General features: G+C 43.1%; 1 protein-coding gene, 2 long non-coding RNA genes and 1 pseudogene across 8 annotated transcripts; 2 read left to right on the top strand and 2 right to left on the bottom strand.

Annotated features, from left to right (window-relative positions):
• Positions 1 to 3422: 3422 nt before the first annotated feature.
• On the bottom strand, positions 3423 to 14776 carry LOC116764354. Of its 3 annotated transcripts, XR_004352851.1 has the most exons (5): positions 14742 to 14776; positions 11378 to 11456; positions 8330 to 8463; positions 7918 to 8212; positions 3423 to 6179 (listed from the first exon to the last, which is right to left on the bottom strand). It is a non-coding gene; the product is annotated as an uncharacterized LOC116764354 (long non-coding RNA). The 3 variants fall into 3 exon arrangements; XR_004352852.1 differs by lacking the exon at positions 7918 to 8212; XR_004352850.1 differs by having other exon boundaries at positions 7918 to 8463.
• A 94-nt stretch (positions 14777 to 14870) lies between these two features.
• On the bottom strand, positions 14871 to 50531 carry LOC116764353. 4 transcript variants are annotated; one of them, XR_004352848.1, is made up of 8 exons: positions 49979 to 50531; positions 49050 to 49139; positions 43645 to 43776; positions 30014 to 30074; positions 26628 to 26809; positions 24800 to 24885; positions 15511 to 15617; positions 14871 to 14931 (listed from the first exon to the last, which is right to left on the bottom strand). It is a non-coding gene; the product is annotated as an uncharacterized LOC116764353 (long non-coding RNA). The 4 variants fall into 4 exon arrangements; XR_004352849.1 differs by having other exon boundaries at positions 24806 to 24885; positions 49050 to 50531; XR_004352846.1 differs by having other exon boundaries at positions 49050 to 50531.
• Positions 32633 to 33042, top strand: LOC116764350 (annotated as a pseudogene).
• Positions 50532 to 51008: 477 nt separating the features above from the next.
• PCBP1 (poly(rC) binding protein 1) lies at positions 51009 to 52713 on the top strand. Its single transcript, XM_032652910.1, has one exon. It carries the CDS (start codon positions 51270 to 51272, stop codon positions 52338 to 52340), a length of 1071 nt encoding a protein of 356 aa, XP_032508801.1. The 5' UTR covers positions 51009 to 51269; the 3' UTR covers positions 52341 to 52713.
• Positions 52714 to 72089: the final 19376 nt, after the last annotated feature.

Below are 72089 nucleotides of genomic sequence, written 5' to 3' on the forward strand. Positions count from 1 at the left end.
GGTCTAAGTCAATAATACGCTTTTATTGTATTGCTCCCAAAAGAATGAAGCCAGAATTCAATAAACCACTAAGTTACAACCCTAACTCTGCTGTAACCAAACTAGACAACCTTACTTAAAACACCTCAAGCTATTTATGAATAGATTAGGACTTTTTTTTCCTTTTGAATTCTATGGAACATCCAACATTCTCTGGTTAGAGGAATGTCAGGGCCTACAAGGGACAGGGGACAGGGCGGTGACTGTGAGTGACTTGTCTTCCCTGGCTCTCTTCTTCCTCCCACCTCTTAACTGTGGGTACTGCTAGCTCCAGGCTACAGCTTTTGCTCTAGTCTTTCCCTCCTTGGAAAATTCATCTCTAAGAGATGGAGAGTAGAGAAATGAGAAATGGAATTTGAGTCCTGAATACCTTAGTTTGAGTCCTAATTCTCTAACTGAACTTCAGTTCTAGTAAGGAGTAAAGTAATAAGGCATCATATACAGGATTGTGTTAAATAAGCTGCTGTATATAATGGCCTTTGTAAATGGCAGATTGATTTTAAAATAATGCTGTGGCTGTTGTTTTATTATGATTACTGCCCAATTCTACCTCTCCTCAAGCTCTACTCTCAGGTTCCAACTGAGACCAATGTCACACTCCTCTCCAGAGTCTGCCAAGACTGCCAACAGGAAAGGGAGAACCAAGATATGACCCACCCCTCCTTCAAGAATCTCAAGGGTGTCAAATCTAGAGAGTTCCCACTCCCACCTATTACCTCTATTTTTACAGGTAACTTTTTCTCTAAATGGGAATCCCCACCCTAAAGAACATTTCTTTTCAGATATACCTCTAGCCCTTCAAATTCAACTCCAAGAAACAAATTTGTCTCCCCTTCTAGAAGAGTGGCTCTCCTTTCCAGTTACCCCATACCTGTCATGACGAGCAATTTTCCAACTTCACAGGGCAAACACTTTGGCATTATCAGTGACTTGTTATTCTTTCTTCTTTATCCTCTTCCTGCCTGACAGACTACCAGACTGGTGGTTTCTTCTATGAAATGTCCTTCAGATTGGTTCTTTTCCTTATAATCCCATTGCCTACCCCAGCTGACACCTTATTTTCATATTTCAGGCCTGAACTGCCACTATAGATTCCTAACTGGTTTCCCTAACCTCGTTTTTCATTTCATTCATTTCATGCATTCACACCATAAAACCTTCCTACTTTTATCACCACTATTCATCACCTAGCCCATCAAGGTTTAAAAGAAAATTGTCTGGTTTCAGCCCACTTACCACCCTCAAGTCAGAATCTATTTCCTATTTTTTTTAAATAAATAAATTTATTTATTTATTTAGTCTGCGTTAGGTCTTATTTGCTGCACATGGGCGTTCTCTAGTTGTGGTGAGCGGGGACTATTCTTCATTGTGGTGCACAGGCTTCTCATTGAGGTGGCTTCTCTTGTTGGCGGAGCACGGGCTCTAGGTGCACGGGCTTCAGTAGTTGTGGCACGTAGGCTCAGTAGTTGTGGCTCGCAGGCTCTAGAGCACAGGCTCAGTAGTTGAGGCGCACGGGCTTAGTCGTTCTGAGGCATGTGGAATCTTCCCGAACCAGGGCTCGAACCCTCGTGCCCTACCTTGGAAGGCGGATTCTTAACCACTGCACCACCAGGGAAGTCCCCTATTTTTTTAAAGTGGCTTTTCTTTTTCTGAATTAGAAAAGATAATTTCTGTTAACAATGTGTTGCATGATTTTTAAAATATATACACATAGCTATGGCTATATTTATCTCAACTGAAATAGGTTCATATGCTATATATTTTTTCATGTATATACTGTAGCCATCTTTCTGTGATAATAATTATACATTTACTTCATGTACTGCTGTATGGACATACCACTATTTATTTGACCAATCCCCTATCAATGGCTATTTTGATTGCTTTATAAACTCTGTAATAAATATCGTCACACATACATCTCTGTACACTTGCCCTTAGGATAAATACCTAGAAGTTGAATTGCTGGTTTAAGAGCATGTGTACTTTAAATCTGTTACATACTGCCAAACTGAACTTCAGAGAGAATGTATTAATATTTACCCCCAGCAACAGAGTATGAGATCCTGTTTCCTCCAGCCCTCGACAGTAATAAATATTTTCTTCTTTTTAATATTTGTCAATCTAACAGTTGAAAAATGATATCTCATTTCTGTTTGTTTTCTGGATTATAAATAACAGCTTTTTTCTATATGCTTTATTGGCCATATTTATTTTTCCATGACTTTTCCCTTTTTCTTTTTGTGTTTTTTTCCTATTGATTTGTAAGAGCTTTGTACACATTAGAGATACGCTGAAAACTTTTTTTAACCAGTTGACACCTACTTTTTATTTTGTTTATGGTACTTGTTGTGATTTTTTTTAAGCTAATCCACCACACTTTTTCCTTTATGGTTTCTGCCTTTGGTACCACACTAAAAAAACTATTTTCTAGTACACTTATCACTTTAGTTTTTATGTAAAAATCTTTAACACAACATTGTAAATCAACTATACTCTAATAAAAAATAATTTAAAAAAGTAAAATAAAATGTAAATAATTTTTTTTTTTTTTTTGCGGTATGCGGGCCTCTCACTGTTGTGGTCTCTCCCGTTGCGGAGCACAGGCTCCGGACGCGCAGGCTCAGCGGCCATGTATCACGGGCCCAGCCGCTCCGCGCCATGTGGGATCTTCCTGGACCGGGGCACGAACCTGTGTCTCCTGCACCGGCAGGCGGACTCTCAACCACTGCGCCACCAGGGAAGCCCAATAATAATTTTAAAAATAAAAATATTTATCTAGAATTTATTTTACTAGAAGGTGACAGAGATTTTCTTTTAAATGGTTAGACATTTGTCCTAAACACTATCATTTGCCACTGAAACCTAAGTCTGTTTCGGGTCTTTCAAATCTATTCTGAGCTCTACTCCCCAACAAAAATTCTTCTTCCCAGTTAGATGAGTTTTTTCATTGCCCACAATAGGTTTTATGTAGGTTGCTGCTTATATTTACATTGCCTCTTACCTTCCCTCCACAGATCCTTCAAAGCAAAACCATTTCTGGGGTAAGAAGTAAATGCTATTTAAAACAAGAAATACTTCCAGGGCTTCTCTGGTGGCACAGTGGTTGAGAGTCCACCTGCCGTTGCAGGGGATGTGGGTTCGTGCCCCAGTCCAGGAAGATCCCACATGCCACAGAGCGGCTGGGCCCATGAGCCATGGCCGCTGAGCCTGCGCGTCCGGAGCCTGTGCTCTGCAACGGGAGAGGCCACAACAGTGAGAGGCCCGTGTACTGCAAAAAATAAAAAAATAAAATAAAATAAAACAAGAAATACTTCCAAAAGAGAGAAGATAATATAGAAGAACACATAAGAGGTTCTACAAATCCTTTGTGTGGCTAAGAAGCAGATGAGCTTTTTATTCAGCAGAGCCCTTCAGTGGACCTTGGATATACAGAGCTGAACCTGGGAGGCGAATGTTAGAGTTCAATTGCTTTGCATAATAAAGTAAGAAGTATTTGGAGGCTTAGTGGCAATAGAGTAAGGACGGTTTGCAAAGTAAAGAAAGATAAGATTGTAAGAGACACCAAGGCCACATATATGGGTGATATTAATGAATCCCTAATGGAAAGGTGGGCAAATTACTTTAAGGGAAAGGGATAGCCAGTATGAGAATTCAAGTTGCTTACTTTGCTGCAATGTAAAATACTCTACATTACCCCAAACTTTAATAAAGTCCGCTACACACAAAAAGGCTTTGAGCTGTGAGATATTTGAGTTCTACCATCTGGTTCAATGTGGATGGAAACAGGAACAGCATGCTTGAGACAATAAGACTGTCTATAATCTGAACTAATTTAATGGGAGCAAGAGATCAAAATCAGAGTGACTATAAATACATGAGCTCCCAAGAAACTGGTGAATTCCGGGTGAAGGAATCAGAGTTTCCACAAGTTGCAGAATGACACCTTGAGCCAAAAGTTTAAGGGAAAAGATGGTTCCAGCTAACTAATGTGTTATACTATGATATTCAATTCTCAGAACCTTTTAAACAGAATCAAACTGCATGAGGTACAACAGTGATGAACAGAAGTAGCTGGTAGGGGAGGTGCTGATCACTCTGCTTGCACAAGAAACAAGCTGAGGATTGTCCCTTCACCATTGCACATGCTCCCAAAGGGGTCTTGCGGTCCCTACCCCACCTAAGGTGTCCTCAGTCGACTCTCACCTCTTCCACGAAGCTTTCTCCCAAGGTTTTAGCCCTCAGATGTTTCTTTTCCAGAATTTTCAGTTTACTTAAAATCTAAACCTCAGATTAATCTTTATTTTTTCTATCTGTTAATTTCTCTGTGGAATTCAACTGTACATGCCATGCAGATGAGAATTACATGAAAGAAAAGGAAAAGAAAAAGAAAAGAAAAGAAACAAACCACCTACACACATCCTAAACATCTTATACTACACTCGGAGCCTATTAAATTCTTGGTGGTGGAACAGTGCAAGATACTGATGCAGAAGCAAGTTTACTAATCAACCTAGATGGCGATGCTCCTGAATCAAGGAACAAAGTGAGAGGAATAAAAATAGGAAGGAATGCAGGAAGAGGGAGAAGGGATGGGTTGGTGAAGAAGGTAATCTGGCTTAAGACATCCAGGTTATAATATCAACAGTGTATGGTCATCATGAGTCAGGAACTAGAAGAGAGACTTAGGTTGGAGATAGAGATCTGAGAGTTTTTGATAAGCACAGATGACATCACCCAGGGACAGTTTATAGAGGGAGGAGAGAACAGGTCCAAGGAAAGAATCTTAGGAAATGTCTTCATGTAGGGAGCCTGTTAGGAAAGACTAGTTGGGGAAAGTAAGCCTTCTGCAGTTATAGACAAACTAATAATTATAAACACCTATAGAATGAACAAGTAACTGGCTGGCTCTATTTAAGATCTCTAAATGCCCATTTCAAGCCCTCTTTCCACCTTCCTGCAAGTGAACTCACTCACTGATCTTCACAGTTAAAACCATGGTCTTTCAGAGGAAGTGGCAGAAATGGACAATTGTCACAGGCCAAGGCCCCTAAGGTGGGAGGATGCTATTTGCTGATGTTCAGAGAACACCATACCTAAGGGAAAGTTCAACGCTGAGCCCTTCCACCTAGTTTGTTCTATGATTAGCTCAAGCCAACTGAGTTAAGATCAGCCAAACAAAGATCTCACTCATGACAGTAAAGATCCATATACCAGGGTCTCAAAAGGTCTTAGTCAAGAGTCTTAGTGACTTCTATCTGCTTCAAGGGATCTTTTCCTGTCCTGGTTGAGAATGACATTCAGAGGAAGTGACTGGCTTTCACTTTGGTTACCCGCTATGCCCTTGGCACTTAGTCACCCACCCTGACAGATTTAAATGGCTGCAAGACTGCCCTTCCCAGACATGGGTTTATCTTCACTGAAGGACTGAAAAAAATTATTATAGTCTGGACTGCCCATGAGCTATAAAAGAAGAGGGATTTCATAGGCAAAGTAGAAAATTTATAATGTCACACCCATTCCATAAAAATGACCTCCATACCACTTGGCACTGATGCCCATATGTAAAATCAAAATCTTGAACCAGCAGTGAGACTGGGACTAATGTGGAGATGAACAGTCCCAGAGTGGGAGAGATGGGGTGCCCAAAAGTGCTAGAGAAATCCTGGAAGAGGTCAAACCTAGGGAAAGAAGCCTCAGAGAAGCCCTCCTTCCTTGGATCCAAAACCTGATATATCTGTGGCCATGATGGCATCACCCCATTCACCATTTCCTGTTTCCACTGGAGGAAAGGGGAAGAGGACCTAAACATGGGAGAAAGAATGTAGCATCCCTACCTCCTTCTCCACCTTGGACTCCACTCCAGATCAGAGCCGGCCTTATGCAGACACACAGTTAAGTAGTCAAACACATGGTGTGATTCCAGGAGAGAGACATAAATAGCAGGTGCTCAGTGGGCACTTGTTGAATGAGGAGCCCCAGGAGACATTTCCTATCCCCAAAGAATTTTTTTCACTGACTGTCACATTACCTTTACCTGGAATTCCTCCATTTGATGTCCATTCCTTTAGGATAAAGTCTTGTACTTCCCAAAACTGTGCTCCACCAAGCACCATACTCTGTCAGATTTTAACAATTTTCTTCAGCCAGAAAAAAAAAAAAGGTTTTCTAGTTAAATAAGTCTAGGAAATGTTATATTCTCTATCTCCCTTTTGGAGCTTTATAAATGCATACTAAAAGCTCTTTTTGAGGCAGAGGCAGTTGGAGAGCTAACATGAAATTCAGGACAGGGGCTCAACTAAGCCTAAGAGCCTTGTTCCAGAAGCATAGCTGTACAGAACAGCAAGACAGCCAATCAGCCCAAAGAGCAGTAGACAGAGTTCAAGGTGGTCAACACTGGGATATCAGTGCATGGGCAGAACTCTACTTACCAAAGCGTAGCTGTAGGAAAAGTCTCTAGTATCGGAGAAGGGACCTGGCCCAGAAGAGATTGGAAAGCAAAGGTCACGGCCCCTGATAAGGGGTTGACAGCAGGGTTACAGTCCTGGACAGGGCTAGGGGTTCCTCTCAGGGAAAAGCCAAAAGAAAGGTGAGATGGAGGAGAGGCAGAGACTGGTGGACAGAACTGTCACTCAGGGCACATGCTCAGGAGTTCCTCCCTGCTGGGGGCACTGGCTCCAAAATCCTGGTGATCAGCAGATCCAGCTACATCACTAGACCTTGTGTATGAGGCTAAGGTGGTTGGGAAGAGAGGTAGGGGTGTGGTATATCCAGAAATTTCCAAAGAACTGTGCTGATTCCGGTAAGGAAGGAGGTCCACATTATGTCAAACTTTAGGAGGTGAGGGGTAGAGACCATTCTTCAGGTAGTTCTCTAGGAAAGTGTGCTGAAGGAAGTGAGAACCTTAGAGGCCGGAATGAAGCCGAAAGTCTGATCCAAAGAAAATGCTCCAGACTTAGGGTAGAAATGTGGACAAAGGAGAAGCTGAAGCCTGAGGGTAAAGGGCATCCATGAACCCAACTGTGAGGAGCTGGGAAAGGCACTGAGATTTGAGCTGTCTCTGTCAGACTCCCTGAGGCAGGAAAGATGTGAGAATTCAGATCACAAAGGCAGTCTGGGAGCACTGGTAAATGAAAGATGAACAGTCAACCAGTAGCGAATTCAATCCACAAAAGTTGAAGATTGAATCCCAGGTGCTATGCTGGCACCTCTGGCTTAGTTATTTTGGCTCCACAAAGTTAGAGAACAAGAGGGAACTGCACTTTGCATGGATACCCCAAGTGCTTTGTCACTGCTTTGGACAAGGCTTATTTACTTTCTGGTAAAGCCCTATTGCAGCACAGCTCATTGGGAAATCAAGACCAAAAGCTGTCTGTGACCAGCGGCCACTGAGGAAGTACCCTGCCCATGTTGTCATCGGTGGCCTCTTTTGCGCCACCATTTTACATCATTTATGGGAAGCTGCCTCCTGCTTCCTAAGATCTGTGATGGTCTTGTCTGAGGATATCAGAGCAAACCACAGACTCAAAGGTTCTACACTCCTTATTACATTCTGCCTGTCAGCTGTTCTCCAGACAACACCATGACTGCATATCCAGCACACTGGTGGGGAAATCTCTCTACCCAGCACCCCCTCTGGAGTTCAAGAGCCTCCATTCCCCCCACTCTCAGCTCCTTATCTTTCCTCAGGCAAAACTGTGAAGAAAACAAGGTGTTTCTTTAGGAACCCAACTTCTCTTCTCAGGGCCATTATCTCAATCTCAGTGGTGTCTCCTTCCCATCACTATGACTGGGGGCACAATGCTTTCTCCTCTCTGTCCCTGCCTTAGTCTAGTTCTCAGAAATCAATCTCATAAACTCATTCATACTTCTACTTACATGACCAAGACGCTTCATAATCAAACCCTTTCCTGGAGTTTCTTCATTTTTAATAGGGTCTCAAAAGACTTAAGGGAAAGAAATTTCACTTGTGGAATTCCAAGCAACAGCAAATAGCTGAGGCAAGTCTTTGAGGGTCAAGACGTATTCTTGGTGCCCCCTGAAATTATACCACTTAACAGACCAGCCCTGTCTCTTCTTATTCCATCACCTGACACCCTTAAGCTGTCTCCTCTGCCAGCCAGAGGCCAGGCTCCCCTGGATCTGGGCCAACACCCACCGCCATCTGGTCTCCCTTGAAAAAGCAAAAGGGAGACATCTCTTGTTTACTCAGTAATAATTCACTGTAATAGTCACATAACAGGTGCCACCACCTCCCAGTTCACGCAGTAAGGCCACACCACACCCTCACCTCTGCCACCATCATGGCTTATTCCTTGGAACACATCAACAGGTTTTATTTGGATGATATGACAGGGCCTCTTAAACAGTACACCAGAGTTACCAGTGGTGTTTTGATAGTGTGAGTTACACTACAATGAAGACCTAGAGGTAAAGAACAAAGACTTTTTTTAATCCTCCCCTGCAGTCAATTGGTTATCTTTCCCACATATGTTGTTGCACCATATCTATATATAGAACCTAGTACTAGTCTATAAACAGGATGCTCTGGCTAAACACGTCTAAACAAGCAAAACTGTGAGATAAAGAAAGATGGTATCTCCCCATCTTCTCTTCTTTCCCCACCCTCCTTTCTTACATCTTGTCAGAGACAGAAGAGCTCTATAAAAACAGCATGGGCTTTGGAATTGGACAGACCTGAGGAGAAATAAATCATAGCTCAGCCTTGTATTAGCTGTCTGACCTTGGGCAAGTTACATAATTTCTTTTTCAGCTTGCCCATGTGCAAAAATGGAGATGATAACTTATTGATTTGTATTATGATATTAAATAAGAAAATATGCAAAGACATCTAATATATGCCTGGCTCTCCAGGGATGTAAGTTTGTTCTTCCCAATCTAGTTTATCATGTACCTGGTCCCCTCATGTTATGCTCTGGTTGTCCAAGGTGTGTGCCACACACAAACTTTCCCTTCCTTTTCCTAAACCTTATCAAAGTTCCCATCCCTTACAAAAGCTAATCTAATCACACTGCTAAAAGGAAAGCAGATTCAATGCAATCCCTATCAAACTACCACTGGCATTTTTCACAGAACTAGAACAAAAAATTTCGCAATTTGTATGGAAACACAAAAGACCCCGAATAGCCAAAGCAATCTTGAGAACGAAAAAAGGAGCTGGAGGAATCAGGCTCCCTGACTTCAGATTATACTACAAAGCAACAGTAATCAAGACAGTATGGTACTGGCACAAAAACAGAAAGATAGATCAGTGGAACAGGATAGAAAGCCCAGAGATAAACCCACGCACATATGGACACCTTATCTTTGATAAAGGAGGCAGGAATGTACAGTGGAGAAAGGACAGCCTCTTCAATAAATGGTGCTGGGAAAACTGGACAGGTACATGTAAAAGTATGAGATTAGATCACTCCCTAACACCATACACAAAAATAAGCTCAAAATGGATTAAAGACCTAAATGTAAGGCCAGACACTATCAAACTCTTAGAGGAAAACATAGGAAGAACACTCTATGACATAAATCACAGCAAGATCCTTTCTGACCCACCTCCTAGAGTAATGGAAATAAAAACAAAAATAAACAAATGGGACCTAATGAAACTTCAAAGCTTTTGCACAGCAAAGGAAACCATAATCAAGACCAAAAGACAACCCTCAGAATGGGAGAAAACATTTGCAAATGAAGCAACTGACAAAGGATTAATCTCCAAAATTTACAAGCAGCTCATGCAGCTCAATAACAAAAAAACAAACAACCCCATCCAAAAATGGGCAGAAGACCTAAACAGACATTTCTCCAAAGAAGATATACAGAATGCCAACAAACACATGAAAGAATGCTCAACATCATTAATCATTAGAGAAATGCAAATCAAAACTACAATGAGATATCATCTCACACCAGTCAGAATGGCCATCATCAAAAAATCTAGAAACAATAAATGCTGGAGAGGGTGTGGAGAAAAGGGGACACTCTTGCACTGCTGGTGGGAATGTGAATTGGTTCAGCCACTATGGAGAACAGTATGGAGGTTCCTTAAAAAACTACAAATAGAATTACCATATGACCCAGCAATCCCACTACTGGGCATATACCCTAAGAAAACCAAAATTCAAAAAGAGTCATGTACCAAAATGTTCATTGCAGCTCTATTTACAATAGCCCGGAGATGGAAAGAACCTAAGCGCCCATCATCGGACGAATGGATAAAGAAGATGTGGCACATATACACAATGGAATATTACTCAGCCTTAAAAAGAAATGAAATTGAGTTATTTGTAATGAGATGGATAGACCTAGAGTCTGTCATACAGAGTGAAGTAAGTCAGAAAGACAAAGACAAATACCGTATGCTAACACATATATATGGAATTTAAGGGGAAAAAATGTCATGAAGAACCTAGGGATAAGACAGGAATAGAGGCGCAGACCTACTGGAGAACGGACTTGAGGATATGGGGAGGGGGAAGGGTGAGTTTTGACAGGGCGAGAGAGAGTCATGGACATATACACACTAACAAACGTAGTAAGGTAGATAGCTAGTGGGAAGCAGCCGCATGGCACAGGGATATTAGCTCGGGGCTTTGGGACAGCCTGGAGGGGTGGGAGGGGGAGAGTGGGAGGGAGGGAGACGCAAGAGGGAAGACACATGGGAGCACATGTATATGTATAGCTGATTCACTTTGTTATAAATCAGAAACTAACACACCATTGTAAAGCAATTATACCCCAATAAAGATGTTAAAAAATAAATAAATAAATAAATCTAAAAAAAAAAAAAAATAATAAAAAAATAAATAAAAGGAAAGCAATTCTGATAAAATGAAGTCAAGTAAAATGTGGACGATATTGCTGGGTTCCTATATTAACTCTGTGGGAGATATTTCTTCATTTAAAAAAAGGGGCGGGGGGAAAGGGGTGTGTGTGGAAATTCAAATGAAAGAAAAGACTTCTAATGATGAGACTCTCCTACTGGACAGGGGATGCGTGTGTTGGCCTCTCTCCCTGCAAGCACAGTCTCTGTGGTAAAGATGAGAAACCATCAGAGATACAGGACACCATCTCAGATTGCTGAATGTCACACCTCAAATCAACAGGTCCAGAATAGAACCTGGGAGCCTTGGCTACCTCTTCTGCTCTGGCCAGCACACACTACTTCCTTAGCCAAGAAGTTACGGTGGTGCTTTTTTCCCTAGGAGGTTTCCAACACTATTTTAAACTCTATGGAAACAAGCAGTAATAGGATTTAATTATGGGTCACAGCCTTGGAACAGCCTATTTAAGGCCTGGGCTCACTTCCAGAATCATACCTTACCTCACTGAATGGTCTCAACAAGGCCCATGTTAATACAGGAAGCAAAGTGGGCCTGCATCTTGACTTCTCTCTCAGTGATCTAGGAAGGAGGAACACAGGAAAATGTCTGGACTTTCCACATCCAGGATCACTGAAGCAGATTACTACAACTAAAACGGCTTAAGTGTAATCACGTGGCACAAAATGCTATGCTGACTATAAATCACAATTCAGCATGGGAGTTCTCATTGTGAGGGACTCTTTAGCAGTCTGCATGTTCTACCTGACCTTCTCGGCAAGGCCCCAGGGAGCCCGGAGCACAGCCCAGGCTGGGCTCTCAGTGGTCTGGACACCACTGTGGGGTGAAAGGGGCTGGCTGGCAGCTTCAGCAGATGGAGTTAAGAGGAAATGAAGGTGAAGTCCAAGGTAAGGAAGGGGCTGGTCCAGGCAGGATTATCTGACAGCACATGCTCAGGGAACTGGCAAAGCAGAAACAATAATAACAAATGTTTTAAATTATTTTATATTTACCCAGGTAGTCACCATGGTAAATATCAAAATTTTGCGGGGTTTTCCTTATACTTTGCTAGATTTCCTTACACTTATTTTGTGCTTAATATTGGTTTTGAAATATATACTGAGGGCTAAAATTACGAGGAACATCATAATCTTCCTATTGCTTAGGCCTCTAAAGTTCTTTTCTGTTTTTTTTTATAAATTTATTTATTTATTATTTATTTTTGGCTGCGTTGGGTCTTCGTTGCTGTGCGCAGGCTTTCTCTAGTTGTGGCGAGCAGGGGATACTCTTGGTTGTGGTGCGTGGGCTTCTCGTTCCGGTGGCTTCTCTTGTTGTGGAGCATAGGCTCTAGGCGCGTGGGCTTCAGTAGTTGTGGCACGTGGGCTCAGTAGCCGTGGCTCGCAGGCTCTAGAGCGCAGGCTCAGTAGTTGTGGCGCATGGGCTTAGTTGCTCCGCGGCATGTGGGATCTTCCCGGATCAGGGCGCGAACCTGTGTCCCCCGCATTGGCGGGTGGACTCTTAACCACTGTGCCACCAGGGAAGTCCCGAGGCCTCTAAAGTTCTTAATCTGGTCCTTGACTTCAGCATGAAGCAAGAAAAACCAGGATTCCAAAGCTTCATGGCCAATATTCATTTTTTTCATTTAATAAACATTTCTTCAGGGGCCAATAAGTGCCAAGTCTTTACTCAGTCCTGGGATACAGCAGCAAACAAAACAGATATGGTTCCTGAGTTCCCGGAGCTACAGTTTAGTGAGAGGAGTTGAAAATAAGATCAGGATCCAAAGCAAAAGGTCTATATTAGAAAACAGGCAAGATTCTGTAGCCAGCAATGGGATGCAGAGGGAGGAAACCTCTTCTGGGATGCCAGCAGAAGAGACCACGGCTGACAAGGTGCTGTTCAGGGAGATGAGCTGGGTCAAAAAATACCCTTATCCTCCCATTCTTTTTGGCAAGGGAGAGAGCCACTGCTGTGGGTTGAGTTAATCGAGAACAAGTGACCAGGGCACTCGCAGCCAATGCTGCCATGAAGCTGTTCCTTCTCTGCTCACAGCCATGAACTGTGACATGTGCCATGTGAGCTATGTGTGAGATCCTGAAATCTCCAAAGGAAAACAAGACTTGAGCTGTCTACTGACAGGAATTCTAGGAAATATAGTGGGCCAGAAATGGGAAGCATAAAAACAGTCACCAGAAGAAACTTGGTGACCCTCCCCTGAATTGTCACTGACACTTCTGACATTACAAGGGAATGAAAACAAACGCCTGATTTCACCTGGAGGGGTGGGGTCAGGAAGAGACCTGCTGAAATGATCGGGCTACAACCAGAAGCCTCCTGAGAGGCATTTCTGCTTTAGGGTGTAAAGTGGGCAAGGATGGGGAAATGCTGCAGCCTGCTGTGTTAGAGAAAGGAGCTATGTGAGCAGCTCAGCCTCAGCACTACCGGAAGTGGGAAGGCTGTGGGAAAGGTGAAGAGCTGATAAGAATAATAGCAAGAGCTTCAGAGTGAGTGCCCAGCCAGCAGAGCAGTGGCCTAAAGAGCTTTCCAAGTATTTGACCTCTCTGGGCCTCAGTTTCCTTATCTGAAAACAGAGATGATAATAATAGCATAAACTGGTTTCCGAGGGTTGCTGTAGCAAATACTACAAACTAGGTGACTTTAAACAACAGAAATTTACTCTCTCACAGTTCTGGAAGCTAGAATTCCAAAATAAAGGTGTCAGCAGGGCTATGCTCCCTCTGAAAGTTCTAGGAAAGAACCCTTCCTTGCCTCTTCCAGCTTCTGGTGGTCGCCAGTAATCCCTGCCATTCTTTGTATATGGCAGCATATCTCCTATCTCTGCCTCCATCTCTACATGGTCATCTTTCCTCTGTGAGTGTCTCCCCCTTCTTATAAGAACACCAGGCATTGGATTAGGGCCCAATCAAGTTATGACTTCATCATAACTTGATTGTATCTTACAAAGACCTTATTTCCAAATACGATCACATTCATAGATTCTAGGTGGATATGAATTTTTAGGGGGATACTATGCAACCCAGTACAGAGCACCTACCACATAAAGGTTTATATATATAAGATGCTTAGAACAGTTCCTGGTAGATAATATATGCCATGTATGAGTTAGCTACCTTTCTTCATTATCTCTGGCAGATAGTAGCTGCCATGAAATATGTGGATGCTCTGTTGTATAAGAATCATCCTCCCTCCATCTTGAGTCAGAGGCAAAAAACTGGGTGGAAAAAAAAAAAAAAAAAAAACTGGGTGGGACTAGAGTTCCAAAAAGAGAAGATGAGGACAGAGCTAGAACACAATGGGTTTATTACCATTCAACACTCCCTCTACCAATACCCTATCAATACACCTAGGCTGGAGTGAGGAAATATCTGCTACACTCACATCATTTGTTTTTTGAACAACAGAGAACTTATCATTCCAAATTAACAATGGCCCCATCAAAGAAGTCCTCAAATTAGGACCCACTTAGGAGGAGCTTCCAGAGCCAGGAGAGAAGCTGCACCAGTGAGCCCAGCAGCCTCATCATTTAGAATCAACTGTGAGTTCTGATCCCAAACTGCTTTACACAGCATATTCATCCCATAGTTTAACAAATGAATGACTACTGACTGAGTCCAAATATTAAGTTCATTCTCTAAAATGGAGATTTGCTACTTGCTATAGCTAGGATAGCTTACTTTCAAATGGGGGGCGGGGAGAATAGATTCAAGGCTCCTGCTCTTGCTCCTTCAGTAAAGGGGTTTGGGACATACTAAAAAGAAATAGAACCAGATCTCAACTGCTATCTTCATATCGAAATAAATTCCAGATGAATCAAAGATTTAAATTTAAAGATTTAAAAATACACACCCGGGCTTCCCTGGTGGCGCAGTGGTTGAGAGTCCGCCTGCCGATGCAGGGGACACGGGTTCGTACCCTGGTCCGGGAAGATCCCACATGCCGCGGAGCAGCTGGGCCCATGAGCCATGGCCGCTGAGCCTGCCCGTCCGGAGCCTGTGCTCCACAACGGGAGAGGCCACAACAGTGAGAGGCCCGTGTACTGCAAAAAAAAAAAAAAAAAAAAAATTAAAAATACACACCCACGCAAAGTACTCAACAAGAATGGGTAACTATTTTTATAATTTTGCGGTAGGGAAGCATGCCTTTTCTAAACATTGAACTAGTAGCAAAAACTATAATGGAAAAGATTATCTTGACTACTTAAAAATGTCAAACTTGCAGATAGATAAAAAATTGTATAAACAAAGGTGAAAAACAAATGACAAACTGGGAACAATTCTGCACTATATACAACCGTCAACACTTTAGCTCTTACAAATTATTAAGAAAATATTACTGGGAAAATGTGCAAAGGACATGAATAAGTGATTCAAAAAATATATACATCTGTCCAAAATACATCTGAAAATATGTTTAATCTTTAACATTCAAAGAAATGTAAATTAAATCATATTTAATGATTAAATATGATGTAAATTAAATCATAATTGCCATGTCTCAGTTACTATTCAAAGCAATTTACTTGGATTAACTGATTTATTTCTCATGAAATAGGTGCTATCATTATCCCTACTTTACCAAAGATGAAACTGAGGTACAGAGAAGTTAAATGACGTACCCAAGGTCACATAGGAAGTGGCTGAGTCAGAATTCAGGTCCCATCAGGCTAGCTCCAGAGTCACATTCTCAACTACCATGTTATACAGTGACAAGACAATGTTTCACCTGTCAGATGAGGAACACAAAAAACACACAAGCCAGTGTTACTGATGATATGGAGAAACAGGCAATCTCATGCACTGTTAGTATAAGTTAACATTCTTAAGGGTAGTTTGGCTCCATGAATCAACATTCTAACTGTGCATATATCCTTTATCTCAGCCATTCCATTTCTTGAAACTTATCCTAAGGAGATACATAGACAAGTGTATAAAGATTATTTACCAAGGTATTTACTATAGAATATATATAATAACAAATATGTTACAAATAAAAACCCCAACAGGCACACCAAAAATCCAGCAAATTCATTCATTCAACAAATATTTATTGAGCACCACCTAGGTACCAGGAACTGGTACTAAGCTCTAGTTACAGAGAAGCAGAGTAAAAAAAAATCCCTATTTTCATGGAGCCTACATTCTAATGAAGCGTGTTAGGCAATAAACAAATAAGAAAAATATGTAGTATGGCATGTGGGGCTAAATGCTATAAAGAAAAGTAAAGGAGAGAAGGAAGATAGGAAAGGAAGGTTGTCACAACTTTAAGTAAGAGGGTCGGGGAAGGCATCATTGATTAGAGATGAGATAAACAGATTATACACTAAGAGAATAAAATGCATTATGGTATATCCACACATGGAAGTATAATTCAGCCATTAATTCTGTATTTACTGAAAAGATGTCTATAACACATAATCCAATGAAAAAGGATTCTCACTACACACAAAAAATAGGTAACTATGTGAGGTAATGGATGTGTTAACCACATTGTGGTAATCAGTTAACAATACATATATGTATGAAATCATCACACTGTACACCTTAAACTTACACGATGTTCACATCAATTATATCTCAATGAAGCTGGGAAAAAAGGTGAAAAAAGATTACAAAACAGTATTAAAGAAAAAAAACAGGGCTTCCCTGGTGGCGCATTAGTTAAGAATCTGCCTGCCAACGCAGGGGACACAGGTTCGAGCCTTGGTCCAGGAAGATCCCACATGCTGCGGAGCAACTAAGCCCGTGCACTACAACTACTGAGCCTGCACACCATAACTACTGAAGCCTGCACTCCTAGAGCCCGTGCTCTGCAACAAGAGGAGCCACCGCAATGAGAAGCCCACGCACCACAACAAACAGCAGCCCCTGCTCGCTGCAACTAGAGAAAGCCTGCGCACAGCAACAAAGACCCAACGCAGCCAAAAATAAATAAAAATAAAATAAATAAATTTATTTTTAAAAAAACAGTATTAAGTTATGGGTCCATTGATTTGAAATTACATGTGTATACATGCTTATGCTTTACATGGAAAAGAGAAACAACACAGAAAGAGACTGATAATACCAAGCAAGGGTCCAGGCTGAGTGCCAGATAAGTGGTACAGGCAGCATGTGTTTGTTCTCCTACCTGCTCACTCATCCCCCTCTCCACATCTACACTTTGTTCCAGAAAGGATTTAACGACAGCAAATCTACATACACCGCAAGTTCTTTAACTCTTCCCATCCTCCCTCACCCTTTTCCCTGCTCTTCCCAGAAGGCAGGACAGTGACAGGGTGAAAGGGATAAAAGCTTAAGATCATGATAAGCTGAGTGGACATAAGACGGATGGAGGGACACCCCCACAGATCTGGATAGGATTCCTCTTATTGCAGCACATGGGAAACATCCTGGGAGGCATATTTCCTCCATGCAGACCTGCAAGATCTGAAGCAAGGCTATCTGATTTAGATTCCCTATTATATCTCCTACTAAACCCCAAATGCCTTACAGGGCAGCCAGGAGCAAGACTGACTCATTCACAGGGAGGTGACAAGCTACAGCAGGCCAGAACACTACCCCTGGTACATGAGTGCCTACATCTCCCTTTGAGCAGAAAATGACACAGAGATGAGCCCTTTTTGCCCCTTACCTTATCCCTTCCTCCATGCCTGCACCCAACAAGCTGTCCTTGGCTATACCATGACTACCCTAGAGATTCAGATTTCCCCACTAAGATTCTCAGGCTAGGTCCCTACCAAGAAAGTTGCCCAAAGTGACCAGCCATGCTAGTGTACACTGAAACATTTTCAGCTGCGATGCAGTTTTGAGTATATCCCTAGATCCAGATATATTCGCTCTCAAATATGTGGGAGCAGAATACACTTCTTGCTTGAGCATAAAGCCACACACAAGAAATTGGCAACTTCATAAAGGTGGAATCCATGTTGCTATTCCCTATTTCTTTAGCCTGAGGGTAGCAGTGGAGGCACACAAATAGAGGTAGGGGACCTAAGGAAAGATTTGACTATTTCAAAATATTTCTCAAACACTCTCTCACCTCTTGGATACCTACTACATGCCAGGCCTCGTGTTAAGTGCTTTCATAGAACTTACACCAAAACTGACAAATTACTTTTATCAAACATTCCTATTATGTGCTACTGAATTTAAGTCACCTAAGGCACATACAGGTCCAGCTGCCCTGCTGACAGCTGAATACCCAAGCTTGAAATTAGGTAGAGGGTAGAAATCTAAGACTTCCTTGAGGCTACAACACAGAAGTCTCACTGCATACTATCAGGCCACAGCCTCAAGGCCCCATTCCAGCTTCTGCTTTCTCTCCTGGGCTTTCAGCAGGGAACATCACACACAAACACACACAAACAGACACACACACACACACACACACACACAAATCCTCCAATGCCCTTAGTCTGCAAGTGGAAGAAATTCTTCACTAGGGAAGAGTACAAGGTGAATCAGAGAAAAACCAAAGCAATCATCTCTTCGGCAGAGAAGTCTCTTTCTCTCTTTATCCATTTCTCTCTTGTCTTTCTTGAATATGTAGTTATTGAGCAACTTCTATTATGCTTATCACTATAGGATATAATCATAAGACATGCCTCCTGCCCTCAAGAATTTACTCTGTTGGGCTTCCCTGGTGGCGCGGTGGTTGGGAGTCTGCCTGCCGATGCAGGGGACGCGGGTTCGTGCCCCGGTCCGGGAGGATCCCGCGTGCCGCGGAGCGGCTGGGCCCATGGGACATGGCCATTGAACCTGCGCGTCCGGAGCCTGTGCTCCGCGGCGAGAGGGGCCACGGCAGTGAGGGACCCACGTACCGCAAAAAAAAAAAAAAAAAAAAAAAAAAAAAGAATTTACTCTGTTTAGGAAGACAAAATCAACGCACAGGAAACATGTTATTGAAAAGGGGGACTCCAATGTATATGTAAAACTGAAACAGACTCACAGATACAGAAGACAAACTAGTGATTACCAAAGAGGAGAGGGACAAATTAGGGATTACAGATACAAACTACCATGTATAAAATAGATAAGCAACAAGGATATATTGTATAGCACAGGGAATTATCTTACAATGGCTATCTTACAATGGAGTATAATCTGCAAAAATCACTGAATCACTTTGCTATACACCTGAAACTAATATAATATTGTAAATCAGCTATACTTCAATAAAGGTGGAGGGGCTCTAAGATTTCTGGTGCAAGAGTGGTGCTAGTAACACAAATGGAGGGATAAATGATGTTAGACACATGGTACACATAGGTATCTTCAATTTCAACACAATCTCCTCTTTTTTTGTTCTATTCTTAGTAGAAATATGTTTCACTTCAAGAAAAATCTCAAATACAAAAATTCAATACATAAAGTTGGCAATCATTCACTAGAAAAAAACGATCTCTTTGCTGTCAAGTTTAGGGAGATACCATTTAACCTGCCCCCAACCCATGTTCCTGTTGCCCCATATATACACAACGTTTACATTCAACTTTTCAGGTTCACAGGGTAAAGCAAAGTACTTTTTAAAATAGATTATAAAAGGCAATATATTGACAGATGAACAGATATAAACAAAATGTGGTACAAACAAAAAATGAAATATTATTTAGCCTAAAAGAAGAGGAAGTCCTATCACATGGTACAACATACAAGAACCTCAAGGACTTTCTGCTAAGTGAAATAAGCTAGACACAAGAAGACAAACAGTATATGATTCTACTTATATGAGGTATCTAAAACAGTCAAATTCCTAGAAACAGAAAGTAGAAGAGTGGTTCAGGGGCAAAGGGGAAGGAAAAATGAGGAATTGCTGTTTAATGAGTATAAGAGTTTCAGCTGTCCAAGATGAAAAAGTTCTGGTGATCTGTTGGACAACAATATGAATATACTTAACACTACTGGACTGTGAACTTAAAAATGGTTAAGACAGTAAATTTTATGTGTTTTTTATCACAATTTTTTAAAAAGGCAATGCACACATGGGTTAAAAAAAATTTCAGCAACACAAAAAGATATCAAAAAAAACAAAAACAAACCTCCAGGGGTAGTCTGGGTATAACAAGTGCATAGAGTCCTCCCCTTTTTTCATTCAAATACTAATACTAGCATGCCACAAACTCTATTTTGCTTGCTTTAGTTTTCTCTTAACAATAGATCTTAGAGATTGTTCCATATCATTGTGTGAGTGTGTGTGTGTGAGGGTGGGTGTACCTGTCTCATTCTTTTTAACTGCTGTATTAATACGGTGCTATCCACCATAATTTACTCAACTAGTCCCTTATCAATATAGTAAGATGTATTTTTAAGCAAAATGTGTTAAAGGCTTTGCACACTGATTTTGCACATTTTTCCCCCTCAACAAAAATGTTTAGATTTCACTCTTCATAATACCTCCAAGCAACTATAAATGATGACTGACATTTGCTTTAGTTTGAATTTAATAGTGTTTCGCCTTGGCTCATTTCTACTAGGTTGTATGTTGATTTGTCATTGTCACAAGGAGTCACCAACAGTGTGATCAAGGGAGCACATGAAATACACACCATCCTCTGAATATTATGGTCACCCTTTACTCCATCATCCTTATAAATGGTTTGTCAATAGTACAGCCATCCTCCTTTATCCATGTGGGATACGTTCCAAATCCTGGAACCATGGATAGTACTGAAACCTATATATACTGTTTTTTCCTATAGCATACACAGCATGGGTATGCTGAACAAAGGATGATTCACGTCCTGGATGGGAAGGAGCAGGATGGCACAAGATTTCATCACACTGCTCAGAACAGTGTACAATTTAAAACTTATGAATTGTTTATTCCTGGAATTTTCCATTTAATATTTTCAGACCTCAAGTAATTGAAACTGTGGAAAGCAAAACCTCAGATAAGGAGGAACTACTGTCTACCCTTTACTGTGTTTAACTCTGAGAAAATTAAAAATACACACACACACACACACACACACACACACACACACATACTTTCATTATTTAAGAAATTTTTTTAAAAAAACACCTCTTTCGGGCTTCCCTGGTGGCGCAGTGGTTGAGAGCCCGCCTGCCGATGCAGGGCACACGGGTTCGTGCCCCGGTCCAGGAAGATCCCACATGCCGTGGAGCGGCTGGGCCCGTGAGCCATGGCCGCTGAGCCTGCGCGTCCGGAGCCTGTGCTCCACAACAGGAGAGGCCACAGCAGTGAGAGGCCCACGTACCGCAAAAAAATAATAAAAAAAAAAAATAAAAAACACGTCTTTCACCCAATGTCTCTGGGTCTGCTATTTGGTTTCTTTTAGAGAAAGCACAGTGAAATAGAATGAGTGAGGGCTGTACAGACCACCTGAATCAGGGTTTGAATCCCGTTTCTGCCATTTCCAAGTTAATCCATCTCCCAGAGCCTCTGGCTTGTCATCTGTAAACCAAGGGCAATACCATCTATCTCTTGCATAGGGAAGATCGCCACACAGGGTGAAAAGTCCATTCAAGAGGACCAAAGTGCTATCTCTATTGAACTAGCACTGCCTGGGGAAGTCAAAGAATTGCTTAGAGAAGTGGTAAAGGACAAGAAGGAATCTGACCAGTCAATGAGAGAAAGGGTGCTCTGGCAGAGGTAACACATGCACAAAGGGTGAGAGTTCCGCAGAGCCACAAAGCACCAACACACTTACTGACAAGAAGGTGAAAGGCAATTTAGTCAACAAATCCTTATCGAGTACCTCTATGTACTCACTAGGCACTGAAGACAAAACTGTGAGCAAGAAGGCCCCTGCCCTCATGGAGCTTATAATCTAGTAAGAGGGAAAGATAAACCAGTAAAAAGCATTAAGTGGTCTAACAGAAACAAACAGATGCTAAGATAATAACATGGTGCTGCTTTGTATGGAGAGGCCAGAAAATACCTCCAAAACAAGATAATGCTCAACTGAAACTTAAAGGCAAGTGATAATTAATGAAGTGAAGAGCAGGGTAGAGAGTATTCTAGGCCAATTCATGAAGCTAGAGAATTGAAAGAACTGCAAGCAGGTGAGGGTGCATGCAGGAGATAAGGAGGAAAGGGGCTTGAAATGAGACTTAAAATACAGGCAGGGGCCAGATCTTGCTAGGCCTTGTAGGCCACAATTTGGGTCAAATTGTGCAAGACTGTTTATTCCAACCTGAGACATTTGGACTTGATTGTACAGGTAACAGGAATACAAGAGAGGATGTGAAAAGGAGAGAGACAAGGCTGGGTTGTTTTATAGAAGGATAGTGGAAGTTGTTTAGAGGACAGCTGCAATAGGCAGTGACGACAGCTTGGAGACCAAAAAACAGCCTACTTTAGGGCAGGGTCACTGTGTACAGAAAAAGAGGCATCCCAGAGGCAAATCTGAAGTGCAATTGGCAGCCTTCAAAGACTGTGTTCTAGCCTGCTTTCTGAGTCCAAAGTCAAAGTCCGCAGTATACTCCAGAAGTACTGACCTGCCAGGGGGAATCATTAAGGCCCTCTACCTCATCTGGGATCTTTGCCTTCTATGGCAATGAGAAGATGAGGTGTCAGTACACAGGGACAGTTATCCACTGTCCTCACTGGAAGACAGGTGACAGATTAAGGTTCCTGCGACCTTAGGATCCAAGTAAAGGGTTCAAAACCCTTTCCTTGGGGCTTCCCTGGTGGTGCAGTAGTTAAGACTCTGCCTGCTGGGCTTCCCTGGTGGCGCAGTGGTTGAGAGTCCACCTGCCGATGCAGGGGACATGGGTTCGTGCCCCGGTCCGGGAAGATCCTACATGCCGTGGAGCGGCTGGGCCCGTGAGCCATAGCCGCTGAGCCTGCACGTCCAGATCCTGTGCTCTGCAACGGGAGAGGCCATAACAGTGAGAGGCCCGTGTACCGCAAAAAACAAAAACAAACAAACAAAAAAAAGAATCTACCTGCCAATGCAGGAGACACGGGTTCGAGCCCTGGTCCAGGAAGATCCCACATGCCGCAAAGCAACTAAGCCCCTGTGCCACGACCACTGAGCCCGCGTGCCACAACTACTGAAGCCCGTGAGCCTAGAGCCCGTGCTCCGCAACAAGAGAAGCCACCACAATAAGCATGTGCACTGCAACGAAGAGTAGCCCCCACTCGCCACAACTAGAGAAAGCCCATGCACATCAACGAAGACCCAACGCAGCCAAAAAATAAATAAATTATTTTTTTAAAAAAAAACCCTTTCCTTCCCCTCTAGGGGAGCAGGGGGTCAACACAGTCCTCTAAGTCAGAGTTTCTGCAAATATGGTCTGCAGATGATGACTGGTGTGAGAGTCACCTGGAGGCCAATCAAAATGCAGATTCCTGGTTACCACCCATACCTACTCAGTCAGGAGAGCAGGAGTAAAGACCAGGAATCTGAATTTTAAATAAGTAGCCAGCCCCTCAATACTTGCCCCCACAGGTAATTCTGATGTATTAAAGCTTTAAAATCATAGCTCCAGGAATAGGGCTAATGGAGGAAGGCCCTCACTTAAGGGTGAATGGCAACGTCGAAATTAGGGGACTACATAGAACCAAGAGTCAAGCTGGGCATGAAATAAACTAGAAAAAGGAGTCCGAAGGGATTATGAAATTTGAAGGCCCCCAAAGCAGAAAATAGAAGGCAGGACATCAGAGCATGGGGATTAGAGAGCAGAGGAATCAAAGACAGGGAGCACTCCTGGGGAAGTCACTAACAATGGCCATGATCTCCAGCTGCCTTAGGTTGGTTTCCCCAGTGGAGCACTAGGAAGGCAGTGCAGATGCTTCACCTCACACAGGCCAGGTTACCGGGCCTTAGACTGCCCAGTATGCGCACACAATCACTCCACCCAACCATCAAAAAGAGAATGACACTCCTCCTCAGTAAGTACTGTTTCTATCCCAATGTTCCCCTTCAGCATCCACCATGATGCCAGCTACTGGTCAGTCTGTAGAAGAGCACCAGGCTAAGTAGAAAAACATACAGAACACCTCTAAGGGGTAATGACCGGCCCTACTCACCAAGATTCTCTGCTTGGCACATCAGAGACCCCTAATGCTGCCATAAACTCTAGGACAATTCCAGGTCAGAAACTTCAGATCCTACCATCCATGCATACCCAGCCAGTCTTCTACTACTCCTTACTATGCCTCACCAAGAGAGTCCCAACCTATATTCTGCACTCCCATGTCCCTCCCCAAAATGCAGAGAGAAATTCCACAAATTCAGGTTAGGCAGGGAGTCCTGAACTTCTGAGGCTAGCTCCCATGCCTAGTTTGGTGGGAGGAGGTAACCTGAAGGAGTGCCTACCCTACCTGAAGGGAATATCCTCAGCCTACCTGAAGGGAGCACCAAGACTGCTACAGGCCTCTGTACAGGAGACTTTTTAAAAATATGAGCAAGTTGAACCTAGTATATTTAAAAGGAGGGAAGGGAGGCTCTTCAGAGCAGGAATTAAATTGGGTTATTGGGGGAGGTAAGGTAGGATTTCTGGGGATTTGACTTTAAATAGCACATAAAATACAAAGCAATATAATATTTAGCTCAAACCCTTATATGTCAACTACCTGATTGTTCCTATAATCCAAAAGCTGGTTCCACACTAAAGAAATAAGACTGCTGACAGATGATTTTAGTAATCCCAAAGATTATTTATGGCCTTAAAATCCTGAACTGCTTGTCTGTCCCTTCTTACACTCCACCCACTATCCTGGTTCTCTAGGTTTTTGACCTAATGATTTAGCTTCCTGTTTCATCTTTCCCTCACCTTATCCCTAAGGTCTTTTGCTTCCTTCCTTGCTTAGGACTGCACTCCACTCAGTTATTCTGCCATCAGCCACTCGGAACAAATAATCTGCCTATCCAGATCCTCAACCTTGATCCTAGGCACTCATGCCCCCTTCATGGCCAAGTCCCCTGCCAGGCTTACCCTTACTTTATGAAGATGTCCCGGAGAGAGACAAGCATGTTAGATGGTTCATCCCAAGTATGTTAGTTGGTTCATCCAGGCAAACACTGGAATCATCAAAGGTGGAATAAGGAGAATGACAATGAGCCAGGTCAAATGTCTAGACCTCCCCCTGACATTCTAAGGCACACCTTCTTAGCCCTCAGGTGATATCCCTAGTATTCCATCCCTCCTGCCCACCACCTCCACCTCAAGGGATCCTTCTATCCCACAGCAGCTAGGACTAAGAGTACACGGTGAGCAACACATGGGCCTTTGTCTGATAGAACTTACAGTTTAATGAAGAGAAAGACAATTAAATAATCCCAACATGTATGATAGTTAAAGGCAATGCACGCGGAGCTGTAAGATTAAGAAGGCTAATCAGGTGAAGTTACACCTAAGATGAAACTTGAAGGATCAACAGGAGATACCCAAGCAGTGGCAGAGCATTTAAGGAAGCATGTTCTAGGCAGAAGAAACAGCGTATGTAAAGGCCCTGCAGCAAGAAAGCATATCTGAAGAGATGAGATGAGCTGGGGAGGTCAAGGTAGAGAGAATACCAGCACAGATGATGCTGGAGAGACCAAGAAGGGTCTCATAAGATATGAAGCTGTTTTATCATTCACTTAACAAGTATTCACTGAGTGCTTACAATATGCCAGGCATTGTCCTATGTTTTATTTATAACAGTAAATGAAACAGACAATATCCCTGTTCTCAGAGAATTCCCGTTCTAATTGGAGGAGACTATAAACAAGTATGTGACTAAACTAGAAAAATATCACTTATTGATAAGTGCTATGCAAAGAACTAAAATAGGTGATATGCTAGAAAGTATGTATATGGGTGGTTACTTTATAATCATTAGGTGGTCAGGGGAAAGCCTCTCTGAGGAGATGACATTTAAAAGTAGGTATCTAAATAAAAAGGAACCAGCCATTCAAAGACCAAGGGAAAAAGCATTTTAAGCGGGGTTAACAATACACACATACAAAAGCCCAATGGTAAGATCACTGAAGCTTTTTTAAGCAGAGGAGTTAGATCATGATCATTCTTGCATTTTATAAAGATCACTCTGGCTACAATGTAGAGAACAGAATGGAGGTAGGGGAGAATAAGATTAAGACTGGAGACAGAGATGAGAGTGGATTATGTAGACTAACGTGAAGAAGAGGAAGAAGGGGACAGTAACAAGGATGATGATAATAGCTAATACTCACATAGCACATACTAGCCGCCGAGCCATTGTTCTAAGCATTTTTTATATATTAATTCATTTAAACCTCACAAATACTGTATCTTATAAATTAGGAAACTAAGGTAGAGGATAGTGGCAATGAAGAAGAAAGCAACTGGGGACTTCCCTGGTGGCACGGAATCCGCCTGCCAATGCAGGGGACATGGTTCGAGCCCTAGTCCGGGAAGATCCCACATGCTGCGGGGCAACTAAGCCCATGCACCACAACTACTGAGCCTGTGCTCTAGAATCCGAGAGCCATAACTACTGAGCCCACGTGCCACAACTACTGAAGCCTGCGCTCCACAACAAGAGAAGCCCGCACACTGCAAGAAAGAGTAGCCCCCAGTTGCCACAACTAGAGGAAGACCAACACAGCCAAAAATAAATAAATAAATTTATAAAAAGAAGAAGAAGAAGAAGAAGAAAAAAGCAACTGGATCCAAGAAATATTGGGGAGGACAAATCCTATGATAGGCTGGTTGTCGGCTGTGGGAAGGGAAGGGGTAGGACTTAGAATGACTACTAGGCCTTGGGCCCAGCAACTGCATGGGTGGTGGTGCCATTTACCACGTGACAGGACACTGGAGGAAGAGCAAGAGGGGAAGAGCAGAAGGCTGCATTTTGCTGAGTCTTCAAAACATCCCAGTGGAGCTGTCCATGTGAACAGTTGGATATTCTGGTCTGGAGAGAGATTTGGTCATCATCCACGTATAGATGGTAACTGAAGCTGTCACAGAAGTTGAGATCACCTACGGGGAGCAGGAAGAAAGAAAGAAAAAAAAGCCTAGGAACAGACTGCTGATATTTAAAACACAAGAAGTTGAATAAACAAATTTTTTAAATACATAAGGAAAATTTTAAAAAAAATTTTAACACAAAAAGAATCATTAACAACAACAAAAAACTGGAAATACCTTAATGTCCCTCAATAGGAAAACAGATAAATAAAATACAGTATATCTAGTCTATGAAATATTATACAGTAGCCAAAAAGAATGAGAAGTATCTTTATGTACCAACATGGAATACTGTCAAGGCACATTACTGAATCAAAGAAAGAAATATAAAAATGATACATAAAATGTGACCCCATTTGTGTAAATAAATAAAACACGGCAATAGCATTTTAAATATTTTCTGGGACTTCCCTGGTGGTCCAGTGGTAAGACTCCACGCTTTCACTGCAGGGGACACAGGTTCAACCCCTGGTCGGGGAAGTTCCACATGCCGTATGGTGTGGCCAAAATAAAAAAAAAAAATTTCTGGGTTCATACGTATGTATGCAAACACACACAGAGTGTGGGAGGTACACTCTAAACCACTAACAGGTTGCCTCTGGAAATACAGAAATAATTGAAAAAGGGGAGCGGGGAGCAGGAGTATTCAAAGTATCTACAATGTTCTGAAATTAACAGTTTTCAGTATGTTCGTATTTTAATTCACAACAGAAAAATGTGTTCCAAAACTGGAAATTCATAATACTTGTGTAAACCGTGGAAGATTAAATGTGATGTTATTTTGACAATGTTTTAAATTTTAGAGTCACATTTTATTCTGATCTGAATTTTTATCAAGATGCTAAATCTGGTTTGTTTGAAACTAGTTTGTCATACACACTGTGCATAATCATAGTATTTATTTTCTGGGACTATTGTGAAGGTGTAGACTTATGTTTATTGCTACGGGAACAATTATTTATAAAATAATATTAAATCCAGTATTAGCTGCCTATCTCAGACACTTAATACTTGCAGAGACCCATGTTACACTTACTACACTGAAGTTTTTGGTTGTTTGCTTTTTTTTAAAATTTATTTGGCCGCATTGGGTCTTGGTTGCTGCGCACGGGCTTGGCGCACGGGCTTAGTTATTCCACGGCATGTGGGATCTTCCTGGACCAGGGTTCAAACCTGTGTCCCCTGTATTGGCAGGCGAATTCTTAACCACTGCGCCACCAGGGAAGTCCCAAGGGTGAGTCTTTAAAAAAAAAAACTTCAGGACTTCCCTGGTGGCGCAGTGGTTAAGACTCCACCTGCTGGGCTTCCCTGGTGGCGCAGTGGTTGAGAGTCCGCCTGCAGATGCAGGGGACATGGGTTTGTGCCCCAGTCCGGGAAGATCCCACATGCCACGGAGCGGCTGGGCCCGTGAGCCATGGCTGCTGGGCCTGCGCGTCCAGAGCCTGTGCTCCGCAACGGGAGAGGCCACAACAGTGAGAGGCCCGCGTACTGCAAAAAAAAAAAAAAACAAGGCTCCACCTGCCAATGCAGGGGGCACGGGTCGAGCCCTGGTCTGGGAAGATCCCACATGCCGTGGAGCAGCTAAGCCCGTGAGCCACAGCTACTGACTCTAGAGCCTATGAGCCACAAATACTGAGCCCCTGCGCCACAATTACTGAAGCCCGTGTGCCTAGAGCCTGTGCTGTACAACAAGAGAAGCCACCGCAATGAGAAGCCCGCACCCGCAACAAAGAGTAGCCCCCGCTTGCCACAACTAGAGAAAGCCCGCACGCAGCAACGAAGACCCAATGCAGCCAAAAATAAATAAATAAATAAATAAGTTTATTTTAAAAAAAAAGAATCACCCTCACTGCTGAAAAGTATATGGACTCTTAGGGTGCAGATATTAGTGTTCCAAAAAACATGTGATTATATTAAGGTAGTGGTAGCAGGAAGATAATCTTGATTCCGTTGGAAATCTTAGGTTTTCTCATACATTGGGAAAATAGTTTTTCCTGTACTGCTGAAGTTTCAAACAGTACTTTCTAAAAGAGAAGCATGAAGGAGAAATTGAGGTGTGTACATTTCCTCAAATGACCAGCATTGTACAAGATACTGTGTATCTTGCAATGAACAGTGTGGAAGCTGTTCATTTTTCAATCTGAAGTAAAATACATTCAAGAACTTTAAAAAAAAATCTACAGTGTTTTGATTTTTTTAGATTACTATATTCTCTGTAAAATTAAAGATCAATTTTTCAAAAAATAATGGGAATTTCTGTACCTTCTACTCAGTTTTGCTGTGAACCTAAAACTGTTCTAAAAAATAACTCAATTTTGAAAAGTGGGAAAAGAGGGAGGCTACAAAGGACATCCTTTACTTCAGATAGTAAATTTTCTCTGTTCCTTCCATCCCCGACTGGCTTGATGTTTAGATCTTCTGGCTTGCCATCTGCCCGTGTCTGAGAAGTTAACACCAAGCCCCCTAATTCCATGCTCCATCCTGAATCCTTGGCCCCAGGCCAAGTTTGGCCACAGATCCCCTAGACTGGGCCAGAACCCCAGGAAGGGGGGTCAAATACCAAAGTCCTAAACAAATATGGGAGAATAAGTACAGATGCCAGCTTCAAGGACAGGGATCAGGTGGCCTTACAGGCCAGCAGCAGTCTCAAAGGGGAAAAAGTATTTAAAGATCTGGAAGCAGCTCTGCAGTGCTGGGGGATGAGGCTGGGGGGCAGTCAGGCAAAACTGGGCGAAGTGGTACGGGCAAGTTGAAGAAACAGCCAGTTCCACTTACAAAGATTCCAAGTGAAGTGCCATAATATGGTGGAAACCACATTTACAACAAAAGGAAGAGGGGAAGCTGCATTCTGTGAAGGGGTTGGAGGCATGGTGGGAGTTGTCTAGGGATATCTAGAGGAATCACTCCACATCAAAGCAGCAATTCCAGGAGGCACAGTATAAAAGTTTAGAAACTTTCTGGAGCAGCAGAAAGAGGCCAGGGACTTGGCTTCTTCCTGAAAAGAAGGTTCTATAAAAGAGGAGAAAAGACACTGAAATAAAGCCCTTCCTTCTTCAATAAACCAAAGGCAGAGAGATCATGGTAGATCTCTGGTGACCGTGCTCTTAACTTTCAACTTTCTGAGCCTGAAAGACAACATATTTGGTCTACATGTTTTCCTGGTTACCCAAAGAGATGACACTGCCTAGCTGAGGTCTTATCCAACAGCTGACTCACCATCAGTCTGTATCACAGCCTGCTGCGCCTCATGCCTCACACAGTCACATACCGGGCGGCTCTGGAAAGAAAACAATCTGGTGTGAGCTGTCAAAGTCCTCTCGGTACCTGACCTCACCCTCTGGGGTAGGTTTCATTTCAAAACTGAAAGGGACTGAAGGGCTAGGGAAATCCAAAGATCAACAGAGCCAGGAACAGGTGGTTCCCAGCAGAAAAGGGTCCCAAGCTGGAACTCAGAACAGAAACCAGACCACTGATAAGACAGTTTATGGTATCTGTCTCCAAGCTTTCAGATGCCATTCACATATTTTCCAATATTTACAACAGGGCATGACCACACTTATCCAACTTCTGACAACTAAATATCTAATTCTCCAAATGTTCAATCAACTTCCTGGCTTTATTAAGCTTTAGAGCTTTGGGGTATCTCCAATAACTGGGATACTGGGGGTGGGGGTGAACTTCTGAATTTTGCAGTCCTTCATATGGGCCGTATTTTAATCCTAACGAATTATATCATCTCCTCTTCCTTATTCATTTCTTCATGACCCCTTGGAAAAACTCCTGTCTCCCCCAAAAATTTCTAATTAGTTCATAATGGCTCTCTCACTAGAGCAATATTCAATACAATGAAAGTGTACCTCATTAAAGGAGTCAGGTTATTTGCTTGAGGTTCATTTTAACTACCTGAGTGACCCTTAGGTAAGTCACTTAATCTTTCTGGGCTCAGTTTCCTCATCTATAAAGTAAGGAGGTTGGAAACAGACAGAAGGAAAGCAATAAAACTTCCCTGAACTGAGAAAAGACTTAAGTTTTTAAGTCTAAAAGGTTTATCAAGTGACAAGCAGAGTTTTGTTTTTTTTTAAATCAAATCTAAGCCTATCATGATGAAACACTAAGCATGAAGAAAAAATTTACAAACTTTCAAAGAGAAATGGTTATTACTTACAGAGGAAAGAGAAACCTATTGGCAGTGGACTTTTCATCTGTATTACTAGAAACTGGACAGTACAAGGCTGCATACTTTGTAGAGACTAGGACTACTATTCAAGAATCCTTGGGAATTCCCTGGCGGTGCAGTGGTTAGGACTCTGTGCTTTCACTGCCGAGGGCCCAGCTTCCAGCCCTGGTTGGGGAACTAAGATTCCACAAGCCGTGTGGTGCAGTCAAAAAGGAAAAAAAAGAAAAAATCCTAAACCCAGCCAAGATATCATTCATACATGAAGATACACACACACACACACACACACACACACACACACACAAATAAATAAGTAAATAAATAAATGGACCATCCATGCTCCTTTGTCTAAGAAAATCACTCAAAGTATCCTAGTCAAATTAATATTTAAAACTGGAACAAAGCTGAGAAAGACAAAGTATACGCAAGACATGTTTCCCCTCCCCCTAAGAAAACCTTTTCATGAAATTGTACCAAGTGACTTCTGATGGCATTTCCACGTACAAACAGAAACTGTCCTATACACAACCCTCCCTGGCAGTCTGGGTTTGCGAGTTGTACATCACCTAGTGGCCTGATGAAGTAAATGCAGTTTCATCAAGTGCCCGGATAAACTTCCAGCCATTTTGTGATCTCTGACAGTGTGTACGGGGCAGCAGCCTGATGTCTTAGAGATTCTGAGTAGGGAACTACAAACCCACCAGGCTCATATAGAACTGTATAGATTCAGCTCACTAACCATCCATTCTCCAAGGATGTGGGAAGGGTCCACACTTTGTGCTAACTAATCACAAGAAGTGAAGCATAATTTGTTGCAAGGCTGCACTTACAAATTGTGAGAGACAGAGAATGCTTTTGTGCAGACCAATCCGAACTGAAAGCCAAGTTTAGATGCTATGAGAAAACTGCAAATACTCCTTATAAACAGGAAGAACGTCTCCAAACATTCACAAGATTGGATGTGGAAGATGGATTACATTTACCCTGTATGGTTCCAGGAGACAGGCCTATAACTGATGAGAAGATACCTCAATTAGATTTCAAGTCAAAACAAGAAATAATTTTCTATTAGTGAGAGCTACTCAACAGTATAATGGGAGAAACCATAAACAAAATGAAAAGACAATCTACAGAATGGGAGAAAATATTTGCAAACAATACAATCAACAAGGGCTTAATTGCCAAAATACACAAACAGCTCATACAATTCGATAACAGAAAAACAAACAACCCAATCAAAAAATGGGCAGAAGACCTAAACAGACATTTCTCCAAAGATGACATACAGATGGCCAACAGGCACATGAAAAGATGCTCAACGTCGCTAATTATTTAGAGAAACACAAATCAAAGCTGCGATGAAGTATCACCTCACACCAGCCAGAATGGCCATCACTAATAAGGTCTACAAATAACAAATGCTGGAGAGGGTATGAAGAAAAAGGGAACCCTCCTACATTGTTGGTGGGGATGTAAATTGGTGCAGCCACTATGGAAGTCAGTATGGAGGTTCCTTAAAAAACTAAAAATAGAGTTGCCATATGATTCAGCAATCTCACTCCTGGGTATATATCCGGAGAAAACTCTAATTTGAAAAGATACAGGCAGCCAAGCTCCAGCTGAAGGAGAAGTGGGGTAAGTAAGGAGGTCTCTACAACATGGCTTGTACAAAGCGGGCTGCCTACAAATCGACCCGTGGTAAAGCACCAAGGAAGAAACTGGCTACAAAAGCCGCTTGCAAGAGTGTGCCCTCTACTGGAAGGCTGAAGAAACCTCAGCGTTACAGGCCTGGTACCGTGGCACTCAGTGAAATCAGACGTTGTCAGAAGTCTACTGAACTTCTGATTCACAAACTTCCCTTCCAGCATCTGGCACGGAAATTGCTCAAGACTTCAAAACAGATCTGCGCTTCCAGAGTGCAGCTACTGGTGCTTTGCAGGAGGACAGTGAGATCTATCTGGCTGGGCTTTTTGAAGACACCAACCTGTGTGCTATCCATGCCAAACGTGTAACAATTATGCCAAGCGACATCCAGCTAGCACGCTGCATACGTGGAAAACACCCTTAAGAATTCACTCTGATGGGAAATACTTCATTCTTTAAAAAAAGAATTTCTCTTCTTCCTGTTATTGGTAGTTCTGAACATTAGATTTTTTTTCCCCATGGGGTCAAAAGGTACCTAAGTATATGATTGCAAGTGGAAAAATAGGGGGCAGAAATCAGGTATTGGCAATTTTTCCATTTTCATTTGTGTGTGAATTTTTAATATAAATGCGGGGACATAAAGCATTAATGCAAGTCAAAATGTTTCAGTAAACAAGTTTCAGCAGTTCAATTTTATAACAATTATATATAAACCTGTTAAATTTTTCTGGACAATGAAAAAAAAATACAGGCACCCCAAAGTTCATAGCAGCATTATTTACAGTAGCGAAGACATGGGAGCAACCTAAATGTCCATCCACAGATGAATAGATAAAGAAGATGTGGTACATATACACACAATGGAATATTACTCAGCTGTAAAAAAAAAAAAGAAAAGAAATAATGCCATTTTTGGCAACATGGACGGACCCAGAGATTATCATACTAAGTGAAGTCAAAAAGAGAAAGACAAATACCACATGATATCACTTACACATGGAAACTAAAATATGATACCAATGAACTTATTTACAAAACAGAAAAAGACTCACAGATATAGAAAACAAATTCATGGTTACCAAAAGGGAAAGGTGGTGGAGGGGGATAAATAAGGAGTTTGGGATTAGCAGATACAAACTACTATATATAAAACAGATACACAGGGTACTTCCCTGGTGGTCCAGTGGTTGAGAATCTGCCTTCCAATGCAGGGGACACGGGTTCGATCCCTGGTTGGGGAACTAATAATATTCCAGAGGCCGCGGGTTAACTAAGCCCGTGTGGTGCAACTACTGAGCCCGCGCACTCTGGAGCCCATGCGCCACAACTAGAGAGAAGCTCGCATGCCACAATGAAAAGCCCACTCACCGCAACGAAAGCTCCTGCCACAACTTAAACCTGACGCAGCCAAATTTAAAAACAAACAAACAAACAGATAAACAACACGGTCCTACTGTATAGCACACGGAACTATACTCAGTATCCTGTAATAAACCATAATGGAAAAGAAAAAGAAAAACAACTATAATGGGATTCCTCAAGAAGTGATGAGCTTCCCAGCAATGGAAGTATTCAAAAATAATTTAAATCAGCTGTCCCCAACCTTTTTGGCACCAGGGACCAGTTTCACGGAAGACAATTTTTCCACGAAAGGAAGGTGGCAGGGGGATAGTTCAGGCGGTAATGCGAGTGATGGTGAGCAGCAGATGAAGGTTCACTCGCTTGCTTGCCCGCTGCTCACCTCCTGCTGTGCAGCCCGGTTCCTAACAGGTCGCGGACTGGTACCAGTCCGCAGCCTGGGGGTTGGGGACCCCTGATTTAAATGATCATCTGTCAGGGGACTATATAAAGCAATTCTGTAACTGAACGGAAGTCTGGAGACAAGGAGATTGATTGTATTACCTCAAAGGCCCTTTCCAATTCCAAGTGTCTGTCATTCTATTAAATAAAATGCAAACAAATAAACAAAACAAAAACCACTAATAAATAACTAAAGAGTTTTCCCTCTGCATTTTTTTTCAAGCTACGACCAAGAAGCCAGTACAGCTTAGTGGGTTTGATACCACTTTCCACTTAAGTAAATGTGGACAAATTACTTAACTCTATTTGCCTCACTCTTATTGTCTGTAAATTTAGAACAATAATAGTACCCATCTCATAAGATTACTATGAAGATTAAATAATATGATACTTTATAAAGTACTTAAAACAGTGCCTAACAAAGAAAGTGTATACAACTAGCAGGTAGCTGTGGTGAATGGGAGTGGGGGTGGAAAGTGAAACCTAAATGTGCTGCTTGTTTTAGTTATCTGTTCCCAACCTTCAACCAAAGCATTCCTGGCTGCTGCTGGCCAGAGGCTAGGTTCCCTTGGCAACCAGCCTCAAAAAAGAGCCCAGATCTACCTTCTTCAGGAAGGCAGCTCATTCTCTGCCCTGAAATCTATCATCTTCCTTTGCACAAAGCAGGCTCCCTAAAACCTCACAAATACCAATGCTCCAGATCAAGGAGCTGAGCAGGTATTATCCTCGTCACTTCATATGATCAATTACAGAATATCAGAGTTAGAAGGACCATCTCAGAGACCATGTAGAGCGACCCCTTTGTTTAATAAACAAGGACAACAGGCTGAGAAAAGTGAAGTCCTAGATGTGGCAAGTTGGTGGCAGGGTCAAGACAAGATCGCAGGCCTCCTCATTCCTAGCCCAGTAAAGTTTTCCAATTTTTCAGTAGGACTGGCCCTCCTAAGTCCCATGCTACTGACCCCCACTACGTACTTTACACAGGTGAAAGAGAAATAGAAGCAGTAGAGTGCAGAGGTTAAGAGCATGGACTCTGGAGCCAGACTGCTTATTCAAATCCCAGCTCTACCACTTACAGTGACTTTAAGCAAGTTTCCTAACCTCTCTGTTTCTATAAAATAGGGATAAGAGTTACTACCTTATAGTTATTTTAAGGATATGATGAGATAATCCATGTAAAATGCATGGCACACAGAAAGTGCTCAATGTGTATACTGCTTCCTGTTTCTCATCATTACTAGTTGCATTAAGAAGAAACAATCATAATAACAAATGAGACCAGACAAGCCCCTACTTCTGGTCCAAAGAGCACTGGGAAGAACAAGCATATTTGTTTAGCTCCATTTCCTGGTCCTGGCCAGGAACACCCAATCCCTAGCAGGGGAAGACTACAACTAACCCATCACTCATTCATTTCTTTGGATCCAGGAAAGAGTCAACTCAGAGAATAACCAAGTACATGCTATAGTGATAAGATATTTAAGATCACAAATAAAGATTAGGGAGGTCCAAACCCAAAATGCAATTCTTGTGGGTCCAGTCTCCTCCTCTTAACCCACGACGGGTGGTATAGTGTAAAGGTTAAGAACAAGAGCTCTGGAGTTTGACGGCCTGAAATGCAAATTCCTGTTCCATCATTTATTTGCTGTATCACTTAAGCAAATTACCTTACCTCTCTCTAAGCCTTTATTTCTCCATCTGTTAAATGAGAATAACAGGTATTTTGATTATGATAACAGCTGACATCTGGTGAGCACTTTCTATGTGCCAAGCGCAACATTAAGCACTTTACATGGCTTACATTACTTAATCATCACAAACACCTTATGAGGCTGGTACCTTAGTACCCCCATTTTAACAGATGAGGAAAATGAGGCACAGTCTTCTTATTCAAGGCCACATGGCTAGTTACTGGCAAAGTTGAGATGTCAATACAGGAGGTCTGACCTCAGAGTCTATGCTCCCTCCTCCTACGCTGCTCTACTTCATAGTACCAGCTTCATATGGTTATGTTGTTAAAATAAGCCAATCCATATAAGGTGCTTAGCGCAGGGCCTTCCTTGTTCATCAAGGTTCCCCATTACCATTATTACTATTGTTGTCATTATCATCATCATCAATCCCTTTGAGACTCTCAAATACTACTACCTCCTGAGTTCTAATTTCACCTAAAGGGAAATGGTTGCTTTCCTACCTAGATACCAACCAGGTCACTGGGCAGCCTGCAGTGAGGTTCTAGTATTTCATTTCCCTCGTGAAATACAGCAGTAAGTATCTGGGTGCAGAGGCAAGGAAATATTTTCTATAAACCTGCTACTCTATAAAAAAATATATATTAAAGTCTGTTTTTAAAAAATAAAATCTTCACTACTCTCATTAGAAAAGAAACACACGCTTATTATATTTTTCAAAATAAAGCACAGATCGGACTTCCCTGGTGGTCCCGTGATTAAGAATCTGCCTTCCAAAAAAAAAAAAAAAAGAATCTGCCTTCCAATGCAGGAGACACGGGTTAGATCCCTGGTTGGGGAACTAAGATCCCACATGCCACAGGGCAACTAAGCCCACATGCTGCAACTACTGAGCCCACGTGCTCTGGAGCCCATGTGCCACAACTAGGGAAAAGCCTGTGCGCCACAATGAGGAGTCCACTCGCCACAAAGAAAGATCCCACATGCTGCCACTAAGACCCAACACAGCCAAAAAATAAATAAATTTTTAAAAAAAGAATAAATTTATTCATTCAACTCCTATGTGCTAGGTATTGTTCTAGGAGGTGGGGATATAGCAATGAGCAAAACAAAGTGGATGAAATTTACATTCTAGTCATGGGTGACAAATAATAAACTATAGTAGAGAGTTCCTAGAACAGTGCCTGGCACACAGTAGGCAGCACTCAAAATATCTAAATAATGAATGAATGAATGAATGAATGAATAGTATGTCAAATAGTAATAAGTTCTGTGGAGAAAAATAAAGCAGGGAAGGGAAACAAGGAAGGCAGAGAGCAGGAGATGGCTTTTACTTTAAATAGTATGGTCAAGGAATGCTTAGATTAGGTGACAGTTGGGCAGAAACCTGAAGGAGGTAACAGAGGAGGCCACATTGACATCTGGAATAAGTGTTCCAGAAAAAACAACTACAAAGGTCCCAAGGCTTGGCATGTTGGAGCAATTGCAAGGAGACCAGTGTGGCCAGAGCACAAAGGGAAAGTGATAGATGATGAGGTCAGAGCAGCTGGGAGAGGGTGATGTTGAAGATCCCATGCAGCCTTGTAGATCACTTGAAGGACTTTAGTTTTTAATCTGGGTGGGACCCCGTGGATAGTTTTCAGCAGAGTGGTATGATGTGATATACACGTAACAAGATTATACTGGTCACTGTTAAGATTAGACGGGGGCCCCTGAGAAAACCATAATTCAAAAAGAGTCATGTACCACAATGTTCACTGCAGCTCTATTTACAATAGCCAGGACATGGAAGCAACTTAAGTGTCCAACGACAGATGAATGGATAAAGAAGATGTGGCACATATATACAATGGAATATTACTCAGCCAAAAAGGAAACGAAATTGAGTTATTTGAGGTGAGGTGGATGGACCTAGAGTCTGTCATGCAGAGTGAAGTAAGTCAGAAAGAGAAAAACAAATACCATATGCTAAAATATATATATGGAATCTTAAAAAAAAAAAAAAAAAAGGGCTTCCCTGGTGGCGCAGTGGTTGAGTGTCTGCTTGCCGATGCAGGGGACGTGGGTTCGTGCCCCAGTCTGGGAAGATACCACATGCCGCGGAGTGGCTGGGCCTGTGGGCCATGTCCGCCGAGCCTGCGTGTCCGGAGCCTGTGCTCCGCAAAGGGAGAGGCCACAACAGTGAGAGGCCCGCATACTGCAAAATTAAATAAATAAATAAATAAAAAGGTCATGAAGAACCTAGAGACAGGATGGGAATAAAGACACAGACCTACTAGAGAAGGGACTTGAGGACACGGGGAGGGGGAAGGGTAAGCTGGGACAAAGTGAGAGAGAGTGACACGGACATATATACACTACCAAATGTAATACCAATAGCTAGTGGGAAGAAGCCGCAGAGCACAGGGAGATCAGCTCGGTGCTTTGTGACCACCTAGAGGGGTGGGGTAGGGAGGGTGGGAGGGAGGGAGATGCAAGAGGGAAGAGATATGGGGATATATGTATATGTATAGCTGATTCACTTTGTTATAAAGCAGAAATTAACACACCATTGTAAAGCAATTATAGTCCAATAAAGATGTTAAAAAAAAAAAGATTAGACTGGGGGAGACCAAGAGCAAAAGGAGGAAGAACATTTAGAAGGCTATTGCAATAGTAGCAGGGAAGGGGGTAAGAAGTGTTCAAACCCTGGGTGCATTTTAAGGTAGAGCTCACAGGACTGGCTGGTGGATTGGATGATGAGAGAAAGAGAAAAAACAGAGTCAAGAGAGAGTCCTCAATATAACTGAAACTGAGACGGGGAGAAACTGCCAGAGGTACAGGTTTGAGAGAAGTTCCAGGATTAATGTTTTGAATATTTTAAGTTCAAGAAGCTATTACAAGACTTCCCTGATGGCGCAGTGGTTAAGAATCCGCCTGCCAATGCAGGGGACACGAGTTTGAGCCCTGGTCCGGGAAGATCCCCCAGGCCGCAGAGCAACTAAGCCCATGTGCCACAACTACCAAGCCTGCGCTCTAGAGCTCACGAGCCACAACTACTGAAGCCCGTGTGCCTAGAGCCCATGCTCTTCAACAAGAGAAGCCACCGCAATGAGAAGCCCACGCACTGCAACGAAGAGGAGCCCCCGTTCACCACAACTAGAGAAAGCCCGCATGTAGCAATGAAGACCCAACACGGCCGAAAATAAATTAATTAATTTTAAAAAAAGAAGCTATTACATACACAAGTGGAGATATCCTGTAGGCAGCTGAATAGAAGAGTCCTGAGTTCACAGGAAGACATTCAAGCTGGTAATATATACCTGAGAATTCTCAGGGTATAAATGATATTTAAATTCTTAAAAGAGAGCACTTAGTAAATGAGTGTAGACAGAGAAGTGATCCAAGGACTGATTTGAGTACTCCATCATTGGAGGCTGAGGAGATAAGAAAACAGCCAAAAGGGTGGGGTGGTACATGGGAGTTTGAGAAGAAGGGGCACCTGAGGTAGAAGAAGAACCAAGGGAGTGGCATCCTGGAAGCCAAGTGAAACTAGTGTGTGAGGAGGAAGTGTCAAATACTACTGAGAGATCAAGAAGATGACTAAGAAATGACCACTGAATCTATGTACTATTTTCTAAGCATTCCTCCCTAATCCACACATAACACTTTTTCTTTTAATCTAGGTAAAATCCCAGTATTGTCCAATGAATACACATAAGGTTTCTGTTTAATGCAGCTATATCTGCATCTCAAAAAACAAAATCAATGCTCTTAATATGGACACGGCAGACTTTACACAGTGAATAATGTTGAGTAAATGCTTTATCTGGTTGAAGTCAACTGTCTCTCTGAAATAATGTCCGCGACCAAGTCTTACTTGTGTTCAGTAGGTGGGATCAGAGAAATGAGCTATTTAAATGTATTTCTTTTGTTCTGCCATAAAGTAGCAATTATTCTTCAACTCATTTTCCTCCTTCCTAACTCAAACATCCTAAGCAGCTAAACAAAGACCCTAAATTTCCACACACATCCCCTTATAAACAAAGCAGAACACAATAAAATCCAAAAGTTGGATGAGAAAGGGATATGCTGCCTATCGTAGCCGCTTTTACTGTACAAAGGGTTAGTAATTATTTGCTAATTCATAGGCTGTACTTTGTTTACATTTTGTCCTTAAAATCTCTAGATAGGAAGTGCGATTTCTAGTGTCTTCACCTTAAAAGAGAATTATTGCTACAAAATAAGTACTTTAACTTTCCATGCTCTAGCGCAGGGGTCCCCAACCCCAGGGGCCACAGACCAGTACTGGTTAGGAACCAGGCAGCACAGCAGGAGGTGAGTGGCAGGCAAGAGAGCGAAGCTTCACCTGTCTCTACAGCCGTTCCCTATCGCTCACATTACCGCCTGAGCTCTGCCTCCTGTCAGCATTATTGTGAGTTGTATAATTATTTCATTATATATTTCAATACAATAATAATAGAAATAAAGTGCATGATAAATGTAATGCTTTTGAATCATCCCGAAACCATTCCCCCCCACCCCATCCGTAGAAAAACTGTCTTCCACGAGACCGGTCCCTGGTGCCAAAAAGGTTGGGGACCAGTGCTCTAGCGAACAGAGTCATGTCTCAATAATCTACACTTCTGAAGCAGAACAATAATCACCAAAAACTGGATCATGCAAACATCCTTCATGAAACGGCTACAACTTCTGAAAGGACGGAGCTCTCTGCCTTTGGGAGGAATACCCTTCCCTGCCCTCCACCATGCAATTTGCCAACTTGGGACTCAGCCTGAATGACAACTTCTCTAGGCGGCCTTCCCAGATCCCCTCCAAGGCTGAATCAAGGGCCCTCATCTGAACCCGTAACACCACAGGTTGGTAAGCACCACAGCTTACTCATATCCCAATACTTCAACACATTATACTGTGAATCTGTTTACTTCTCTGTCTACCTCTCCAGACCATAAACATCTTGAGGGCAAGGACAATATCTCATTAATTTTTATAGCCTCAGTGTCTGAAACATATCAAACAATCAAGTGTCTGCTGAATGAAAGAATAACATGAAACTTGACCCAGAATACCTTACGTGATTTTTGTAGCATATTTTCCTTGATAAACCAGGTGAACTGAAGCTAATATTAAAATTACTGGTGTCTATATGATCCAGCAATCACACTCCTGAGCATATATCCACACACAAAACTGTAATTCGAAAAGATACATGCACCCCTATGTTCACAACAGCACTACTCACAATAGCCAAGACGTGGAAACAACGTCACTGTCCATCAACAGCTGAATGGATAAAGAGGACGTGGTACATATACACAATGGAATACTACACAGCAATAAAAAAGAATGAAATAATGCCATTTGCAGCAACATGGATGGACTCAGAGATTATCATACTAAGTGAAGTAAGCCAGAAAGAGAAAGAAAAATATCATATGATATCACTTATATGTGGAATCTAAAATATGACACAAATGAACCTATCTACAAAACAGGAACAGACTCACAGACACAGAAAACAGGCTTGTGGTTGCCAAGGGGGGGTGGGGGTGGGGGTGGGGGAGGGATGGATTGGGAGTTTGGGGTTAGCAGATGCCAACTATTACATATAGAATGGGTAAACTACAAGGTCCTACTGTATAGCACAGGGAACTATATTCAATAACCTGTGATAAACCATAACGAAAAAGAATATAAAAAAGAATGTATACATATTTATAACAGTTTCTTACTAACACAACATTGTAAATCAACTATACGTCAATAAAAATAAAACAGGGAGTGCCCTGGCAGCCTAGGGGTTAGGATTCAGTGCTTTCACTGCAGAGGCCTGGGTTTGATCCCTGGTCAGGGAACCATCCCGCAATGCCATTCAGCATGGCCAAAATACAAAAAAAAAAAAAAAGAAAGAAAGAAAGAAAGAAAAGAAAAGAAAATTACTGGCATCTATTCACATCCCCAATTGATAGCAGAAAGAGAAATTTCCCCTACCTGACACTGGAAATAGAGGATAAGAAAAGATATGTGCTGGTCAAAATCAGATCAGGAGGAGTTATCATACTAGCTGCTCTTCCTTGATTTGTCCCACACCATACGAGAGGCTAATGGACCTCTGGATTGCTCTCTTCACCTCCCTTCCACTGATTCTGTATTCTCCTCTTTGCCCTATTCTTCTTTTGTTTGTTTTGTTTTAATATCTATTTATTTATTTTTGGCTGCTTCGGGACTTAGTTGTGGCACATGGGACACTTCGTTGTGGCCCACAGGCTTCTAATTATGGCACGCAGGTTCCAGAACGTGTGGGCTCTGTAGTTGCAGCACACAGGCTCTCCAGTTATGGTACATGGGCTTAGTTGGCCTGCGGTATATAGGCTCTTAGTTCCCTGACCAGGGATCGAGCCCTCGTCCCCTGCATTGGAAGGTGGATTCTTAACCACTGGACCACCAGTGAAGTTCCCTCTGCCCTATCCTTTTCTCTCTTTGCTTTACTTACCTTTTCCCACTTCTTCTCATTCTATACTTTGCATTTGCATTCTGTTCTCATTTTCCTTTTAACTTTTCTTTGCACTCTGTTCTCCAGGCCTTATTTTAGTTAAAATGACCCTGAGGAATACATGAGCAATGCTTTGCCCAACTGGGAGAACTTAGGCCAAGGATGTTGCTGTATATCCTGGTCACTTCTGTAAAGCACACCAACATATTTCTGCTGTTTCTGAGGAAACCAAGTAGCGACCCCCTAACAGCAGCACAGGGTTATCAGCATGTGAGGTCAAATTGTTACTATCCACAGTGGGTAAGACATGTTTCTAAACTTCACTCTCTAGTATCCTGGAAATAGGGTAAAGGTCCTCTTAATTTACAATAATTTTAAATAAAAGAGAAATGGGAAGCTAAATATGAAGGGCAAAGAGGAAAAGAAACCATGTTTTGGGGAAAAATGCTGCATGTTGATGGGACAAATTTCAAAAGCTACAGAATAATTGCTGGGCCAGGTAGGGTTGGGGGAAAAAAAAAAGGTGGTTCCTGCCCCCAGGGAACCTAGTCTCATTCCTACCACTTCCCAAACCCATAAATGTAAACATTAAAGAACCAGAGAGAGGAGATTCTCTTGAACCAAAAGAGTCAGTAACCTAACATAAGTGAATTGGATGTTCAGGGACAGAAAAATAAATACTGGATAGAAAGCTCTTTGAATTTAAGATAAAGTTATTCCATGTGTTAAAGTCAGTGCCACAAACATCAGAAGCCAAGGAAAGGAACAATCCACAACTAGGAGTCAAGAGGCCTAAGCTCAGGTCCTAACAAGCTGTGTAACCTTGGGCAAGTCATTCTACTACTCTGATCCAAAGACGGTTCTTTCATAAAATGGGCATAATAATATCTCCCTGGCAAAGTTGACTGTGATAATTAAATAACACTTTGAAAAGTTTTATATAACACGCCAATGTGGTAAGAGGAAGCAAAAACCCTGTGGTTCAACTTCTAAAGTGTAAGCCTGACTCACCTTCCCAACCTTGTTAAACCCTTTAACCAACCTGGGAGAAGTGTCATGTGAGGATCCAGGAGTGGGGTGGTGACTATTTAGTCAGTTGCTCTGTATCTCAGTGGCTTCATCTGTAAAATGGGTGGTGTGGAATTCACTCACATATCTGCAAGATAAGGCAGGCCTGAGGAAGGGAGTGGAGAATTTACGATAAGTGAGTAAAACATTTACCCAATCCTCCCTCCCAGGGATAAATAACCAAGATCATCAAATATCATCACTCCCTGGACAGAATTAGAAACGGCCTTAGAGAGCATTTAATCTTGTTTTACAGATGGGAAAACTGAGGCCCAGATAAATGAACTGAATTGTAGAACTTTCAAAGCTAGTTAGTGGCAGAACTGGAGCTAGGGGCCAGAGCCACCAATTCTCAAGTCCAGTACCCTCTTTGCCAGATCTCAGGGTCACCCAAAGCACCTGAGGCCCTTACAACACATTATCAACACCAAGACACATTACAATTTCATCAACAGCCTAAATGTGGGCTACCCAAGGGAGGGGCTGTAAGACTGATGCAGGCGGTGCTGAGAGCTGGGAAAGGGAAGACTTCATTGGGAAAGTGAGAAGAGTCCTGGAGATACTCAGACACCAAGAGATTAAAGAAATATGTCTGCTGCAGAATTACAAAGGATCATGAGAGATTGCTACAAGCAACTATATGCCAATAAAATGGACAACCTGGAAGAAATGGACAAATTCTTAGAAAAGCACAACCTTCCGAGACTGAACCAGGAAGAAATAGAAAATATAAACAGACCAATCACAAGCGCTGAAATTGAAACTGTGATTAAAAATCTTCCAACAAACAAAAGCCAAGGACCAGATGGCTTCACAGGCGAATTCTATCAAACATTTAGAGAAGAGCTAACGCCTATCCTTCTCAAACTCTTCCAAAATATAGCAGAGGGTGGAACACTCCCAAACTCATTCTACAAGGCCACCATCACCCTGATACCAAAACCAGATAAAGATGCCACAAAGAAAGAAAACTAGAGGCCAATAGCACTGATGAACATAAATGCAAAAATCATCAACAAAATACTAGCAAACAGAATCCAACAGCACATTAAACGGATCATACACCATGATCAAGGGGGGTTTCCCAGGGAATCAAGGATTCTTCAATATACACAAATCAATCAATGTGATACACCATATTAACAGACTGAAGGAGAAAAACCATATGGTCATCTCAATAGATGCAGAAAAAGCTTTCAACAAAATTCAACACCCATTTCTGATAAAAACTCTCCAGAAAGTGGGCATAGAGGGAACCTACCTCAACATAATAAAGGCCATATATGACAAACCCACGGCAAACATCATTCTCAATGATGAAAAACTGAAACCATTTCCACCAAGATCAGGAACAAGAAAAGGCTGTCCACTCTCACCACTATTATTCACCATAGTTTTGGAAGTTTTAGCCACAGCAATCAGAAACAAAAAAGAAATAAAAGGAATACAAATTGGAAAAGAAGAGGTAAAACTGTCACTGTTTGCAGATGACATGATACTATACATAGAGAATCCTAAAGATGCTACCAGAAAACTACTAGAGCTAATCAATGAATGCGGTAAAGTAGCAGGATACAAAAGTAATGCACAGAAATCTCTTGCCTTCCTATACACTAATGATGAAAAATCTGAAATAGAAATTAAGGAAAAACTCCCATTTACCATTGCAACAAAAAGAATAAAATACTTAGGAATAAACCTACCTAAGGAGACAAAAGACCTGTATGCAGAAAACTGTAAGGCACTGATGAAAGAAATTAAAGATGATACAAACAGACAGAGAGATATAACATGTTCTTGGATTGGAAGAATCAAGATTGTGAAAATGACTATACTACCCAAAGCAATCTACAGATTCAATGCAATCCCTATCAAACTACCAATGGCATTTTTCACAGAACTAGAACAAAAAAATTTCACAATTTGTATGTAAACAGAAAAAGACCCCAAATAACCAAAGCAATCTTGAGAAAGAAAAACGGAGCTGGAGGAATCAGGCTCCCAGACTTCAGACTATACTACAAAGGTACAGTAATGAAGACAGAATGCTATTGGCAAAAAAAACAGAAATATAGATCAATGGAACAGGATAGAAAGCCCAGAGATAAACCCACGCACATACAGTCACCTCATCTTTGATAAAGGAGGCAAGAATGTACAATGGAGAAAAGACAGCCTCTTCAATAAGTGGTGCTGGGAAAACTGGACAGCTCCACGTAAAAGAATGAAATTAGAACACTCCCTAACACCATACAAAAATAAACTCAAAAATAAACTCAAAATGGATTAAAGACCTAAATGTAAGGCCAGACACTATAAAACTCTTAGAGGAAAACATAGGCAGAACACTCTGTGACATAAATCACAGCAAGATCCTTTTTGACCCACCTCCTAGAGAAATCGAAATAAAAACAAAAATAAACAAATGGGACCTAATGAAACTTCAAAGCTTTTGCACAGCAAAGGAAACCATAAACAACACAAAAAGACAACCCTCCGAATGGGAGAAAATATTTGCAAACGAAGAAACTGACAAAGGATTAATCTCCAAAATATACAAGCAGCTCATGCAGCTCAATATTAAAGAAGCAAGCAACCCAATCCAAAAATGGGCAGAAGACCTAAAAAGACATTTCTCCAAAGAAGATATGCAGATTGCCAACAAACACATGAAAGGATGCTCAACATCACTAATCATCAGAGAAATGCAAATCAAAGCTACAATGAGGTACCACCTCACACCAGTCAGAATGGCCATCATCAAAAAAATCTACAGAGACTTCCCTGGTGGCACAGTGGTTAAGAATCCATCTGCCAATGCAGGGGACACAGAGTTTGAGCCTTGGTCCAGGAAGATCCCACATGCCGCGGAGCAATTATGCCCGTGTGCCACAACTATTGGGCCTGCGCTCTAGAGCCTGTGATCCACAACTACTGATCCCGTGTGCCTCAACTACTGAAGCCCACAAGCCTAGAGCCCGTGCTCCGCAACAAGAGAAGCCACCACAATGAGAAGCCCGTGCATCACAACCAAGAGTAGCCCCCGCTTGCTGCAACTAGAGAAGGCCCGCGCACAGCAATGAAGACCCAACACAGCCAAAACTAAAATAAATTAATTAATTAAATTAAAAAACAATCTACAAACAATAAATGCTGGAGAGGGTGTGGAGAAAAGGGAACCCTCTTGCACTGTTGGTGGGAATGTAAATTGATACAGCCACTATGGAGAACAGTATGGAGGTTCCTCAAAGAACTAAAAATAGAACTACCATATGACCCAGCAATCCCACTACTGGGCATATACCCTGAGAAAACCATAATTCAAAAACAGTCATGTACCACAATGTTCACTGCAGCTCTATTTACAACAGCCAGGACATGGAAGCAACCTATGTGTCCACCAACAGATGAATGGATAAAGAAGATGTGGCACATATATACAATGGAATATTACTCACCCATAAAAAGAAACGAAACTAAGTTATTTGTAGTGAGGTGCATGGACCTAAAGACTGTCATACAGAGTGAAGTAAGTCAGAAAGAGAAAAACAAATACTGTATGCTAACACATATATATGGAATCTAAAAAAAAAAAGGTTCTGAAGAACTTAGGGGCAGGACAGAAATGAAGATGCAGACATAGAGAACAGACTTGAGGACATGGGGAGGGGGAAGGACAGGCTGAGATGAAGTGAGAGAGTGGCATGGACATATATACACTACCAAATGTAAAATAGATAGCTAGTGGGAAGCAGCCGCATAGCACAGGGAGATCAGCTCGGTGCTTTGTGACCACCTAGAGTTGGTGGGATAGGGAGGGTGGGAGGGAGACGCAAGAGGGAGGAGATATGGGGATATATGTATATGTATGGCTGATACACTTTGTTATAAAGCAGAAACTAACACACCATTGCAAAGCAATTATACTCCAATAAAGATGTTAAAAAAAAAAAAAGAAATATGCCTGCCAAAAAAGGCTTAAAATTGCAGTCTTGGGAAGACAGACCCAGTGGGTAAAATTTTCTTTAGGGAAAAGAAACAGGTGGCAGATTTAGAGGACCAGAATGCTTTGAATCAGGATAATTCTTGATTATATGCAATTTAGTCCTTTTGTTGTCTCCTAAGTTTTTAACATTTACTAAGATCAACTGTCTCTCTACAAGATAAGGCCCTCTAAAGAGACCACAGACGGTCTACCTTAGTGGTTAAGTATATAGGCTCTGGGCTCAAATTGCCTCGATCCAAATCTTCGTTTTACCACTTAACAGCTGTGTGACCTTAGATAAATCCTTCTTTGTACCTCTGTTTAAATGGAAATAACATCACCCCCATCTCAGGAGGATTTGTGAGGTTTTAATGTGTAGATTAATCATACTGGTCACAACCTGATAATGGGTTTTTCATCCTTTAGTGTGATGTGTGCCTCTTTTTTTTTTAATGTAAAGAAGACAACAATTTACCAGAGTACATTGCATGTAGTATGAATAAGTACTGTTTTGCAAAAATTTTGTTTCCTTTATCTATATGTGTGCATATATGTTTCAATTACATAAAATATACTTCTCATGGTGGTTTGCTTTTAAAAATGTGAGAACCACTGAATTAACACACAAAATAAAGGTTCAAACAGTGCCTGGCACACAGTAAGCACTTAGTGCTATGACTGTCATTGTTGCTGTTATGTACCTACCTGTTAAAGTTGTTTGTAGGATTACCTAAGGTAATATGAAAGCACTCTGGAAAGTCTAATATACAATATTAGTGTAAGTTAAAGGAAGCAAAAAGCCCTTCTCTCCACCTCTTAATACCCATACAAGCATAGCCCTATTTCGGCACATATTTGTTGCTTGGTCCACAAGTTATTTGTTACATTGAACTGAAAAGTCCACAGACCATGACTTATCTACCACTCTGTCATGCTCTGTCAATATCTGCAGAGAAATAGAGGCATGGTGCCAGAGTAAATTTATTTATTTTTACCTGGGTGGAGGTTGGGATGGGGAAGGCAAAAGTCATGCCCATGGGTAGCTGAAGGACGCAAGTGAGTCAGAGAAATTGCCTACTCCCACAGAGCCAGGTAGACTCAAATGCGCCACAGACCAGGCTGGACTGACAGATACTTGTGCCTTTATGCAGGGCTGAATCACTTCTCTCTATCCTCACCCAGGCAACTCATAAAAAAAAAAAATAGCCTCTGAGCTCCTCACAGGCATAGCTCACACCAGGAAAAACTGGGAATCCCCAAAAAGATACAAATAGGGGGTGACCATGCAACAAAGTTACCTGAGGGGTTTCTTGAAATAACAAGCCCACTTAAACGTCCAAATAGCATTTAAATTCAAAACCCTGACTTAGAGAAAAATTCGGAAATGTGCTCACCAATAACTGTATCAGGTCTGGATTCCATCCTCAACACTGTGTGACCTTGAATTAGTCACTGCACCTCTCTGGCCTAAGTGATTTCATCTGCTAAAAAAAAAGAGAGATAAGACGTACCTCACAGGGTCATTGTAAAAATTAAAGACATTATGCAGTAAAATGGCTAGCACAGGATCTGGCACTGGTAAATGCACAGTAAATGTCTGTCCCTTCTAGCCTCCAAGTCAACAACTACGGCAAACTGAGGTTCACTGGCCAGCTCATAGGTATCCCAGTCGCTTCATGGAAATTGCCTTCTTTTAAAAGAAGCTTTATAATACCATTTCTTTACCTCTTTAGCACAATAGCCTATTCTAGAAGTCTAGGAAAGAAATAATTTCCCATCTCATTCTTTACAAGTAGTGATTCCTAAATGTTTGGTACTGAGGGCCCAAATTATGCATTGGTACTGCCCCCCCCCATCCATTATTAAACGAAATGAGCGAAAGACTCGGTATGATGACTACATTTTACAGTTATTTGCGTTCCCGTTTCAAATTAATGAGAGAAATGTATTAAAATTCCCCCGCTGAGGCTGGGACCAGCCCGCGGGGTTTCAACCCAATCTGGTCAGCGCACTCGCTGCGCGGGGAAGGCCCCGGCTCACGGGCGGGAGGGGGGAAACGGGGGGCGGCCGCGTTCTAGAGCTTTCAGCCCGACTCGTTGGCGACGAATATAGGCCACGTGTCGCCATTTTGTGTTCAGGAAACATGGCGGCCACCCCCACGGGAAAGAAGGGGGGGGGGAAGGACCGCCACGTTAGCCGCTTTCCCTGAAGGATCCTGAAGCACCCCGCGCACTCGGCCTTTTCTGTCTGGCTCAGCCGAAGAAAAGGGGAAGGGGCAGAAATCACAACTGGCGCCCCAAGGGGCCCAGAGACCTTTCTTTACCGGGAGGAACGCGCGGCTCCACACACGGCAAGAAAGGCCCTCCAAGATGGCGGGCCCTGTTGGGGGCCGCCCCCGGAGAGCGTGGGCGCCGTGGCTGCACCGAGCGGGGAAAGGGCCGAAAAGCAGCAGCGGGAGAGTAACTCGCGCAGGGAAAACCGCAGGAGCTCCCCAGGGCAGGGGTAAATGCGGTCCTCCAAGATGCACGCCATTGTGTTAAATGTCTGACGAGGCGGCAGCGACTAAAACGACACCGCGCAGGAGGTGGGGGTTCTGCAGGTTTAACGAAAGAGAGTTGCAAAATGCAGACAAAGCATTATGTAAATGGACGCCATTCTCTTTATGGCCATGTTTCTAGCACTTCCCAGAAACCATGAGCAGAGCCGTGACTTTGACAGCGGCGCGTGGTGGGTTTTCGTCTTTCTCCCAACCGACCACCGCCACGGGGCCGAGGCGGGGGTGGGGGCTGGCGTGGGGCGCCCCGACGCCGAACATGAAGGGGCCCCACGTGCCCGCCCGGGCGGGCGCCCGCCCCGCAAGCCTCGCCTCGCCGCCCCTCCCCCCCGGAAGACCGCGGCTGCCCCTCCCGTCCTCCCCACACCCTCACGCACGCGCTCTGGCCGCCTCGAGCGCATGTTTTAAATCCGCGGCGTCCTAGCATCCGCCTGCAGTTATCGCCGGGGCTGCCCGTGTCACTCCGCGCTTAAACCGCTTTTGTAGGGCGGGAAAATAATGTGTCGCCTCCGCGCAGAACACTACCGTTTCCAAACATCTGCCGGCGCCTCTGGGGTTAATAAAATACATGTTCGTTTTAAAACTTTGCCGGAATCACAGCTTCTGCCTACCGGGGCTTTCTTTTCAATGCTAGGCTGTTAAAAGTGTATTTTAAAAACTACTCTATGGGGGTTGGCGCAATCTTGTGACCTAAAAAGGACGGGTCCTCATTTTTTTTCAAGGGGTCCTGCGCAGCAAGCACTTCCGGGGTCAGAGGGTACGCGGGGTTGAAAGCGGGCTTCCCGCCCCGCCCAGACCGCCGAGGCTGCCGCCGGAGTCGCCACCGCCGCGCCCTCGCCCACCCGCCCGCCCGCCGCTCCCGGCCCCGCTCGCCCCCTCCGCCGCCGCCGCCCGCCCCTGCGACGACGCCGCGGCCTCCCGCCCTCGCCCGCTCGCTCCCGCGGCCCTCGCTCGCCTCGCGCCGGCAGTTTTGGGCCTACACCTCCCCTCCCCCAGCCAGCCACCAAAGACTTGACCACGTAACGAGCCCAACTCCCCCGAACGCCGCCCGCCGCTCGCCATGGATGCCGGTGTGACTGAAAGTGGACTAAATGTGACTCTCACCATTCGGCTGCTTATGCACGGAAAGGAAGTAGGAAGCATCATTGGGAAGAAAGGGGAGTCGGTTAAGAGGATCCGCGAGGAGAGTGGCGCGCGGATCAACATCTCGGAGGGGAATTGCCCGGAGAGAATCATCACTCTGACCGGCCCCACCAATGCCATCTTTAAGGCCTTCGCTATGATCATCGACAAGCTGGAAGAAGATATCAACAGCTCCATGACCAACAGCACGGCGGCCAGCAGGCCCCCGGTCACCCTGAGGCTGGTGGTGCCGGCCACCCAGTGCGGCTCCCTGATTGGGAAAGGCGGGTGTAAGATCAAAGAGATCCGCGAGAGTACCGGGGCCCAGGTCCAGGTGGCGGGGGATATGCTGCCCAACTCCACCGAGCGGGCCATCACCATTGCTGGCGTGCCGCAGTCTGTCACCGAGTGTGTCAAGCAGATCTGCCTGGTCATGCTGGAGACGCTCTCCCAGTCTCCGCAAGGGAGAGTCATGACCATTCCGTACCAGCCCATGCCGGCCAGCTCTCCAGTGATCTGCGCGGGCGGTCAAGATCGGTGCAGCGACGCTGCTGGCTACCCTCACGCCACCCATGACCTGGAGGGACCACCTCTAGATGCCTACTCGATTCAAGGACAACACACCATTTCTCCGCTCGATCTGGCCAAGCTGAACCAGGTGGCAAGACAACAGTCTCACTTTGCCATGATGCACGGCGGGACCGGATTCGCCGGAATTGACTCCAGCTCTCCAGAGGTGAAAGGCTATTGGGCAAGTTTGGATGCATCTACTCAAACTACCCATGAACTCACCATTCCAAATAACTTAATTGGCTGCATAATCGGGCGCCAAGGCGCCAACATTAATGAGATCCGCCAGATGTCCGGGGCCCAGATCAAAATTGCTAACCCAGTGGAAGGCTCTTCTGGTAGGCAGGTTACTATCACTGGTTCTGCTGCCAGTATTAGTCTGGCCCAATATCTAATCAATGCCAGGCTTTCCTCTGAGAAGGGCATGGGGTGCAGCTAGAACAGTGTAGGTTCCCTCATAACCCCTTTCTGCTGTTTTCCCATGATCCAACTGTGTAATTTCTGGTCAGTGATTCCAGGTTTTAAATAATTTGTAAGTGTTCGGTTTCTACACAACTTTATCATCCGCTAAGAATTTAAAAATCACATTCTCTGTTCAGCTGTTAATGCTGGGATCCATATTTAGTTTTATAAGCTTTTCCCTGTTTTTAGTTTTGGGTTTTTGGGTCATGAATTTTATTTCTGTTTGTCGATAAGAAATGTAAGAGTGGAATGTTAATAAATTTCAGTTTAGTTCTGTAATGTCAAGAATTTAAAAATTAAAAAGTGGATTGGTTAAAAAATGCTTCATATTTGAAAAAGCTGGGAACTACTATCTTAAACTCTTTGTTGGTGCATTTCTTTTCTTCCCTTCTAGTGTTAGGCTTTTGTAGGGAGAAGGGTGGGCCCGTCCGTGGTATTTTCTCCAGCCCTTTTCACCTTACGGGTAAGATTCCATTCCCTTTCCATCCCAACAAAGGAACACGGCAGGCTGGGCCTGCTTTGGGACGTCTGCGGAGACAGTGGAGGTCTCTTGGAGAGTGACATCCCTCCAGCCAGGTTCCAGAGAGAGGCCTCTGCCCATTTCTCTGGTAGAAAACATAAGGGGTTTCTCAGATGGGAAAAGTATGCCCACTCGGTAGGACCTCTGATGAATGGCAGTGTGTCCTCTAGTCCCACCAGCCCCGCCCTCAATCTCACGTGCAAAACTCTTAGCCAGGAACAAAAAACGTTCTGAGGTGGGAGGAGCCTGGGGGACCCAGAGAAGAGGTGGGGGAGGGAAGGGCTGGGCTGGGGGAGGGAAGGGCTGGGCTGGGGGGGGGAAGGGAGGGGCTGAGGTGGGGGAAGGGAGGGGCTGAGGTGGGGGAAGGGGAAGGGAAAGAGGCTGGGTGGGTCTAAGGGCTTGGGAGAGGGTAGCTGCTACACGGTGGTGGTAGGGATAGGGGGCTTGGTTGGGCAGCAAGACTGAATGGGGGATGGTAGCAGCGGGGCGCATGTGTTGCGCGTGCACCTGTGGCAAGCGGCCTGTCAAGAGGATGTTATTACACCTGCCAAGTGGCTACCCAGAAACAAAGGAGGCCAGCTTCTAATTCTCCTGCTGTGTGCAATGTTTAGAGAAATCATTGTACCAGGAAATAATTCTGCCTAAATGGGGCAGTCCACACAGGCAGGAATGTTAGGCTGATCATTGACAACCGCCTAGGAATGACCTCAGTGTTTAAAAATGCAGATTCCTGGGTCCCACCCCAAATCTAATCAGAAGACTGCATTTTCAGCAAAACTCCAAAAGGTCCTTAGATGTGAGTGCCACTGATTCTCTTCACCAGTGGAGTAGGAAGATCTTGCTGTAAAGGCCTAGCAGCCTCATGTCAGCCAGTGGGTCTAGGCTGAAACTGATGAGAGAAGAAAATTTTTCCACCATTAGGCAAAAACACTAGAAACAGCAGATTAGGACAATAGACGATTAGGTGCCAGAGTGTGTTGTTCAAACCAGGCACTGTGGGAGATCACCAACAGCAGAAATTCCTGTGGGAGGGGAGTATTAGCCACCATAAATATTTGTTGAGGTTTCTTCTCCACAGGGCATCTGCTCCTTTTTTTGGAGGTACAGACCTAGTTCCGAGGGTCCCTGGAGGTAAGATTGGCGTTTACCATGTGCTTTATACCCACTGCAGAGTCAGGCAGTTAGTCCCTGAAGGGAGCCCAAGTCCTGGAGTTAAACCTGAATTTAAATTTGAATTCTGCCACTGTGGCCTTGGGCAAATTAAGTTCTGTATAAAATGGAGGTGTTGAAGTACACATCTGGGCTTGTGAAAGAAAAAAAAAGCGTGTGTAAAACAGAACAGTGCTTATAACACAGTAAACTTCAATATACTTTAGATTGCAAAAAGCCAAAGGCCCATTTCTGCCCCCAATGTCTTCGGGCAGAGAAATATTGAAAGAAAGCAGTGTGTACTAAATGATAAGCTGAGAGAAGACAGTTGTCTTGAGGAGCCAGGATAGGTAAGGGAGACACTAGTGAAGACCCAGCAATGGGTTTGATGTCTTCTGGAAATAATGAGCACAAATAAGTTTGTGTAGAGTAGAGCAGGAGGGGATAATTAGGTTGGACCCTCAAACACCACGTTGAATGGTTTGTGAGATATCCTTGAAACTTGCTGGGGGAAGTGGTTCCAATACCCTATAAAAAGTAGGCCTCAGGGCTTCCCTGGTGGAGCAGTGGTTGAGAGTCCGCCTGCCGATGCAGGGGACATGGGTTCGTGCCCTGGTCTGGGAAGATCCCACATGCCGCGGAGTGGCTGGGCCTGCGCGTCCGGATCCTGTGCTCTGCAACAGGAGAGGCCACAACAGTGAGAGGCCTGCGTACGGCAAAAAAAAAAAAAAAAAAAGTAGGCCTCAAATTTTCCTCAAACCCCATCCCCACCCCTTAAAAGGCAAAGCTGGCAATAGTATGTAAAATAATGATTTAGGCAGCAAGGATGGATAGGATAGGATGGGAAGAATGGCAACTTGGAAAGAATAAAGGCAGGAACAGCAGTTAGAAAACTACCTCAGGTAAGTAGGTTCTAATATTGGTTGGGAAGCGGTATCAATAGAAGTGCATATAGAAAGGGACCAATGCAAGAGAGATTGAAACTGCATGAGGCCAGAGAAAGAGCTGTAAGGAAGGGGAGCAGTGAATTCAGACATGGTGACTGGAGTATTTGCAGGCAGAAATATTCAACAAGTAGCTTGAAATAGGAGACAAACTCTGAAGGGAAATCAGAGCTACAGGGAGACAGGTAACAAGAAGAGAGGGCTAGAGATTGAGCTTTGGGGTATAAGCTGGGGGTAAAGGGACCTAGTCAAATTGTTCACTGTATCTCTAGTGCCTGTCACCATACCTGGCATACAGCAGAGGCTCAATAAGTATTTGTGGAATAAATATAGAGGAAGCAGCCAATGAAGAAGGAATAGTCAAAGCAGCAGAAGAAAAACCAGGATAGCACCCTTGAGAGTAGTCAAGGAGGAAAGTTTCAAGGCCAGTGGAATGACAATAATGCAGCAATTGTGAGATTTAACAGGTTTGATTGAACATCTATGTGCAAACATAGATTTGAACTAAAACTTGAAGTTTTGGTACAGTTGGGAGATGTGTAATAGTCCATTGTAGTTAGAGCATGTTACTTGGTAAAGGGAGGGAAGGGGAGGGGGAGGAAGCCACAGAATCATTTGAGGCTAAATTATAAACAGCCTTGAATGCCAAAATAAGGGTTTGAGCTTTATCTTGAAAACCAGTCGTCTCCAAACATTTTCTTAAAGTGTACCCCTTCTGTAAAAAGCCTTTAGCATATACCCTTATTACATGCTCATTTATTTATAAATTACGCGTATGTCTATAGTCATGCTTTTTTATAAACTATATACATAATATAAAGCATAATTCTAAATATTATGTATATTAGAAAACATAAAAAACTTAAATGTTAACAGTTAAGATAAAAACAAACAAATCTAATTTCTAATAGTTTTTTTTTTTACTCCCTTTCCCCCCATTCATTTTAGAGATTAAAGGGGATACCGGAGAAGACAATTTCAACGTCCTGAGTATCCTTAGGGAGCAGAATTTCAGAAATATGGGGAAAAGCAGGAGGGGAGGGCCTGGGGGCTGAGGAATGGAGACAGGAGTATAGATGGCTCAAATACGTAGTACAAAGGAGAGAAAGAAACAGGACAGTGACTTGGGGGAGAACTGGGGGAAAGGTTTTTTGTTGTTTTGTTGTTTTTGAAAGGAATCTCACTAAAGGCAGAGTAATAAGGAAGCAATGGAAAGCTAAAAATAAAAGCTACAGGTTTAAGAAGACTGTAAATAGAAGAGGGCATTGGAGCAGTGACTATCAGTTGCCGGGCCAGTTTGACTACTAGAGTTAAATTCACTTTGTCCCCTCTCTTATGGGGACTTGCACTTCAAGACTCCTCCCCTTTCTCTTGGCTACCCCAAGCAGTGAACCACATACGGTCCAGCATCGCTGGGCCTGTCATCTGCGAAAAGGCAGCACCCAGCCAAACATATACGTAGGCAGTCACCACCGGAGAAGCTGTCCACTGCCGAGTCCTCTGTCCACCTTGCTTGGCCTGGCCACCTGAGGATTCCAATCTGACCACATCACTCCCCTGCTTAAAGCCCATCAAGTCTCACCTCTACCTGTGGTCTACAAAAGAAAATCCAAACTTCTCAGCAGAGTTTCCAGACCCTTCAGGATCTGTTCCCACCAACCTCACCAGTGCAAAGACTGCTAGTCTCTTGCAGTTCCCCAAAGTCATTCTGTTTGGGCATCCTTGCATTTGGGAAATCATTGTTTCTTCGTAATTCTGACCCTGGCTGTCTTCTTCATTACCTGCCTGGGGTTCTGGGGTTCCTGCGCTTGAGCATCAAAATTCTGCAAGGAAAATTATACTCTGCTGGGTTCTTGGTTCAAAGACCTGAATTCCAGTCCTGGCTCTAAGTGACCAGGGACAAATTGCTCCCCCTTCCTGGGTCACAGTCCTCCCTCGGAGCTAACTGGGTAAGATAATATCCATGGCTGCTTGGGAAATACTGCCTTCGTGGGCACCCAACCCTGCTTCTGCCTCCTGCGACAGGGCTGACTTTTGACACACAGGCCCTCTGTAAACACTCTAAGAGAGAAAAACGGAAGTTAACAAAAAACTGGCAGCAGCAAGCCCCAGCTTGGCATTTTGGGTAACTATTCAACCAGGGCTTGATTGAGGAGGAAGCAGAAAGGAACTACCAGAGAGATTTGCTATGAATATCCCTGAAGGTGCTGTCCGCTTTAGACTTTCTGGGGAAGAGGAGAGGGCAGTAGAGGAAAAGGCGAAGGGGGCATGCCAGAGAAGGTTACATGCGGGCAGGCGGAGATAGGCCTCCAAGCAGACCCAGGCCCCGTCCCCCTGCTTCCCCTGCTCTTAGGCCCTAACAGTGAGGGCTCTGTGAGATGGCTCTGGCTCCCCTGAGTGCCCCCTGGACCCATGTCCACTAAAGTAGGGAGAGGGTAACTATAGCTGCCCCCTTCTCCTCCCAGCAGCCAATTAAGACTCCAGACATCTGCCACGAGGCTGAGTCCACCCTGGTGGGGAGTTGAGGCAACTAACTCTGCTTCAGTGACAGCAAACACATTCCCCAATTACTCACTCAGGTGGTGGAAGACCCCAAATTGCTTACTCCCTGAGCCATTCGACCATAGCAAGGAGACAGATGAACTTTCTTAAACCTGCCTGCATGTAGATGAAAACCCATGCCTTCATTTGTTAGTTTACCTCTATTTCAGAAAACATTTTGAGGGCTTGCTCAGTGAGCCCTTAAGAGAACCTTCTCCCACTGGCTCCTGACAGGACGTCAGTGAGGTCAGATGTGGTCATTCCACAGCCTGCAACCTGAGCCACTCAAGCAACATCTCCAGGACTGGCTAACATTTATCAAGAGCTTGCTATGTGCAAAGCACTGTTCTAAGCACTTTAAATGAATTAACTCCTTGAATCCACAGGGCCCTATGAGGTACAGTTATTCTGATGCCACTTTACAGGTGAGAAAACAGGCACACTGCAGTGAGGTGACTTGTCCGAGCTTACAGAGCCAGTGGGAGGCAGAGACAGTATTTGAGCATGAGTAATGTAGCTCCCAAGCTGCTTTCTAACCACCATTCTGGACTGTCCCACTAGGCCGGAAAAACTGCCCTGGGAGAGCCTAATCGTTTCATTTTGTCTTTAATAACTTTTATTGCCCAATCTTTCAGTTAACACAGCAATACATATTTTTGTAGAACATACATAAATAGATAATACATATGAAAATCCATATTGTTACATATTGCTAACTAGAAGTTAACATCCTCTAGTCTTTTGTTTTACATACTACTCTTTTAAAGTAGCAAATATAGGGTTTCCCTGGTGGCTCAGTGGTTAAGAATCCGCCTGCCAATGCAGGGGACACAGGTTCAAGCCCCAGTCCAGGAACATCCCACATGCCGTAGAGCAACTAAGCCCGTGCGCCACAACTACTGAGCCTGCACTCTAGAGCCTGTGAACCATAGCTACTGAAGCCCGTGCGCCGAGAGCCTGTGCTCCGCAACAAGAGAGACCACCGCAGTAAGCCCGCGCACTGCAACAAAGCGTAGCCCCCGCTCACCTCAATTAGAGAAAGCCCGCGCACAGCAGTGACGACCCAACGCAGCCAAAAAATAAATAAATTTATTTAAAAAAAAAAAAAAAAAGTAGCATATATATACTATCCTTTTAAAAATGGATATACTCTACACACTAACTTGTATGCTACTTTCCTTTTTATTAAATTGAGATATCATTCGTATACCATAAAATTCACTGTTTTAAAGTGTACAGTTTTGTGGGTTTTAGTATATTCACGAGGCTGTGCATTCATCACCACTATCTCATGCCAGACGTTTCACCACCTCAAAAAGAAACCCATACCTGTTACCAGACACTCCTCATTCCTCACACACCCCATCTACCCCATTCCTTGGCAACCAGTAATCTACTTTCTGACTCTATGGATTTGCTTATTCTGGACATTTCATATAAATAGAATTATATAATATGTGACCTTTTGTGTCTAGCTTCTTTCACTTAGCATGGTGATTTCAAGCTTCGTCCATGTTGTCACACATATCAATACTTTGTTCCTGGGCTTCCCTGGTGGCGCAGTGGTGGAGAGTCCGCCTGCCTATGCAGGGGACATGGGTTTGTGCCCCGGTCCGGGGGATCCCGCGTGCCGCGTAGCGGCTGAGCCTGCGCATCCGGAGCCTGTGCTCCGCAGCAGAAGAGGCCACAGCAGTGAGAGGCCCGCATACCGGAAAAAACTTTGTTCCTTTTTATGACTGAATATATTCCACTGTATGGCTATAGCACAAGTTGTTTGTCCATTCATCAGTTGATAGGCATTTGAGTTGTTTCCACTTTTTTTTTTTCCACTTTTTGGCTATTATTAATAATGCTGTCATGAACATTCCTGTATAAGTTTTTGTGTGGACATAGGTTTTCATTCTTCTTGAGTATATACCTAGGAGTAGAACTGGTGGGTTATGTGGTAAATCTGTTTAACTTTTTGAGGAACTGCCAAATAGTTTTCCATGGGGGCTGCACCATTTTACATTCCTGCCAGCAGTGTATGAGGGTTCCAGTTTTTCTACCTTCTTGCTAATGCTTGTTAGTTTCTTTTTTTTTTTTTTTGGAGTCATCCTAGTGGACATGAAGTGATACCTCATTGTGATTTTGGTTTGGATTTCCCTAATGATTTGCATTTCCTTCACTGAGAATTTTTTCTTGTGCTTATCAGTCATTTGAATATCTTCTTTGGAGAAATGTTTATTCAAATACTTGGTGCATTTAAAAAGTTAGGTTATCTTCTTGTTGAGTTGTAAGATTTCTTTTTTTTCTTTTGGCTGTGTTGGGTCTTTGTTGCTGTGCGCGGGCTTTTTCTCTAGTTGCGGCGAGCGGGGGCTACTCTTCGTTGTGGTGCACGGGCTTCTCACTACGGTGGCTTCTCGTTGTGGAGCACGGGCTCTAGGCGCTCGGGCTTCAGTAGTTGTGGCGCACGGGCTTAGCTGCTTTGCGGCATGTGGGGTCTTCCCGGACAAGGGATCGAACCCGTGTCCCCTGCATTGGCAGGTGGATTATTTTTTTTTAAATAAATTTATTTATTTATTTTTGGTTGCGTTGGGTCTTTGTTGCTGCACGCAGGCTTTCTCTAGCTGCGGTGAGTGGGGGCTACTCTTTGTTGCGGTGCGCGGGCTTCTCATTGTGGTGGCTTCTCTTGTTGCTGAGCACGGGCTCTAGGCGTGCAGGCTTCAGTAGTTGTGGCACACGGGCTTCCGTAGTTGTGGCTCGCGGGCTCTAAAGCACAGGCTCAGTAGTTGCAGCGTTCGGGCTTAGTTGCTCCACAGCATGTGGGATCTTCCCGGACCGGGGCGCAAACCCATGCCCCCTGCATTGGCAGGCAGATTCTTAACCACTGCACCACCAGGGAAGTCCCGTAAGAGTTCTTTATATATTTTATATACTAGAATCTTATCTCATAGATGACCACAAATATTTTCTCCCATTCTGTGGGTTGTCTCTTAACTTTCTTGATAGTGTCCTTTGAAGCATAGAAGTTTTTCATTTTGTTTAATTTTTTTTTTTAGGCCGCACGTCACATGGCTTGTGGGATCTTAGTTCCAGGGCTCGAAACCAGGCCCTGGCAGTGAAAGCTCCGAGTCCTAACCACTGGACCTCCAGGGAATTCCCAAAACGTTTTTAATTTTGATGGAGTCCAGTTTATTTTTTTCTTTGTTGTGCTTTTGGGTGTCATATCTAAGAAACCATTGCTTAATCTAAGGTCATAAAGAATTATACTAATGAAAAAAAAAAAAAGAATTATACTAATGTTTTCTTCTAAGAGTTTTATAGTTCTACCTCTTACCCTATAAAACTCTTAAAACATAAGTATAAATCTTGACCTTAGATTTAAGCCTTTGATCCATTTTGAACTAATTCTTTTTTTTTTTTTTTTGCCCATGTGCCCTGCATTGGCAGGTGGATTCTTAACCACTGCGCCACCAGGGAAGCCCCTGAATTTGTTTCTTTTTTTTTTTTTAATTAATTAATTAATTTATTGCTTTACAATGGTGTGTTAGTTTCTGCTTTATAACAAAGTGAATCAGTTATACATATACATATGTTCCCATATGACTTCCCTCTTGCGTCTCCCTCCCTGAACTAATTCTTATTTATGGTCTGAGTAGGGATCCAAATTCATTCTTTCGCATGTGGATATCCAGTTGTCCCAGCACCACTGGTTGAAAAACTTTTTCATTATATCCTATTTTTTAACTTAATAAACTGTGAATATTTTCCACTGTGATAAATCAATAAATACTATTTTGTAGTAGCATTTTTTATTAGCCATATGTGCTCCATTACACTCATGTAATTTATTTAACTAATCTCCTATTTACAGACATTTAAATTGTTTTTACATTTTACTGTCTTAAATAAAGTGGTGAATATACTTAGAAAAGTATCTTGAGATATAGCTCTGATTATTTTCTTAGGATAAATTATTCAAAAGAGAAAAGCCTGGATTAAAGGGCAGCTTTATTTTCAAGGCTTTAGATGCATACCATCACCTTACTTTAGAGCAGCAGTTCTCAAACTTTTTGGTCTGGGGATCCCTTTACACTCAAAAATTATTGCGTTTCCCAACAGGCTTTTGTTTGTGTGGGTTATTCTATTCATATTAACTGTCTTAGAAATTAAAACATTAAACAGATTTAAACATTTATATATTCATTTCAAAATAACTATCATGAACCCATTAAGTGCTAACATAAATGATACGTTTTTTATTAAAAATAGTATTTTCCACAACAAAAAACATTTAGTGAGAAAAGTGGCTGTTTGACATTTGTGCAAACACTTTTAGTATCTGGTTTAATAGAATATGCTGGAGTCTCATTATCTGTTTCTGCATCAGGCTGGCTGAGATATCACACATCATCTAGCCTCTGGAAAACTGCACTCCACACTAATGAGAGAATGAGAATGAAAAGGGCAAATAATATCTCAGTAATATCATAAAAATAGTTTTGACCTCTCAGATCCCTAAAGAGTCTCAAGGAGCGCTAGGTGTCCCTGACCACTCTTTGAGAAATGCTGCTCTGTGGAAAGGTTTTACCAAGTATATTCTTATGACTGTACCCTTTTCCCTGCACCTCCATCAACAGTGGGCATCATCACTTTTTAAAAAAATTGTTATTTATTCTTTTTTTAATTTTTATTTTTTGTGTTAGTTTCAGGTGTACAGCAGAGTGATGCAGTTATGCACACACATGTATCTATTCTTTTTCAAATCCTTTTCCCATTTAGGGTATTACAGAATATTGAGTAGAGTTCCTTGTGCTATACAGTAGGTCCTTGTTAGTTATCTATTTTACATCATTTTTAAAAATATCTTTATTGGAGTATAATTGCTTTACACATTTTTTTTAACATTTGCTAATTTGTTAAGCAAAAAGCAGGCTGTCTTTATGATTTGAATTTGCACTCTGTAATTTCTCATAATGTTGAAACTTTTTTCATGATTTTTAAAATTTATATTTTTCTTTTATAGATTGCCTTTTCATATCCTTTGCACGTTTTCTTCCTGAGATGAACATCTTCTATCTTAATGATTGTAAGAGCATTCTATATATTTAGGATATTAGCCCCTTGTCATGAAAGTTGGAAGTGTTTTTGATGTGCCTGAGTTTTGTTTTGTTTTATATAGGCAAACCTACCAGTATTTTTCATGGTTTTGTCCTCTCCTTTTGCCCTACCTAAAGTCAAATAAATTATCCTCTAATTTAACTTCCCACCAGCAGTGTGAATGTGCCTGTTTGGCCTAGGAAGGCATCAGGAAGTACCAGATTAGCACTTTTTTTTTTTTTTTTTTTTTTGCGGTACGTGGGTCTCTCACTGTTGTGGCCTCTCCCGTTGCGGAGCGCAGGCTCAGCGGCCATGGCTCACGGGCCCAGCCGCTCCGGGGCATGTGGGATCTTCTCGGACCGGGGCACGAACCTGTGTCCCCTGCATCAGCAGGCGGACTGTCAACCACTGTGCCACCAGGGAAGCCCCCAGATTAGCACTTTTATAGTATTAATAACATCTTCTTATTTTTATTCTATTGGTCATGTGGATATTACACAATGAACGTGAAATCACATTTGAGCCAGAATGAAGATGACCTTTGATGTCATCATGCCAGGACATCTCCCAACCAAGTGTCCTTGGGGAGAAAATTCCTGCTTACCCAGAACAAGGTGATAGAAATAAGTTTTATTGTCTGCGTGTCTGATAAGGTGGGTCTCACCTGCTCAGAAGTCTGGAGACTTGTGAGTCTCCTGTTCCTCCCAGGGGAGGAGGTGGCCCATCCGGGTGGGCTCCTGGCCTCATGCCAACGCTGTGGTGCCCAGCAGGGGGCTGTCTCAACGTACCTGAGATGGGGCCAATTTATACCCAAAAATTTAGCAAGGGATTCGGGTCTCCAGAAGTTAAAGCTTTATTAGGGGACAATAGCCAAAGCACTCATGACCCATTTCTTAGGAAGAGCCATTTGAAAATAAGAAAAGGAAACTAGAACTTAACAGTCTGACAGGATATCCTAGCTAACCACAAATTTACAGAATTATAGCTTAGCTACAGAGATCTCCTTTCGCAACTTTTTGCAAATCTCTCCAGTAAATGCTACCTTCTAGAGCTTGACTGCTCTCTGAAAAAAGTAATCAGAAACCATTACAAAGTGGATTTTTGCATCCAAGATGACTAAGCCCAGTGAGCAGGGATTTTCCCAGGATTGTTTCCCATGTTCTTAAGCACACTAGAGATTTTTCTTTGCCAATCTGGCAGGTGAAAACAAATGTCATGGCATTGTGTTAATTTTCATTCCTTAGATTACTGGTGAGTTAAAAAAAAAAAATTATACATTTCTCAGCTGTTTGTGTTTCTCCTTTGGTGAATTACCTATTAAACACATTTTTCACCTTTTTCTGTTGGGGTGTTCATATTTTTCTTATTGACTGCGGAGCTCATTATACAGTAAAATATTAACACTGCATCATATATACTGCATATTTTCCCTCAGTTTGTCAGTTTCCTTTCAGCTTCTGCTCTGCAGAAGTTTCTAATGACTAAGAAGCTAAATCTATCAATCTTTAACTTTATGGTTTCTGTCTTTAGCGTCACGCTTCGGAAGTCCTTTCCTCACCACAATTATAAAAAAAAAACCTTTCTTTTCTTCCAGTATTTTATGTTTTCACTTTTTACATTTAAATCTAATCCATCTGAAATTTATTTTGGTATATATGGTAGGAAAAGCTAATAATTTTTTTCCCCAAAATTGCTGGCTAGTTGTCCCAATGATATTTCTTGAATAATCCAGGAATGACAAATATGTGGCCTGAGTGTAGTCTTCTGTTCCTGGGCCCCTGGAAGACATTTCTAATCAAACGCAGAACTCCTGGCTAAGCCTAGACTAGGCCTCACAGCCCTCCTAGAACTTCAAGCAGCCACCTCCTACTCCTACCTGTGACATTTGGTATCAAGATGAAACTCTATCATTCTCTAGACTAATCCTTCCTCTTCCCCATTGATGTGAGATGCCTTTATTAGAAAATACATTCTTTTTTATTCTAGACTTTCCTTTCTGCCTTATCTATATGCCTGTCTTTTCCTGTGCCTTCTCCACCCTCTTTAGTTATTACTTCTATGCACTAAACGGTAATAACTGGTAGCACAAGGCTTACACCCTTTGCAACACATTCTTGAATATTTTCTCTCATTTAAACTTGTAAGTTTATTGAATCAAAGTACCTCCAAAATAAATTAATTAAAACTTAAAATTCATGTTAGATTTTCCAATCTAGATACATAGTATTTCTTTCCATTTTTAAAGACTCCCTTTATGTTTCTGAATAGTTTTATTCTAAGTCCTACACATTACTGATTAAGTTTATTCCTAGATATTTTATATTTGTGGTGAGACCTTTTTTCTAATACAATATCTAACTTCTTATTACCAGAATGAAAACTTCATGGGAGCAGAGACTACATATCTTTCATTCATAACTGTAGCGCTACAGCTTAAGAAACAGTGGCTCCACATTGTAGGCTCTATACGTTTCTAAGTAAGCGAACATAAAGCAATGCTATTGTCTTAGTGTGTCATTAATTTGTAACAGGAACTTTGCTGAATTATTGGTTAGCTTTGTTTTCCAAGTGATTCTCTGGAATTTTCCACATTTGCAAATACTGATAATTGTTTTCTTTCCAACCTGTATTGTTCTTATTGACTTTTGTTCTAAGACTTATTGAACTGAATAGATCTTTCTATTCAGGTTTCTATTGTTCTTTCAGAACAATCCTAAATAATAGTGATGGCAGTGGGCACCTTTTTTGTGTTCCCAACTTTTATGGTAATACTTCTAGTATTTCACTGTTAAGTATGATTACTAGAGTAAAAGCAAATTTGATGGAAAGAATATAATGAGTCCCATTCTGGACGTGTTCAGAGGTGTATTAGTGTGGAGATGTCCAGTAGACAGCTGGACATATAAGAAATCTGGGGGCTTCCCTGGTGGCGCAGTGGTTGAGAGTCCTCCTGCCAATGCAGGGGACGCGGGTTCGTGCCCCGGTCCGGGAAGATCCCACATGCCGCGGAGTGGCTGGGCCCGTGAGCCACGGCTGCTGAGCCTGCGCATCCGGAGCCTGTGCTCCGCAACTGGAGAGGCCACAACAGTGAGAGGCCTGTGCACCGCAAAAGTAAAAAAAAAAACAAACAAAAGAAATCTGGACTAGGGACTTCCCTAGTGGTGCAGTGGTTAAGAATCTGTCTGCCAATGCAGGGGACACAGGTTCGGTCCCTGATCTGGGAATATCCCACATGCTGCGGAGCAGCTGAGCCCGTGTGCCACAACTACTGAAGCCCACATGCCTTACAGCCCGCGCACCACAACTACTGAGCCCACGTGCCACAACTATGGAAGTCCGCACATTCTAGGGCCCATGCTCTGCAACGAGAGAAGCCACCGCAACTAGAAGCCCACGTACCACAACGAAGAGTAGCCCCAGCTCACTGCAACTAGAGAAAGCCCGCATGTAGCAACAAAGATCCAACGCAGCCAAAAAAAATTAAAAATTAAAAAAAAAAAAAAAAATAAATCTGGGTTAGAGGGACTTCCCTGGCCATCCAGTGGTTAAGACTTTGCCCTTCCAATGCAGGGGGCATGGGTTCGATCCCTGGTCAGGGAACTAAGATCCCACATGCTGTGTGGCACGGCCAAAAAAATAAATAAAGAGGTTTTTTATTTAAAAAAAAGAAAGAAATCTGGGCTAGAGACAAAGATTTGGAAGTTAACATCATATAGGTAGGAGCTGAAGCCTTGGGATAGATAAAGTCACATAGAGAGAAGGTCAAGGATAGAACTGGGGAACACCAATCTCAAGGCTGGGTAGAGGAACAGGAAACCATCAGAGATGAGAGGAAATCAGTAAAGGAGTCACAGGAGACCAAAAATGAATTTCAAGGGAGAGGAGGTGATCAACACAGCCAAAGAGTGAGAAGGGGAAGATGGAAAATAGGCCAAGGATTTAGTGTCTAGGAGGTCACCTGTGACCTTAGCGAGTGTCAACATTGTGATGGAGCTGAGCTCACCTGTGGGGGGTTGGGGAGAAGTGAGAAAGTGCAGACCACCATGAGGAAGAGGACTCCTTCAAGAAGCTTAGCGAGGAAGAGGAACAAAGAGATAGAGTACTAAATTGAAAGAGAGACAGAATTGAGGAAGGGATTCCAATTTTTCAGGTGGTAGTGACATGAGGATGTTTATAAGCTGAAAATGAAAAGACAGTGAAGCAGACTAAAAGTCTGAGAAAGAGACAGAGGAAAAATAAAGGTGAGCAAAACACAGAGGGTGTGGAAGGGATGGACTCCCGTGGTGGGGACCCTGTTAGCCTCGGTCTCTGCTTTCTCTGAAGTGGGAAGGACATAAGATGGGTGAGGACTGGTGCCTCCCGAGAAAGTAACTTCCCACCTCTGTCCTTTCCCACCTAGACTGGCAGAGGAAGGAGAATGGGAGTCCAGAGGGCAGTGGAGGTGTGGAATCATAGCCTGGGCCTGCTGACTAGGGAGGCCTGAGGGGCTGCTGGGCAGAACTTAGGGTTCCAGCTCAAACTGGAAATCATAAACCCACCTGGTCACAGAGTAAAAGCTTCAAGAAATTCCAGTTTAATTGGTCTGGTTTTGGGCCTGGGCATCGGAATTTAAAAAGCTGCCCCGGTTAAACAACAAGGTCCTACTGTACAGCACAGGGAGCTATATTCAATATCCTGAGATAAACCATAATGGAAAACAATATAAAAAAGAAAGTATAGAGACTTCCCTGGTGGTGCAGTGGTTAAGAATCTGCCTGCCAATTCAGGGGACATGGGTTCGATCCCTGGCCCGGAAAGATCCCACATGCCACGGGACAACTAAGCCCGTGCACCACAGCTACTAAGCCTGTGCTCTAGAGCCCATGAACCACAAATACTGAGCCCATGTGCCACAACTACTGAGCCTGTGCTCTAGAGCCCGCAAGCCACAACTACTGAGCCCGAGCACCACAACTACTGAAACCTGCGTGCCTAGAGCCTGTGCTCTGCAACAAGAGAAGCCACCGCAATGAGAAGCCTGCACACCACAGCAAAGAGTAGCCCCCACTTGCTGCAACTAGAGAAAGCCCGTGTGCAGCAATGAAGACCCAATGCAGCCAAAAAATAAATTAAAAAAAATTTTTTAATTATATATATATAATTGAGTCACTTTGCCGAACAGCAGAAATTAGCACATTGTAAATCAACTATACTTCAATAGAATAAAAATTTAAAATTTATAAATAAAAGAAAAATAATAACTTAAAAATAAAAAGCTGCTCCAGTGATTTTAACATGCAACCATGGTTGAGAAATGCTGGGGTCAAAAAGTACATTTGTGGGAATTCCCTGTCAGTCCAGTGGTTAGGAGTCTGCACTTCCATTGCAGGGGGCAAGGGTTCAATACCTAGTCTGGGAACTAAGATCCTGCAAGCCACGCGGCATGGCAAAAAAACCCAAAAATGTACCTTTGTGCATATAGAGACTCCAAGCCTAGCGGGGAGGACAAGGAGAGGCTCAGTTACCCTGGCTGGCTGAAGCCTCAATGTCCTGTGGGGCTGCGGGCATCCCCCCAGTCACAAGAGGACAGATTCCTGACTTGTTCTGCCCTTTGGTCAGGATCTGAATTCCTCTCCAACCCCTTGCCTGAAGTTAAACCACAGAAAGTTTCCCTGACAGAGAGACCCAAGGAGCCCTGGAATGGCAGTGGAGGGCCAGGTTGAGGAATATGACGGTAATTATGGCAAACAATATGCTTTCCCACTTAAGAACCAAGCCCTCGGCCAGGCTCACCGCTAGTGTGTGTGCCTGTATGTGTGTGTGTGTTTCAGGCGTCCTATTCAACTGAAATACAAAAGCAGCTCTGAGACTGGAGAGGAGGTTGAACAAGTGACCAGGATGAGTCATGCTGCTTGGCTGCAAAGACCAGGAGGCTGCCACTCCCAGCGGGGTGGGGCCTGGGTGGGAAGAGCAGCAGGTACAGCAGTTCCTGTGAACTTTCCACCCTGCCCCTGGGCAGGCTGCCTTTTGGGTCAAGCAAATATTTTTGTAAAAATTAAGACAGAAAATGTAACTTTCTGCTTATGGCCACAAATTTCTGGTGCAAGCAGACAAGCTGAAGCAAGGATGAGGCCAGTGGATCTTGCAAAGCCCTGGGATGTTCGCACAAGGGTCGGGTTTACAATATTAGGCCGAAAACTGTGACCTTTTCAAAACAGGCTCAGGTTGGCACAAGAGAAGGGCTGCAGGGCATGGATGCCCCTGTGAGGAGGGGTCAGGAGGTAGAAATGGCCCAGAGGAGTCCTTTTTTTAAAAAAAATAAATTTGTTTATTTATTTATTTTTGGCTGCGTTGGGTCTTCATTGCTGTGCGCGGGCTTTCTCTAGTTGCAGCAAGCAGAGGCTACTCTTCATTGCCGTGCGCGGGCTTCTCATTGCAGTGGCTTCTCTTGTTGCGGAGCACGGGCTCGAGGTGCGCAGGCTTCAGTAGTTGTGGCACGTGGGCTCAGTAGCTATGGCTCATGGGCTCTAGAGCTCAGGCTCAGTAATTGTGGCGCACGGGCTTAGATGCTCCGCGGCATGTGGGATCTTCCCAGTCCACGGATCAAACCCGTGTCCCCTGCATTGACAGGCGGATTCTTAACCACTGCGCCACCAGGGAAGTCCCTAGAGGAGCACATTTAATGGACATTTTCAATGTGCAGGTTTTGGGACATGAAGGAAACTGCTCAACACAGAGCCCCTTGCCACGTGTGGCTGTTGAGCACGTGAAATGTGACTGGTCTGAATTAGATGTAAAAAGCACAGCAGATTTCAAAGATATAATACAGGGGGAGAAAAAAGTGTAAAATAGCTCATTAATAACTTATTGATACTTTTTTTTATACTGACTACACATTGAAATTATAATACTTGAACGTATGAAGTAACCTCTTTTATTAAAATTAATTTCATCTGTTTCATTTTACTTTTTAAATTGCTGCTATTAGAAAAGTTGAAATCACATCTGTGGCTTCCATGATATTTCTGTTGGACAGTGTTGCCATATGCCCTTCACCCAGTGAACTTTTATTGGACACCCACTTTGCCCAAGGAAGCCATATAATATTAATAATGGCTCCAGTTTTTATCAGGCTGACTACTTGCCAGGCACTTTGCACTGATTTAGTAACTTGCCCTAGTTAAGAAAGTACACTGGCTTCCCAAATCCCCATTATTAACCAATTGGCCAAACTGCCTTCCTGGTGGCAAAGACCTTGGGGTATAGTTGGGGTGCATCACAGATGCCTGCCCCAACATAATAGAAGGGCTGTGTGAAGCCGAGAACACCCAAGTTAAAAACCAACCCTCAGGAGCACATACACTTTAAATGTTTTTTTAACATGATTGAAACACACAGCCATCTATCTGCATTCTCTTTCCCAATTTTTTTTACAAAGATTGCCAAACTTTTTTGACATGCTGGTCAGTTTCTCTGAGGTTCAGGATGTGACCTGGGGAGAGACCAGTGGTTCTCCACCTCGGCTACCCAGGGTAATCAGCTGGGGAGCTTGGGGAAATGCTGATGTCTGGGCCCCATCCTTAGAGATTCTGATGTAATTAGTCTGGTTTGGGGCCTGGGTTTGGGGATTTTTAAACCAGGGAGGGGGTGGTTCTAATGTGCAGTCATGGATGAGAATCATTGGAGTAAAAAGTTAACTGGTCCATATGGAGATTGGATCCCCCAACCCCAGACTCCCTCATTTGCTCTCTTCTGATTCATTCTGCCCACCTGACCAGCTGAAGGTGTGCTCATGTCCCGAACTCATTACGAGGGACTGCTGGGGTGAACAGAGCTCAGTACAAGGAAGGGGACAAGATCATAGAGCTTCTTAAAGGCTGAGAATATTTTATTTTGTTTTATTTTTTATTATTATTATTTTTTTGCGGTAGGCCTCTCACTGTTGTGGCCTCTCCCATTGTGGAGCACAGGCTCCGGACGCGCAGGCTCAGCGGCCATGGCTCACGAGCCCAGACGCTCCGTGGCATGTGGGATCTTCCCGGACCGGGGCACGAACCTGCATCCCCTGCGTCGGCAGGCGGACTCTAAACCACTGCGCCACCAGGGAAGCCCTGAGATTTAACTTTTGAAAAAGAAATTTTCTTCTGCATCCTATCTTGTTTATCCCCACCCTCCCCACTCCCACCCTCCTCATGTAAATCAGCCTGGGGAATCAGATCTTGGAGAAACTTTGATCTCTTTATCTGAAGGCACAAAGATAGCATTGCAAAGCCTGATGCTGGTGTGGAGGTGGCATGGTTCTGAATGTTTCACATTCTTCTAGCAAGTTTCACTGCTACTGTATTCTCAGAGAAGGGACCTTCCTGCTTGAGCAAGGCCCTGGGGAAACTGGTGATGGAATGTACGGAAGAACAAGGACAGGGTAGGAGGGAGTCTTCTTTGAAAGGAAACATCAGCGAGTTCTGATATGCAAAGATTTGAAAAATCCTTTACATCAGTCACTCAGAAAGAACCTGGGACTGGGCTATGGACTTGGCTCTCTCACTGTATCATTAAAAAAAGACATTTCAAGTTTCCAAGCTACTAACTGCAACAGGCCTCTCACTGAGCCCCTGAGTCCCTCCAGCCCACCATCTGTCTGCACGGCTGCCAAGTGCTTGCTCTGAAATGCACATCTGACCATGTTCCTCCCTAGTTTAGGATCAGTCTCCAGCTCGACTCCTACCCTGCGGCCTCCATGACCAGTAGGAAAAAAAAAATCTAAACTCTTCTCTATGTCCTTTGAAGCCCTTCAAAATCTGGTCCCAGGATGCATTTTTTATCTCATCTGCAGATCTGCGCCCTTTCTCCTGCTCTCCAGACCACTGAACCTGTTGCCCTACCATCCTGTGTGTCATATCCGCCCCTCTACAGCCATGAGCTCCACCAGGAAGGGCAGTGGCTGGGCCCCTCTGGCCATGTCCATCCTCCAGCACCCATCCCAGTTCCTGGGACACGGGCTCAGTTAAGGTTTGATGCCTGAATGACCAACTAAATGAGCAACCATGTAAATTAAGGCCCTTGTACTGGACCATTCCTAAATTCTCTTCTGGCACTAGCTTCTGAGAACTGTTGCTCAGGGCTGAGCTCAATAACGGTCACTGCAGTTTCCAATCCAGAAAAATAGAGACAAGTGGTCTGACAAAGGGTTTAAAAGTTTTTGTTTATTTTTAGTAAATCATAAAATTTTTTAGTAAGTCCTATGGTTGCATAACAACGTGAAAGTACTTAATGCCACTGAACTAACGGTACACTTAAAAATGGTTAAGACAGTAAACTTTATGTTATGCGTTTTTCACCACCACTTTTAAAAAGGACCTCTCTGAATGTTCAGTTTCTACCACAATGCCCCTAGCCCTTCTGTCTAGTGAGATTTCAAGGTGATCAAACAAAAACCCCTTTGAGTAGGAAAGGTATTAAAACCTTTATTCTTAAAGAAAATGGAGAAAGAGAGGATTCCTGGTTTAATAAA

The sequence above is a fragment of the Phocoena sinus genome, chromosome 13 (genome assembly GCF_008692025.1).
Source record: "Phocoena sinus isolate mPhoSin1 chromosome 13, mPhoSin1.pri, whole genome shotgun sequence".
NCBI classification, from domain to species: Eukaryota; Metazoa; Chordata; class Mammalia; order Artiodactyla; family Phocoenidae; genus Phocoena; species Phocoena sinus.

Excerpts from the sequence above, each read along its gene's own strand:
- PCBP1 (XM_032652910.1), top strand. The coding sequence starts at position 51,270 with ATGGATGCCGGTGTGACTGAAAGTGGACTAAATGTGACTCTCACCATT.